This window comes from Trifolium pratense, linkage group LG7 (assembly GCF_020283565.1).
Source record: "Trifolium pratense cultivar HEN17-A07 linkage group LG7, ARS_RC_1.1, whole genome shotgun sequence".
Lineage (NCBI taxonomy): Eukaryota > Viridiplantae > Streptophyta > Magnoliopsida > Fabales > Fabaceae > Trifolium > Trifolium pratense.
The window spans coordinates 47537314-47601424 of record NC_060065.1 but is presented as its reverse complement, the minus strand read 5'-3'; the positions used below and the strand labels follow the sequence as shown (position 1 = coordinate 47601424).

General features: G+C 33.5%; 5 protein-coding genes and 1 non-coding gene across 8 annotated transcripts in view; 4 read left to right on the top strand and 2 right to left on the bottom strand.

The window, feature by feature from the left end:
• Nucleotides 1-12336: 12336 nt before the first annotated feature.
• LOC123898294 (cytochrome P450 94C1-like) lies at nt 12337-14135 on the top strand. The gene has a single exon (XM_045949212.1). It carries the CDS (start codon nt 12404-12406, stop codon nt 13904-13906), a length of 1503 nt encoding a protein of 500 aa, XP_045805168.1. The 5' UTR covers nt 12337-12403; the 3' UTR covers nt 13907-14135.
• Nucleotides 14136-15209: 1074 nt separating this feature from the next.
• On the bottom strand, nt 15210-15291 carry TRNAS-CGA. The gene has a single exon. It is a non-coding gene; the product is annotated as a tRNA-Ser (tRNA).
• An 11685-nt stretch (nt 15292-26976) lies between these two features.
• LOC123900050 (pseudo histidine-containing phosphotransfer protein 6-like) lies at nt 26977-36805 on the top strand. Of its 2 annotated transcripts, XM_045951350.1 has the most exons (9): nt 26977-27109; nt 27712-27784; nt 29446-29511; nt 30618-30678; nt 32618-32748; nt 32850-32918; nt 35974-36045; nt 36315-36387; nt 36579-36805. In XM_045951350.1, exons 4-9 carry the CDS (start codon nt 30673-30675, stop codon nt 36624-36626), a joined length of 399 nt encoding a protein of 132 aa, XP_045807306.1. In that variant the 5' UTR covers nt 26977-27109; nt 27712-27784; nt 29446-29511; nt 30618-30672; the 3' UTR covers nt 36627-36805. The 2 variants fall into 2 exon arrangements, with proteins under 2 accessions (XP_045807306.1, XP_045807307.1); XM_045951351.1 differs by lacking the exon at nt 30618-30678.
• Nucleotides 36806-50530: 13725 nt separating this feature from the next.
• LOC123898539 (1-deoxyxylulose-5-phosphate synthase YajO) lies at nt 50531-54833 on the top strand. Of its 2 annotated transcripts, none has more exons than XM_045949522.1 (9): nt 50531-50926; nt 52858-52942; nt 53119-53235; nt 53397-53461; nt 53542-53630; nt 53721-53800; nt 53890-54001; nt 54178-54297; nt 54433-54833. In XM_045949522.1, the coding sequence occupies exons 1-9, from the start codon at nt 50605-50607 to the stop codon at nt 54616-54618; spliced, it is 1176 nt and encodes a 391-aa protein (XP_045805478.1). In that variant the 5' UTR covers nt 50531-50604; the 3' UTR covers nt 54619-54833. The 2 variants fall into 2 exon arrangements, with proteins under 2 accessions (XP_045805478.1, XP_045805479.1); XM_045949523.1 differs by lacking the exon at nt 50531-50926 and adding an exon at nt 52031-52521.
• Nucleotides 54834-57155: 2322 nt separating this feature from the next.
• Nucleotides 57156-58590, top strand: LOC123899936 (60S acidic ribosomal protein P2-2-like). Its single transcript, XM_045951203.1, has 4 exons — nt 57156-57316; nt 57412-57501; nt 58098-58324; nt 58426-58590. The coding sequence occupies exons 2-4, from the start codon at nt 57414-57416 to the stop codon at nt 58450-58452; spliced, it is 342 nt and encodes a 113-aa protein (XP_045807159.1). The 5' UTR covers nt 57156-57316; nt 57412-57413; the 3' UTR covers nt 58453-58590.
• Nucleotides 58591-63499: 4909 nt separating this feature from the next.
• LOC123898757 (fatty acyl-CoA reductase 3-like) overlaps nt 63500-64111 on the bottom strand; it is a 5409-nt gene continuing 4797 nt past the window's right edge. The window contains exons 9-10 of the mRNA XM_045949773.1: nt 63762-63889; nt 63500-63656 (exon numbers count right to left, since the gene is read on the bottom strand). Of these exons, the coding sequence (XP_045805729.1) occupies nt 63500-63656; nt 63762-63889 (285 nt within the window). The remainder of the gene's footprint in view (nt 63657-63761; nt 63890-64111) is intronic.

Below are 64111 nucleotides of genomic sequence, written 5' to 3'. Positions count from 1 at the left end.
GGATTTAACTTAGAAAGTTTAGGGAACTAACTAAGCGCCTAGAGTTGTTTTCTGAGGCTAATACGGAGACCGACACGTTGTTGTGCCCGTCCCCGCGGCTTGAACTTCCCATCGCGAGCTGGGCGTTAAGCCTTGGCACGAAAGACGAGGAGCTTGTCTTAAAGGTCATCCTTGTCGGGGAGATGCTATGCCCTTCCTGAGCCAAAGTATCTCCTTTTCAATAATTGGATCGAGCACGTGTGCCCGCGTGCTCTCCGTTGTCTTTCTGTCGGGCTCGTTGCTTGAGGATCCGAGCAGCCTCTTTTGAGAGTATGTATTTTAGTTCGGCAATAACTTAGCTGTAATATTGTTTTAGTTTTTGGGCGTTCCAAGGTCGAGGAAGTTTCTTTCCTCGAAGATCCTCGAGATAATACGCGCCATTTTCTGTTTTGTCAATGACGCGATATGGTCCTTCCCAGTTGGCCGCCAATTTACCATCCTGGGAGTCCTTAGCGTTTCGTCTTAAGACGAGGCTGCCCACTTCGAATTCTCTTTTGATGACTTTGACGTCATGTCGGGCAGCTATTTTTTGTTTAAGGGTGGCTTCCCGAAGGGATGCCCCCGTGCGGATCTCTTCGACGAGATCAAGCTCTTCACGGAGAGCTTCGTCGTTCATTTCTTCTTCGAGCGGTTGCTCGGTTCGGCGAGACGGCTCGCCCACCTCCACGGGGATGACTGCTTCTGTTCCATATACCATTCTAAATGGAGTCTCCCCGGTTGTGGAGTGTGGTGTTGTTCGATAGGCCCAAAGGACGCTTTCGAGCTCCTCGACCCATTTCTTTTTGTTCTGGTCCAATCTTCGTCTTAGGCCGCGCAGGATTACTCTGTTGGCGGCCTCGGCTTGCCCGTTAGTTTGGGGATGTTCCACGGAAGTGAAATGTTGCTTGGTCCCCAGGGCAGCGAGGAAGTCTTGGAATCCTTTGTCCGTGAATTGTGTCCCGTTGTCCGTGACGATGGCTTGTGGTATCCCAAACCGGCAGAGTACGTCGCGTTTGAAGAAACGGAGTATCCTGAATGACGTTATGTCGGAGAGAGGTTCAGCCTCTACCCATTTGGTGAAGTAGTCCACGGCGACTATTAGAAATTTATTTTGGTGAAGTCCCTTTGTGAAGGGGCCAAGTATGTCCATGCCCCACCAAGCGAAGGGCCATGGTGACGACAAAGATTTGAGTTCGTGGGGAGGAGCCAGGTGCATGTCCCCATGTCGTTGACATTTGTCGCATTTCTTCACATGGTCCTTTGCGTCTTGCTGCATGGTGGGCCAGTAGTATCCTGCTCGGAGGGCTTTTCTGGCCAGCGATCTTCCTCCCAGGTGCTGGGCGTTGATCCCCTCGTGTACCTCGCGCAGGATGTAGTCGACTGTTTCCTCGTCGACACATTTAAGGAGTGGGATTGAGAATCCTCTTCTATATAACTTTCCGTCGAGGACGACATAAGCGCATGCTCGACGTCTAATTATTGCTGCCTCTTTCTGATCGTCAGGGAGGGTTCCATTCGCGAGGAAATTGTATACGGGGGTCATCCAGCAGTTTTGGTCGCCAATGACATTTATGTCGAGGACGTTGCTCGCCTTCTCGATGCTTGGTCGGGGGAGTACTTCCTGAATGACGGATTTGTTTCCGCCTTTCTTTTTTGTGCTCGCCAGTTTGGACAGGATGTCTGCCCGTTTGTTGTGCTCGCGTGGAACGTGTTGCACTTCCACGGACTGGAACTTGGTGATTCTTTCCTTCACTAATGCTAAATACTCGGAGAGGTTATCATTTTTGGCTTGATATTCTCCTAATACTTGTGAGGCAACAAGTTGTGAATCTGTGAAGATTTTAATTTCTTTTGCCTCCATGTCCTCGGCCAACCGTAGCCCTGCTAGGAAGGCTTCGTATTCTGCTTGGTTATTTGATGTCGGGAAGGATAGTGCTAGGGATACTTCAATGATGATCCCATTTTCGTTTTCCAGGATAATTCCTGCTCCTGCTCCCGTGGAGCTTGACGCTCCGTCGACGAATATTGTCCATTTGTCTGCCTCGCTTGTCGAGGAGGCTGGACTCGTCATTTCGGCCACAAAGTCTGCTAGGACTTGTGATTTTAGTGCTTTCCTGCTTTCGTAACGAATGTCGAATTCGGAAAGCTCGAGGGACCATTTGAGCATCCTGCCCGCCATGTCTGGTCGACCAAGCAATGATTTGATGGGTTGGTCGGTTCGTACTATGATTGTGTGTGCTAGGAAGTAGTGACGTAGTCTTCTTGCTGCGTTGATCAAGGCGAGGGCCACCTTTTCGATTTGTGTATATCTGAGTTCGGGCCCCTGTAGAGCCTTGCTCGTGAAGTACACTGGTTTTTGTCCTTCCGTTGTTTCGCGGACAAGGGCTGCGCTGACGGCCTCAGATGCGACGGAGAGGTAGATGTATAGCACTTCCTCGACATCCGGGCGCGAGAGGACTGGGGGTTCGGACAGGGCCTTTTTAAGATGTTGGAGGGCCTGCTCGCACTCGTCCGTCCATTCGAACACAGCTTCTTTCCTTAGTAATTTGAAAAGTGGTAATGCGTGTTGAGCAGATTTTGCTACGAAGCGAGACAATGAGGTCAGCATTCCGTTCAGGGTTTGTATGGATTTTTTGTTGCTCGGAGTTGGGAGCTCCGTAAAGGCACGACACTTGTCGGGGTTGGCTTCGATTCCTCGTTCTGTTAGGTAGAATCCGAGGAACTTTCCTGCTCGTACCCCGAAGGTGCATTTTTCTGGGTTGAATCGCATGTTGTGTTTTCTGGCCTGCTCGAAGACCTTACGTAGGTGGGCGGTATGGTCGATTTCCTCGTGGGATTTTACGATCATGTCGTCCATGTAGACTTCGAGCATGTCGCCTATTTCACCCCGGAACACTTTGTTCATCATCCGCTGGTATGTAGCACCAGCGTTTTTTAGACCGAAGGGCATTACGTTGTAGTAATAGTTGCCCGACTCGGTCATGAAAGCTGTTTTTCCCCTGTCGGCCACAGCCATTGGGATTTGGTTGTATCCTGAATATGCATCCATAAAAGACAATAATTTAAAGCCAGAAGAATTATCGACTAATTTATCAATGCAAGGTAAAGGATAGGAATCTTTAGGGCAAGCCCTATTGAGATCGGTATAGTCAACACACATGCGCCATTTTCCATTAGATTTTTTAACTAGTACAACGTTTGACAACCAGGTAGTGTATCTGGCTTCAGAAATAAAATTTGCCTCTAGGAGGTCTTTTACAGCTTTTTCAGCAGCCTCCGCTTTTTCGGGAGACTGCCTACGCCTACGTTGCACTACAGCACTAGCAAGTGGGTCGACAGTAAGTTGATGACAAGCGATGTTTGGATCCAGCCCGGGCATGTCGGCAGCGTGCCATGCGAACAAGTCAGCATTTTCTCTAAGGCAGGCTTTCAGCTGCTTCCTCGCCAACTCGGGGAGCCCCGTACCAATCTTGACTCCTTTTTCTGGATCTTCGCCAAACTGGACTATCTCGAAGTCTCCATCTGGAATGGGGCGATAATGCTCTTTGCTCGCCTCGTCGTCCTCCTTCTCCTCCTTCCTCAGCTTTTTCTCCTCCTTATGCTCTTTCTTGGAGGTGCGGCTGTCAAGATCAACAGAGCTCACACTTGGACCGGGCAGACTTGGTGGTGTTTCCGGGGATGGCTTTGGTGGTGTTTCCGAGGAAGGCTTTGGCTTCTTTGCTTCAGGAGCTTTGCCAATGAAGTTGTTGCCCTTGGATGCTGCGTCAAAGCATCTTCTTGCAGCTTCAATGTCCCCGTGTAGAGTAGCAACCTGCCCCTTATGAGTGTAATATTTCATCTTCAGGTGGGCGGTGGAGGGGACAGCCATCAGGTCTGCTATGGCCGTCCTGCCGATGATGCACTGGTAGAGGCAGGGGCAGTCTACGACCAAGAATTTCACCCTGATCGACTTAGCAGTCTCTTCGGAGCCAAAGGTGACGATCAGGTCGACATAACCCCAAGGCCTAGTAGTTGCTCCATTGAATCCTGTGAGGTCTGAGCCCATGTATGGGGTGAGGTGTGTCTCGTCCAGCTGTAAGGTTCTGAACAAACTGGCGTACATGATGTCGCAAGAGCTCCCCGGATCGATGAGGACCCGACGAACGTCCATGTTGGCCATGTCTGCCCGGACGAGGAGGGGAATTTGGAAATTGGCTGTCCCACCGGGCAGCTCTTCTCGATAGAAGGCTAAAGGCATTGATCGCCCCTTCGCCTTGTCCAGCGTTGCGTTCATATTCGAGGACGTGTTGATGAGATCCTCGAATTTTCTTTTTATTGATCCGACGGTGTGCTTGTCCATGTGACCGCCGGATATGACGAGTGAGTCTGTGAAGTAGTCCCCCGTGCTAAGCGTAGGACCAGTATAGGTGTCCTCAAAATCGCTGGGGATAGCCAAATCTTCTGGCCGGGATACGCTCATAGCTATTTGCTTGGCGTTTTTCTGCCCGGCTGGCTGTGGAGGGACCTCCTCGACCGCGCGAGTCTCCGCGGTTTCGGGTCGAGGATCATTGTTTCTTTTCACGAACTGTCTTAGTTGTCCGTTTCTGATCATGATTTCAATAGCATCCTTCAGTTGGATGCAGTCGTCGGTCCTGTGACCATAACTCTTGTGGTATCTGCAGTACCTATTTTTGTCTTGGCCGGGTTTTAGGGGGGTTGGCTTTGGTTGTTTCACATTTGCTCTGTCGAACTCAGAGATGTGAACCTCAGCGAATATCTCTCCCCGTGATTTGACGAGTTGGGTGTAGGTGGCGAATGTGCTTGGAGGACCACGAGGCTCTCGTCTTTCACCCCTCCTTCTGTCTCTGCCCCTCTCGCCACCCCGATCGCCGCCTCTATCGTGTCCCCTGTCGCCACCCCTGTCATCGTTCCTATGGGAGGGCTCGCGGGCAGGGTGGCTGCTTCCAGGTCGGGCAAGGCGGGCGACATCAGCTGCCTGGACTTCCTCGTAATCAATGTACTTTTGAGCTTTTAGGAGGAGGTCGTCCCAGGTGGGTGGTTTTTCTATGCCCACAGCTTTGGCAAAATCGCTGCCCGGGCGAAGGCCCCTCTGCAGCAAGTATTTTTTCATATCGTCGGTTGTTTCGACTTGCACAGCCTCTTTATTGAACCTCTCGACGAAATTGCGGAGAGTTTCATCCTCGGCTTGGTATATGGCCTCCAAGGCGTGCACAGTCTTTGGATGCTTGCGGGAAGCAGTGAAGTGTCTGGAAAACTGTTCAGTCAGATCCCTCCATGAATGGATGGATTGAGGGGGCAGGCTTTGGTACCATGCCATTGCTCCCTTCCTCAGCGTGGTTGGGAACAGTCTGCACCTAATGGCACCGCTAATGTTCCTGAAATCCAGGTTAGCGTTCACATTGGCTATGTGATCGTCGGGGTCGGTCAAGCCATCGTACGCGGGGAGCGTAGGAGGTCTCTCGAAGCCCTTTGGAACACGCTTCCTCAGAATGTCTGCGGATAGGGGGCATCGGGGATCACCCTCGTCACTCCCATTGGGAGAATGGTCCTCGGAAGACCGGGGAGAATTATCGCCGGGCATGGGCGTTTGACTGCGAGATTTGCGAGGACGATAGCTGCCCGACGCGCCATGCTTGGCCATGTTCGTCAACCCTTGAGGTGAATGGCGGCGCGGGGCTTCGTGCTTCCCTTTCTTGCCCGGGGAGAGCCTACCCTCGCGATGTGGAGGAGTACGATCCCTCTTCCGAGGAGTAACTTCGACCCTCTCTAAGTCGGGGCGTCGATGTTTGACGGCCGCCGGACGGGGAGGGGAAGGAGTAGCCTGGTGTCTCCGCGGGGGAGAGTTGGTCTTTCTGCGACGCCGGCTCTTCTCCAGCGCGGCGATTCTTTCGCTCTGCTCGTCCAGTCGACGATTTTGAGCCTGCATGGCCTCCGTTGTTTGTTTGAGGGCAGCGATCAAGGCTGCGACTTCAGAGTTGGCCAAGACGGCGGGCTGTTCGGCGTTGTTTGCCGGAGTTTCTTGTTTCAATTGCGGGCGTTTGCCCATCTGACGATCGGTTAGGATCTCGACGTCTTCTTCATCGGAAGAGAGTGAGGTTTCCCGTCCGTCGCGGGAGTCGGTTTCTGGACCGTGAGACGCGGTGGTATTGTCACGCACCGGGGATAGCACGGTGTTATGCTGCGGCGGCGGAGAGGATGGAACGTTGAGCACGTTATCGTCGCCGGCGTCGGTGTTGAGTGGCTGCGAAGAACTGGCCATGATGAAGTTTTTTGAGAGGTTTGGTTTTTTATCTTTGTTTCTTTGGAGAAAGGTTAAAGAATGGGGAAGAACTCAGTTCCCACAGACGGCGCCACTGATCGTACCTGGTGATCAGAATAGATTGATGGCCGGTCCGTTGAGCAAGCGTCCACACCGAAGGGGGGGTTTGTACCTGCAGGTGCTCCGATGCCTAAGTCAGCAAAGTGAACAGAGAGATACAAAAGAAGAGAGAGAAAGAAAGTGTAGAGTGGTTTTTAATACCTGGCTCTCCTGTATAGGAGAGCTTATATAGTGCCCCCAGCGCTGGGCCAAAGGTTGGTCTATTGGGCCGGGATAATCGGCCCAATAGACTCAACTGCCAAGATAGTCCCCGTATCGTAGGGGAAGGCCGTTATTTGCCTCTATCTTGGTTGGAGCCGTTCCGCTATTCGCGGGTAAGGGATAGGCTCCGTGACAGCTGTGGCTGGATAAGGGAGCACGTGCTAAACGTGCTGCTTAGCTGTTAAGCTACGGTGAACGGATCAACATGCGCGGGTATATGAGCACGTGCTAAACGTGCTGCTTACCCATTATGTCGAGCAGGGCACGTCATTGGCTGACGTGTCGGGGAAGTCTCCCCTTAGTGGGCTGTGCCCCAAATGTCGGGCATAAGTGATTGGGCCAGCTCTTGGCCCAGTCCAGAACATATGCTATTGTTGGTGTGAAAAGGAAAATAAAATCAAAGACTATAAAGAGTGAGATTATAAAAAAAAAAGACTAAAGAGTGAATGATGCTCACAATTTTCACGCACTTAAATTAATTTCTTACAAAAAAATCTTACTCAATAGTTTATGATATTTTTATAGAATTAATATCTTCATCTATGAAGCACGGACTCTGACACGGACACCGCGACACCACTAACGTAAAAAATATAGGACACCGACACCGCTATATATTTATAAAAGATATAAATTGAGAGTCAAAATATATAAATATAAATCTAAGTTAAGCAAATTATTTCTTAAAGAAAGTTTTAAAACAAAATACAATAATATTTTACTATTATTTATTCATCTATTATCGAAAAAATTAAAAATATTGTCATCAAAATGTAATGTCTTCAATCCTCATTGATCAATATTGTTGTTTCGACACATCTTTAACACTTGTAGATATGTCTGATATGTGCCGAATTAGAGTATAAGCAAAGAAAAAACAATTTTTTTGGGACACTTATCCGACACCTATTTGTACGAGTGTTTTACAGGTGTCGGACACCGATCAAGGAGTGTCAAAGTAAAGAAAAATTTGAGTTTTTTTCCGACACCGCTATGAGTTATCCGACACGTGTCGTACGAGTGTCATATGTGTATCGGACACCAACACGTGTCGGACACCGCGACACACCTAATTATAGAGGTGTCGGTGCTTCATAGATCTCCATAAGCTTAGTTAAGTTGGTAAGAGACATCACATTTATATGTAGGGGTCGAAGTTCAAACTTCGAACCCTCAACTTATCTATTTTATTATGGATTAAATTTATAATCACCGGACTATCCGGAAAAAAAAATTTTAAAAAAATAGTAAATAGGACAATTTGATTTGCGTATAAAAATATCAAGGATTTTTAATTTTAATATTATTTTTTGTAAAACGCTAATTAAACTGCAAGCAAACTGAGAGTGACTAAATTGATTCTTTACTTGTCTTGACAATTGAAACCGAAGGCAAACAACAATCATCACTCACGCATCTTCTATAAAAAGACTAAATAGTGAAGAGCTTACACTCCATGCAAGTATGGCAACTTTGAAAAGAATTTAGAATTTTTAAAGTGAGTAAAATATAAAGGGCGAAGGTTACAAGGTTTGACTATAACAACTATGATTTTTTATGATTTTTTATGATGATTTATAATATTTATCTTTAATTTGGTAATTAACGGTTGATATTACCTGTATTTACTTTTACACTTTAGAGGAGGTTTATAAAAAAAAAACAAAAAAAAAACACTTTAGAGGAGTTGGATCCCTCAATAAAATGGTGTGACGAGATCATTTATAACATTGGCATTGTTTATGACAATGGAGCAATGTTTTAAAAACCGGACCGGAGATCGAACCGGTGAGAGCTCTGGTTCATGGTTCAATCGGTTCAATCGGTTGAACCGCTATTAAACCGTTATTGAACCGAATAATTAAAAATAAATATAATGCTAAAGAATAAATAATAATTTTAGACTCAATAATTTGAGTTTTTTTTACATAGTAAAAAAGAAAGTTAGCTCTCCAAAAAAAAAAGTTAGTTTTATTTTATAATATGTTGGGCCATTATTTTATCAAGTTGTATTAACCCAAAAGCCCAATTATAAGCTAAACCCTAAAATTGGAATATCCTCTCATTCCTATTAGTGAGCAGCCTCCACTCCACTTTCTATCTTCTTCTCTCACGTAATTTCTTTCTTTTTCTTCTTATTTTCTTGTTTCTTCTTTTTCTCTCTTACTCAAATCTGTTTCATTCCTTTCTTATGTATGACCATCAAGAAATAAAAAACTATTGTGTGACTACAATAGATCTATTCCTTAATTTCTCAAATTCATCTGGTATTTTATTCTTCTTCTTTTTTCAGTTCATCTTTTCTTCTTCTTTTTCTTAAAGCCACGGTTATTTGTTATGAAAATAAACTAGGGTATTTTATTCTTCTTCTTTTTCTTACTATTCCTTAATAACTGTTTGGCATTCATCTGGAACATAATAGAATTTTTTTTTTTTTTTAATTCCAATTTTTTTTATTAGAAGAGAACCGGCCGGTTTTTCCGGTTTCCCGGTTCGCCGGTTTTGCCGGTTTATACCGGTTCAAAGCGGGTTTATCCCGGTTTAATGGACTAGCGGTTCTGGTACTTGTTCCGGACCGGTGCTGTGTCCGGTTCACGGCCGAACCGGTCGAACCGGCCGGTCCGGTCCGGTTTTTATAACATTGCAATGGAGATCTAGCAACGGGGTTGACAAACCCTTCAATTTTTTAGAGTGTGTTTGGATGAGGTGATTTTTTTTTTTGAATCATGGATGAGGTAATTTTAAATTTTAGAATTATAGGCAATTCAAATAATTCAATTGACTTACATTCATTGCTCAACGTATTTATTTTAATAAAATAATAAACAAATTATTTTGAATATTTTTGGAATACTTTTATAAATTTTTAAAAGTTTTGGGTCAAAGTTAAAATTTAAAAAATAGGGATCAATTTAAAAAATCTTAGGCGCTAATTTACATGTTTGAATTTTTTTAGGAGTTAATCAGCAAATTTTTGAACGTTTATAGGGAGCAATTTGAAAATTTTGAATCATATCAAAGAAAGGGGTTTCAAATTACTAAGTTTTAAGTGTTGTTTAAAGTTTCTTAAATTTATCTACGACAAAATGCTTCAAAAAATTTCATCATTTTAAATTCTTCAAGTTAATCATTCAAAACAATGAGATTTATATATAGGAATTACATAGAAGAATTAAATTCTCCTAAAACATTACATTCCCATACTCACCTAGAATTTCATTTTTTAAGTGAGTATCTTGAGTTTAAATCTTAGTCTCTGTATAATATATTTAATGTTCCTCCAAACTGAGTTATGCTTACGAAAACAGAATAATATTTTAACCACCTTAAAAAGATAAATTATAATTATAGTAGAATTTAATTTCTATATAATAATTGTATAAAATATTTTTACACATGTATCTAACCAAATTACCCTACAATTATTACTTTTTAAATTTATTTTTAAAATATGTTTATTTTATTGCCGTGGAGTCCAAGGAAACTCGAGAGAAATATTAAGTTAAATATTATAGGATTATAAGGGATGAAGACACTACATTTTCGTCCAAAATCTTAAGTTATTAAATTAATGGGCCACCTTTCAATATATATTCTTCAGGTTCATAGACGGTGTGAACTTAACTAAACTACTCACACTTAAAACTCAATATTATTATTTGGGTCTTGCTAACGAGTGCCCCCGGGGCACTCTTTAAACATTCCATTTAAAGAAACTTTTTATTTAAAAAGTTAAATACTATAATTTTCAATGCGTTGACTTTACGCATTTTGATAAAAATTCTATAAAAGCTTACTATTTAAAGGCTTAAAGAGTACCCGGGGGCACTATTTTAGCATTTGCCTTATTATTTAGATGAATGCCTAAAAAGTTTAACAAATAAAAATTACTTCCTCCGTCCCAAAATAAGTGAGTCATTTTAACTATATACATTATTTACGTATCTTACTTTGATTTTATTTTTCTACTAAAAAAAAAAAATTAGCATATAAGATGTTGTTAGATTCATCTTGATGAGTATTTCCAAAATATCATATTTTTATAATTTTTACTATCATACAATTAAAAATGTTAATCGTTAAAGTTATGTATTAGCATGCGTGATACAGTCAACTAGCTCACTCATTGTACGGGAATAGTAATTGCAATTATTACTACAGTATAAAATTATGCAGAATGTTACAGTAACAATGTCCTCATTTAAGGAACATGTTAAGAGGACAAATTTGACAAAATTTATGCATTCAACCTTTTAAATACCCCCTCCGCCCAAAATATAAGGGAAAATTAATCAAAAAAAATTGTCGTATTTGGTTAAAAGTTTGAACTAGATACATCAACTTTCTTTGACCAATTTTTCATAATATTTTGGGACGAAATATATTAAATAATAAATTTTTATATTGAGACGTAATAGTCACGTGCGTTAGAATGGTCCAAACTCCAAAGTCGAAAGTCCAAACCTACTGGTATCAGTGTGCAGTGACGTTTGTAAGGTAGAGTCTTCATATTTTTCCCACGTGTTAATCATGCAAATAGTATCCTTTTCAGAACTCTGCCACAGTCTGTCATAATTTCAACTTCAGCTTCTCACTTCAATGTTTATTTTCTACTTTGCCCATACACATCTATTTCCAAACATAGCATTTAAATAAATATTTCAATTTTAGTTTCTTTACATGTTCAACATTTGCTAAAAACATACTATTATAATAGACCAAAAAGGATTCACAAAACCATTTAGCTGAAAATTATCCATCGATCGTTAGTCCCCCCATCAATTTTCTTGTGTGGTGGGTTGGCTACCACATTTCAACTTTCAAAGAAAATAAAATTACTATTATAACTCATAAAAAGATTTAGTCAAAAAATCATATAATTAATAACAATAAAAAAATATGTAAGCTTAACTCAATTTGTAGGAAATGAAATCATATTTTATATGTAAATTTTAAAATTTAAACTTTCAGCACTAGCTTTACTTATTCACCTTAAGAGTAAAATTATATTCACTAAACAACTTGACAAAACAATGGAAAAATAAAAAAATCATCATTTTTGGAAGCATTTTAAACGTGTCTTTGGTCTTATGGAGTAAATGTTGATTTTATAAAATTTATTTTGATCAAGATACAATGATCAAAGTGATAAAATTGGTGGACATAGCATCCAACAGTTAGGTTGAAGTTGGCGGAGTAGTAATATAAAGACGAGGATAATTTTTTCTTTTTGTGTAAAATTAATTATATTTTTTAATTTGTGCGCGAATAAAAAAAATTCGCTCTTAACTAATTTTAATATATTTAATAGTTAAATTCACATACCTTTTTTTTTGACAACGTTAAGCTCACATACTTTAAACAGTGTAAAAAAAAGTAAAAAATCTCGTATTTAATCTCAATATCTCTATAATAATGTCTTTGCATCTAACAACTGAATTTTTTTAAATGATTATTTATTGCTTTTGTTCCGGGTGATATCACATGACTAATATGCTAACATTAAATTTTGGACACTTAATATTTTACTATTAAATCAATAGTATTTTAGTTGGAAATTTTTCATCACCTCTTATAGTATATCCCCTTGAAATTGAATGAAATAACACGTGATTTTTTAAAAAAAGGTCTCAAGTAATTTTAATATATGAGCTTGCAAAGTTGTTCATTTTTACTTTATATAATATAATGACTCATTATAAAAAATAAACTTTCCCACTATATGTATGAATGGTGAATATTTATGTATATATATTCTCAACCGGCCTCCTTTCTCAAACCTCATTCATTCCCCACAAAATCAAAATGACTTTTGAAATTTCAGAGTGGTTACAAAATTCCACACCTATCATCACAATCTTCAACATCATGTTTTTCACCTTCACACTCCTCTTCTCCATCTTCTCATTCCTCATCTTCATCTCAAGACTAAAACCATGGTGCAATTGCAACATTTGTAGTAGCTACCTAACAATGAATTGGACCAAAGAATTCATAAACCTTAGTGATTGGTACACTCACCTTCTCAAAAAATCACCAACCGGAACCATCCATATTCATGTTCTTAACAACACCATCACATGCAATCAACAAAACATAGAACATATTCTCAAAACCCGTTTTGAAAATTACCCTAAAGGAAAACCCTTTTCCGCGATCCTCGGTGATCTTCTCGGTGATGGTATATTTAATGTCGACGGTGTTTCATGGAACTTTCAACGTAAAATGGCGAGTCTCGAACTCACGAGTGTAACGGTACGTTCCTATGCTTTAGAAATAATTATTGAAGAAATTCATACGAGACTTATTCCTTTCATGAACTCATTTGCACATGCCGAAAAAGTTTTCGACTTACAAGACATTATGCGACGTTTTTCGTTCGATAATATATGTAAATTCTCGTTCGGGTGGGACCCGCAATGTCTTCATGTATCGTTACCTGTTTCGGATTTAGCCAATGCGTTTGATGTGGCTTCGAAGATTTCAGCTCGGCGTGCATTGTCAACATCGCCGTTGATTTGGAAAATTAAACGGTTCTTCAATATCGGCTCAGAGAAGAATCTTAAAGAAGCGATCAGCGTAGTGAACAAATTAACGGACAAGATCATTAACAAGCGTAAGGAAATTGGTTTTTCAGCTAGAAATGATCTTCTTTCGAGGTTTATGTGTTCGGTAAACGATGAAAAATATATAAGAGACATAGTTGTGAGTTTTTTATTGGCTGGTCGTGACACGGTGGCAGCAAGTTTAACATGTTTGTTTTGGTTATTATCGAATAACCAAGAAGTGGAGAAAAAGATTCAGGACGAGGTGACCCGGGTAATAATTAACCCGGATCAAGAATACCCGACTTTTGAAGAGATTCGTCAGATGCATTACTTAAATGCTGTTGTTTACGAAACAATGAGACTTTACCCTCCAGTTCAATTTGATTCAAAGTTTGCAAAAAAAGATGATGTGTTACCAGATGGAAGTTATGTGAGAAAAGGTAGTCGGGTGACTTATCACCCGTATGCAATGGGTCGGATGGAGCGGGTTTGGGGATCCGATTGTGGGGAGTTTAAGCCGGAAAGGTGGTTGAAAGATGGAGTTTTTGTGAATGAGAGTATGTTTAAGTATCCTGTTTTTCAAGGTGGTGTTAGGGTGTGTTTGGGGAAAGAATTGGCTTTAATGGAAATAAAATGTGTTGTTGCTGCTTTGATTAGAAGGTTTGAGATTCGGGTCGATGGAAATCCGGAGCTCCGATTTAGTCCGGGTCTTACTGCCTCTTTGAAGGATGGGTTGCAGGTTCGGGTCTTTGAAAAATGATGATATTGCTAATAATATTATATTGAGCAGTTCTTATTAGCTTCACTAATATAAGTGGGATTAGAATTCAATGTTGTAATAATTATCCACTTACACACAATTTTTAATCTCAGCTATCAATCTTAGATTGAATGGTTTATATTAAAAATTATGTTTTTTTTAGTGAAAACAATCTTAACCGTTAAAATTAAATTAGACAGCTTTGATTTTTTTTACTGTGTTTTACTGTTATAGCAGGAAATTCTTTTCACTATAACTGTACTTATTTATGTGAATGTTGCATGATTAATATAAATCATATTATGTAATCATCTTTCCTGGAAAAATCATCTTAGACATATCTTTCTGTTGGAAAAATAATCATATAAAAACTTTATGTTGGAAAAATAATCACATTAAGAAATTTCTCACAATTATAAGCACAAATACATAAAAACAATTCTCAATTAAAATTTATTACTCGATATTTAATTTTTACAAAGCGAAATTTTAAATCTCTCAAGCTCTCTCACACAATTGTATTATTTTTTTTACGAGGATAAATTGCAAACTCTCATAATTACAATTTTTATTACTCAATGTTTTTTTTGGAAACAAAGAGAGCTTAGGCCCAAATAATAAGGAAACCAAAGAGTTACTATAACTTTACAGGGTAGAAATCTCCAAACTATCGCCACGAAATCTACATTGTAAACTTACAGGACACAAATACTAAATTCACAAGACTAACTAACGGTCACCATACATGTACGATTCTCCTTAAGCATGACACACTTTGATCTTCCGATCATCTTATGAAATTTTCAAAAGCAATTTAATATCTCAAATTTTTGTCTGTGAATATTAACAATACTACTATTGTAAATTTGTTCAACAAAAATTAAAAATCTCATTCTTACTCTTGTACCAAGAAAAAATCTCATTCATACTTTTATTCATATTTTCTGGGTCCCTACACTCTTTCTTATATTTTATTTGGTTGTTGAGAGAGATATGATGGTAGGAATTGAATGTTATGAACACATAATATTTTACTTTTTTTATATTAATTCTGGTTCTCAGGAGAAAGACTCGAGTAATCCAAAATTTAGCAGCGAGATAAATAAAGTTTGACTAAAAATTGTTTTCGGAATTTTTCGAACGATTCCTTCTAGAAAAGCTCATTAGTCACTTGAGCTTAAATTAAACACATCTTATGAGGTTTATGACTGTAGGCAAAATAAAATTTAAATTAAATAAAACATTAGAGGCTACTATTAATTTATTAATACATAAATCAAGAAATCAAGAAATAAAATTAAATCGTCGACAGCAAGATTCGAACCTGCGCAGGCAAAGCCCAACAGATTTCGAGTCTGTCTCCTTAACCACTCAGACATATCGACTTGATATTAAAAGTTTTATATTAGACACAGTCTATATTTGAATATTTTTATTTAAAAGTAATTAATTTTGATTGGACATGCCCTCATTCATTGGGAGTTTAATTTGGATGCATAAATTATATATTAATGAAGTACGTGTTTTACCAATAAAGCATATTTTATCATATATAAGATGATAGCGTCAAAAAAAAAAATCATATATAAGATGAAATATATATTTAATTCTTAAATATAGCGCTCTACCAATTTATTTATTTATATGAAACTGAACTTTTATAAAATGATCATGGAATTAAAAAAAACCTCAATTATATTAACTAATGGTACATAACGTGGTGACTTAAGTTCAAATTTCGGGTAACACGTCTCAAATGAGATTATTTTCAGCGAAGAGTACCTATGGAATTAAAAACAAAAAATGTGATAAGAAAATTTTAAAAATTTAAAATATTAATAGTTCGAATTTTGGTTGACACCTCGTCGTCTCAAATGAGTTTATTTATGGTGAAGAGAATTATATAATTAATCAATCGTTAATTGGTTCAGTCGTGATTGACGCTGAACTTGGTAGGGAGGATCACGGTTCGATCCCCCGCAACTACGATCGGGATGGGGCTGGAATCACTTGATGTCAGAACTGACCCCCGAACCAGATTAAACTAGTGGTGAAAAGCAAAAAAAAAAAAGGCTTAAATGCAGTTTTGGCCCCCCAAGTTTCACAATTGCTTGATTTTGGTCCCCCACATTTTAATTGCTTGATTTTAACCCCCTAAGTTTCACAATTGCTTGATTTTAGCCCTCCAAGTTTCAATTGCTCGATTTTGGCCCCCCAAGTTTACCCCCTTTTGCATTTGCTAGCCCCCCGTTGAATATTTTGATTAAAAATTGGTTATGTGGCATTTTAAAATTAAATAAGTATTTAAAAATAAATAAATAAATTACAAATTGTTTTTTAAAAACTAAATTATAATTTTTTTTTATTATATGTAGTTTGTAAAATAATTTTGTTATATAAAAAAGTAAAAAAAACATTTTATGAATTATTTTTTAAAAACTTTGTAAACTTTTTTTAAATAAAAAATAATTATTAAACTTTTTATTAAAAAAACAATTTTTAATACATTTTTATAAAAGCAAATATTATTATTTTTTAATTAAAACATATTTTTAATTTTTTTAAAATGTCACATAAGCAATTTATAGTCAAAAAAGTCAACGGGGGGCTAGCAAATGCAAAAGGGGATAAACTTGGGGGGCCAAAATCGAGCAATTGAAACTTGGAGGGCTAAAATCAAGCAATTGTGAAACTTAGAGGGTTAAAATCAAGCAATTGAAATGTGGGGGGCCAAAATCAAGCAATTGTGAAACTTGAGGGGTCAAAACTGCATTTAAGCCAAAAAAAAACTATAAAATTAAAAACAAAAAATGTGTTAAAAAATTTCGAAAATATTTTAAATTATTAATATATAATCTTACAAACTAAATTAATTATCCTACAATTCATAAATTGAATTAGTAATTCACACATTAGATATTAATATGATTTCTCCTTAAACTTTTTTTTACTTTTTGACAACAATTCCCCTTAAACTTATTGTATTTGTATTTGAGAAAATAATATATGCACAAATAATGTAAATTAATTTTACACCTGATCACTCCAATAATGTCTCTGATAGCTACCATTTGAGCTACATTTATGAAATAATCATTATACTCCACTTTAATCGTATGATATTGAGAAATATTTGCTTCCTATTAAATGTTAATATATTAGCATAAAATTAATCTACACTGATATCCATTAAACTCTTTGTACAGATTGTCTACCACATGATAATGTAATGGAAAATGAATAGAGATTGTCTAAGGTTGATGCTGCATCCGACATGTACTAGTAATAAATTTCTCAAGAAAAACTTGTGGAGGAAAATCCATTTTAGGTTTGACTAAGGATACTTTCTTTGGTTTTCTACGTTGTTGTTGCTTTCAAGTGATGCTAGTTAGTAGTTTGCTGTTGCGGGGTAAATTCAACATGGTGCTCTTTGATTTAATTTGCTGATATTGTTAGTTGGAAATTTAAGTTTAATGTCTTTTTCTTCTTTTGTTCTCTCCTATGCTAGTTGTTTAATGACTTCATGACTTAAGAGTGCTATATTATTGGTCCATTGATTGATATGTGTGTGTCATCAGTCATTCATTAAATTGCAATTACACATAATTCCATTTTTGCATTTTTCATGTTTATAGTTTTTGTTGTTGGGTAGTTGCTTTTTATTTTCTTATGATTTATTTATTGATTTTAATAATTTTAGAGTCTCAGCTATTTTTATTTTGTCGTGATAAGTGAGTGAATATATAATTTGAAATTCAACTGAAATAGTAAGTAAAATTTGAAAAGTAATTGTTTCGTTAAGAATTTGAACTTGAATATATTTTCTGACGATTCTTTGTTAACTAAATTTGTCTATTAATTAATCAGATGGATTAGACAAATTTTTATATTTTTAACCTGAAACATTATAATACATTTCACATTGTAAAAATGGCAATGAATATTTCACAAGGAAAATACAAGTATGTTTGGATGGCTCCTACCGATGTGCCATATAGGTCATGGTCATGGCATAGGATCTCTTCAAAATAAGAGCCTCGACAAAAACTAATTATTAAATGAGAGGTATAAAATGAGATATTGTGGACCTCAAAATGAAGGATTATGTTTTTTTGTAAGAAAATGAAGGATTGTGTGATTCTAAGTATTTGAGATTTTCTTTATTTTAAAATGAGGATTTATTAGTTACAAAAGATTTTCTTATTCTAAAATTATACTATAATTTTCTCAAATGGAGAAACGTGTGATTATTTTTTAATTAATGTTATTGAAGTTAGTTTGTTAAAATATGTCAATTTATATTATGTGTATCTTGTATACTATATAGGAAATCGGTGAATATAATAAACACTTCACCCTCATATTATTATTATTATAAGGAAAAAAATTATTTTCACAATGAATAAAGAAAATCAATTTTGGACCAAAAAAAAATCAATTCTATGCAATTAATTTTCTAAATTTTATGTAAAATATAAGTTAAATTGGGCTTTAGCCCTCCTTAATATTAAAAAAAAAAGATATATATATATATTAATGTTAAATTTACTAATTTGTCATTTTAAAGTTTAGTGAAAAATCTCGATCAACTATCTACATTATAGTGACCAATATTTGAATATATTTTTGGGCTAATAATATTGACCAGAGTAGTACTATTATGTATATATGTAATAAGCAAATTAAGCAAATTCAATTAATTAATTTATATATGTAATAAATGGGTCAGTGAATTAGTTAGTTATTTTAGGGGGGGAAATAGGAAAGGTCAAAAAGAGTAAATAAGTATATTGGAATAAGTCAACACATTGACAAAATAATAATCTCATTTTCTTCTCCACTAGTATTTAAAAGATGCAACGCAAGACAAACAATTGTGAAAGAAAAGATGATGATCGATCAAGATACTGCGAGAAGAAACAACACAGACAACAACGTCCATGAATTATATATCCTCTGTCATTGCTCTTCGCCCTCAGGGGAGTCCAATTGACTCTAAGAACAATGTCAAAACGGTTGCCATAGAAACACATGACAACCCTAATGAACTTTATCCTCACTTGATTGAGATAGCTAATGGAGCTAATGTGTTGAAAAGTGTCATTGACTACGCTCATCAACAAGGGAGGGGAATATGTCTTCTTGGTGGAAGCGGATTTGTGACACAAGTCACACTTCATCTATCCATTAGCAAAATTGGAACCCTTTCGGGAATATTCTAGATTCTTCGGATATCTGGAACAATTCCCCCGCCGCCAATACAAGGGAGTTTGGGTGAATTGACAGTGTGCTTGTTGGATGCTAAAGGACAGGTGGTTATGGGGAATATAATTCCCCCTTTGGTGGCTTTCGGCCCAGTGAAGTTGACGACGACTTCTTTTGCAAACATTACTTGTGAAAGCCTGCCTTAGAAGGTGTATGACCAAGGTAAACATTAATAAAAAAAAATAAGCCTCAGAGGTCAATGTTTGTATGCTTTGAGCCAAATGACCAAGGTGGAGAGTTGTTTGTATGCCTATAGGCAAATATGTTAGTGTAATCTCTAGAGGTCAATTTGTTTTACATTAGAACTTGGTATTTGTATCAAATTATTTATTAATAGTAAATACGTTATTTCTGTTATGAATAATATGTAATGAATGTCCATTATTGTGTAGGTTTTCTTGTCCCCTAATTGTGTCCTATAAATAAGACTCCTTTGTTACAATGTAAAGCACACCTTGAATAGAATAATACAAAGTCTATTCTTTTCTCTTTTCTCCTCTTCTTCTTCTTCTTCTTCTTCTTCTTCTTCTTCTTCTTCTTCTTCTTCTTCTTCTTCTTCTTCTTCTTCTTCTTCTTCTTCTTCTTCTTCTTCTTCTTCTTCTTCTTCTTCTTCTTCTTCTTCTTCTTCTTCTTCTTCTTCTTCTTCTTCTTCTTCTTCTTCTTCTTCTTCTTCTTCTTCTTCTTCTTCTTCTTCTCTATTCTTCCATATTATGGTTCATGTTAGAAATAGTTTATAACACGTTATCAGCACGATAGCCTCTCTTCTTTTAAGAAAGATATAACAATCATGGGAAGTGATAATTTTATTTTCTGTATGATTTTTTTATTCTATTTTTTTCCAGATCCTCTTTATTTCTTTTTTGATATTGAAACACCATTATAAAAAAGAAATTTAAAATATGAATCACGAAGATTCATAACCTACGATCCAGAAGTATCATGGTGAAATTTTTGAAATATATATGAATCCTGAAGATTCGTAGTGCGATGAAATTTTAAAATATGAATCCTGAAGATTCATAAGTCCACGTTCCTAAAAGTACCGTAAAATATCTTTTAAAATATGAATCCCGAAGATTCATAGATATAAGTAAAATGAATTTATATTTTTTAGTATGTTATAGCATTTTTGTTTATTTCTTTTGAATTCCAGAAGAATTCAATATCTATGCATCCCTGAAGGATTGCACATTTTTATATAGCATTATTTTATTTATTCATTTTGAATTCTAGAAGAATTCAATCTATATGCATCCCTGAAGGATTGCGCCAATATGTTATATAATTCCCCTTAATAACTCAATGTGATATGTATCCCTAAAGGATTGCATAAATGATTAATTTTACATTACAATGATGTTATATAGTTCTTGGAGAACTTGCTATGAATTATTTCTTATGAATTCCGGAAGAATTCAATATACATGCATTCCTGAAGAATTTAACAATAAAGCATCCTTGAAGGATTGCTCAAATAGTATGATTTTATTTGGTAATGAAGATTAATTTTGATATAGTTCCTGAAGAACTAAAGAAAAAAAAATCCTAATATTAAAGCATTTCCGAAGTATTGCTCAAATAATGAAATTTTATATCATTGCTTTGAAGATTGGGACATAGTTTTTGGAGAACTAATAAAAAAAAAAGAGTGAATTGTTATTGATCACCATGAATATCATTTGTGATATAATTTATGAAGAACTAAAAGTTTAAAGCATTTTGAAGGATTGCTCAAAGAAAACGAATTATTTTAATATCAAGCATCCTTGAAGGATTGCATAAAAAGTGAATTGTTCTTGATCATTATAAAGATCGTCCATGATATAGTTTCATAGTTCTGGAAGAACTTAAAGTAATCATATTTGTGTGATAGTTGAATGATGTTGATAATAATTGTTGAGATTTATTTTTGAGTTCTTGCCCCGTTTTGTTTTATTATCAGCATGTTGCAATTTTTTTTATGCTTTTATTGAAACATGAACTAAATTACCTAAATTTAAGGTCCATTAAAGCACATTTTAGAGAAGGAGAAACAAATTTTCAGCTTTTTCACATTATCAAACTAAGTTAGCTAATATTGTGATATGCTAAAACAAAATTACCTAATATTAACATTAAGGTTGTTTTTTTTTTGTTGGGCAAGTATATTCACATCTACTACGGAGTAATATTATAATAATTTGAAAGTAGCAATTATTTACATTTAAGAATATTTTATGTGTATCATTTCATAACGGTGACTTGTAATTGGGTTGAAAACGTTTTTCTTTTATTCTAGTAACTGATGAGTGATGGTTTTTAACATTTTTTTTGATAGAGTGATTATTTTTAATACTATTAAATTGTTGGTCTTTTCTGTTGTAAAATTGGAACCACATTAAGCTTTCTATTATTTTACTACTAAGTTACATTTTGTTTGACCAATCGAAAATAGAATCTAAATAATTTGAAAGTAGCAATTAGTTGCAGTAGTAATTTTAAAGCATCAAAACAATCTCAGGTTAAATGTCATTTGTTACATTGTTACAATATTATTACTATATATGAACTAATGTTGATATATTTAAGATGTTGCCCGTGAAAATGGAGGTTTGTTTAGAATTTAGTTTTTCACAATTCTTATAATGTAGTTCTATAGGTTTGATGAATTTTGTTTGTTACTTATGTGATATGATTGATCTATGTGTCTTATTTAGCTATGCGAATTTTGTGATTATTGTAGACACTGACATAATTATGAAAGGCTCCTCAAAAGCTAATATATATGGAGAAACAAAGTTTACATTCAAAATTTAAGAATTAAAAATTTTATTACGCGAGATGTTATTAACCCTTGTCTCTAGTTTGGGATAGTGCAACTTAAGCACATGTTTAAGTAAACCAGAAGTTTACATATTAACTCATAATAAGTTTGTAATTGGCAAGATCAGTTGGGTCATCTCTGATCTATTATGATGCGAAAATTTCCTATGGATATGTATTGAATGGCCAGAAGTTCATTCAATCTAATATTTTTGTGTATTACTAGTTCTCAAAGAAAATTGATAAATTAAGTAAATGAGCATATTTTATTTTAGAATATACGAAAGGTGATATTTGTAAATCGATACACCGATCATGATCATGTGGACCAATTAAATTTTAATAATTTTAATTTATGCATCAACGAAATGGTCACATGTGTGTTTGTTGTCAACTCACAACCAGAAGTTTGTGAGATTATTTCATTTACTAATTTGGTTAAGAGCTCATTTAATATTTAATTTTCTAGAAAGTATTTGATAAGTATCGAATGTCAATTGAAATTGATATAGAACATCTTGTAGAATATGTTCATACAAACAAAAATAATAATGGACTTGAAGATCCATTCTTTAGACGTCTAAAGTTAATTACATGATCGATACTTATGAGATCAATACTTCTAAGTTTTATTTTATATTTTGGGAACATTTAAATATATATGTTGAGATATTGATTCGCTCAAGCCAATAAGTTATTATACGAAAGTCTTCCCCTTAACTTGCAATTAAGTTTAGTTTTATACTCTAATATTTTTCATATAAGCATTTTTGGATGTGTTGGTATGTTCCAATTGCTCCAATATAATGCAATACGATGAATTATTAAAGAATATTGGGAAAATATATTTGATATGACTCTTCATCCCTTATAAATTATATTGAGCCAATAATTAGGGACTTGTTTATAGCCCAGAAGGATAATTTTCAAGTGATGATGAATAAGTTTTCCCAATATTAGGGGGAGGGAATAAACAGCCGAAAAATATGAACCAGAAGTTCAAATAAATCACTTGAAATAAATAGTTATTATTATCTCATCTTGATCCTCATATAAAATAGATTGAACCAGATGTTCAAAAGATATATCATTTGCAAAGTTTATGAAATCAATTATCAGCTGCAAATGCTCCAATCAAAATGGATGTCCCTATTGGACAATCTTATATTGCAAATGAATTTTAACCACCCTATAGCGTGGTAGGTAAGTCGGTTCCAAAGATAAAAATCCTCAAATAAGAAAAGGAGCTAAAAAGAAAGATGACCCAAGTGAGAATATGAAAAGATTATTTGACATAATTAATTTTCTAGTTCCAGAAGAACTTATCAGGTACCTGAAATTTATGAAAATAAAGAGATCTCGACGAATTATGTCATGAATGGAATACGATGGAACCGAAAGAAAATCAACGTTGACGATGTTATTTATATAATATAGCGCTATATATGATAAGAAATAATGAGGATCATAAATCAAAGTCTATTAAGGATTATAGACAATGAAATGATTGACTAAATAGATAGACGTAATTTATACAAAATTAAACTAGCTTTGCAAAGCGAAATGTTTTTGGACCAGTAGTCCATTTCATCTGCAGATGGAAATAATTCGATGTGAATAAATTTTCAAGAGAAAAATAATGAAAATCAAATATTTAGAATTTGAATTGTTAGTATATTGATAAATATGTCTATCATTGATTTTCAAGAAGCATATTCATCTAAAGTGAATTCCAAAACTTCTTTGTAATTAATTAAGTTGAGTAGCATATGAAATACTCAATTTATGTGAAATATGTGTTTTAACGTATTTGACTGGCTCACTTGATAATGATGATTATATGAAAATCCCAGAAGGATTTAATTTTCGTAAGACACATATATATTGGAGAGATGACTTAATAAACATGAATAAGTCTCCTTATATACTCGAGCAACATCTATATGCATGTTGTATTTCCAAGTGAGAAGTATGAAAATGACAATTTGTTCATTTTAAGAAAATATTTGGCAATAAATTTGATATCTTTAATATTTATGTCGATGATAAAAATATGATCAAGAGACTCCTGAAGAGCTTGAGATATTGTCATTTCTTACAAAATAAGTATTTGAAGAATGTTTCGTGAATCATGAACCTTATATAAAACATGATTCTATATAAAATTGTTGTAAGTTCATCAATAGTGAATTACTAATTGGTCTTGAAGTACCATATATCAAATGCTAATATATTTGCTGAGAAATATCATTTGCTATAAATATTATCATAACTCCTGAAGTGATTTTGAAATTTGTAGATTAAAGAAATTTGTTGGATGCGCAAAGTTTATTTGGAATCGCAAATTTATAATAAAATTATATAGCAAAAGTATTAAAACAGTTTGACATGGACAAATCTGTTGTGTACTAAAATGGTTGAGATGTCATTTGATCTGAGCAAAGATCGTGTAATGCATCAAGAAAAGTGATGAACAATTTGAATTGGTCCTGAAGTACCATATCTTAATTCAATTAAGGACACTGATATATTTTACTATATATAGTTATACATGTCGTGGTATTTTATTCAGCTAACATAGATATTGGAACAAAGTCAAGCATAATATTTATACCTTAAAGAAACACCAATATCATTCAATCATGTGAAGATTTCAGTACTACATCAAGCAAGTTGAGAAGGCATTTTTGTCGAGGTCTGTAATTCAACACACACAAGAAACTTGTTGTTTTTATTACAAAAGGGTGGTTCATGCAACAATTCAATATGAAGATAATATCGGACACACTGCTAATTTGGAGAAGGACATAATAAAGAAGATATGACAGATCTTTCTACAAGTCAACTTCAAGTAAAACTTTTGATCAACTAGTACTGAAGATTATTTGGTTTTTCATCTCCTGTATAATTGTCTTTATGAGGGGGAGACACAAATATGTACTGCACTCTTTTTCCCTTCACCATGGTTTTATCCCACTGGGTTTTCCTGGTAAGGTTTTTAATGAGGCAGTTCACACACAAATGATGATGTACGCTCTTTCCTTCACTAGAGTTTTTTTTTTTTTTAGAGAAAGAATATCTTTCATGGACATTCAAGGGGGAGTGTTATGAATAATATGTAATGAATGTCCATTATTGTGTAGGTTTTCTTGTCCCCTAATTGTGTCCTATAAATAAGACTCCTTTGTTACAATGTAAAGCACACCTTGAATAGAATAATACAAAGTCTATTCTTTTCTCTTTTCTCTTCTTCTTCTTCTTCTTCTTCTTCTTCTTCTTCTTCTTCTTCTTCTTCTTCTTCTTCTTCTTCTTCTTCTTCTTCTTCTTCTTCTTCTTCTTCTTCTTCTTCTTCTTCTTCTTCTTCTTCTTCTCTATTCTTCCATATTATGGTTCATGTTAGAAATAATTTATAACAATTTCTTTATTATTATATTGTTTTTCAAAGTAATAAACTTCATAAAAAAGTTAACCGTTTAATGGAACATTAAGAGGTACTTAATCGTGAGACTCTATTAAACAAAGAATATTATTCTTAAAGTTTTTTTTTAAGCAATTATTCTTAAAGTATTTGTAGTTAGGCATTATTGTGATGTGGGATAACACAAAGCAAAAAGACTATTATGTAACTAAATTGACGATCACATCTTACTGGATTGACCAGTCGTGAGAATATTACATAGTGTGTTATGTAAGTGCCATAAATTATTATCATATTGATAATTGTGTATATCATCCTTCGACCTGAAACCATTATGGACCTTATATTAGTCAAATGATTTGTTGTCATTCAAACATTGTCCATAACAGGAAGATTATACAGTCAACTGATAGACACTCCATAAATCATGTTGAGGGATATTAGTGACCTGTGTGGAATTCGTCACTCTTACATAAAATGAGAAATATTTATGAGTCCATTGACCGAGTATGACTATGAAATGTGTGCCACACAAAAATAAGTTAATATGAGATATTGAACTTTAATTAACTATAATGGGGTATCAAGGAATATGAGATATTGTGTCATACAAGTTACGCAAATCACGTGACATTCCCATCACTTGGGGTAACAATGATATCTTTCTAGATACCGATAGGTGGTTTAAGACATTGTCAACATTATGAAAACCTACTGGGTCATACACATAAGGACGAATACATGCGAGATTAAACAAATGAATAAAGATTCATTTATAATTTGGTGGAGCATTATTACGATGCACTAATTCTAAATAGAGAAACATGGTGCACCGTAAGGTTCAAGGTGCATAAGTGAAAACCTAGTGCACAATAAGGTAGTATACACAAGTGGTTATATAAATAGAAACTTTGGTCTGAGTTATTTTACTCACACATATTTCACGGTTTCTAAAACTCTACCCGCACTAGGATTCTTGTGCTCTATCTCTCTACGATTATATGTTCAATCACATCTAGCACCGTTGACGGAAGAATTAAGTTCTTGTGGATTGAATAGAGGTGTTGTCGTATATTTAGTGCATGTGATCCATCTCAATTTCGACTATAAATACTTTTGTGTTACAAGAGGCAATCATTTAATACTTAATCATAACCATTCATAAGAATCCACCTTTAAAATATTTGTTTGCTACATTTACTCATTTTGTATGTGATTTCTCTTCAAAATGGACATATGGCTGAAGGTGGTAGTGGCGGCTTCTCAATGTTGTATATGGGAATGGGAATGTCAATCGGGTGAAGATTAAGCGAATGATACTTTATCACAATTTGTTCCACCAACAAAGAGTATTCTTCCTTCATTTTCGCAGATTCTACAATTCCAGCAGAGATTCATCAACCTAAAAAAAAAGTAATCGTAAAAACTATAAAACAAATAAAAAAAATATTATTGTAAGTCTTGCGACAATTATAAAGATCAATATAAAAACAAATGTATCATGTACTGTGCAAAAATATAATTAAAATAATTTATAAATCACTTAACTATATATTTATAAATAAATAGTATTAGTTAAATAAAATTTTCTGGGTCTCCGCGGGTACTCTGCTCCGTTGCCGTGGTCTTCCAAGTCCCACCGCACCGTCGCGTCCTGATACGAATTGATCAATTTTCGCATCACGTCCTCCCTGAATAACCGTCTTCACAACAACGAGGTATATCATCTCTTCCTCGCCACTCCAATTCTGTTTCACATTTTCCCTTTACATTATCGTGATTTTACTTTCTAATTTTGAAACCGCGCGCGCGTTCTTAATCTTAATTTTTCTTCAATATCTTATAATAATAGAAACTGATTAGCTAGTTATTACGTGAGGTTAGCTCAGTTGGTAGGGACATCGCACTATATGTGCAGGAGTCCGAGACTCCACTTATTCACCTAAGGTACTACCAAAAAAAAAAAAAAACTGATTAGCTAGTTATTACTTAATTTTCTGTATTTGTACTGTTTCCGAATTTCAACTACAAACTATGAATGAAATCATGAATCTATTCGACCAGATTTTGTTGCATTGTGATAACAATAACTAATTTATGCACTTGTTGCATTAGATTATGCTTTTCTTTGACTGATCAAATTGTGATTGTTAATTTATAATTAATTTTAAGAGTTGTTAGCAATTTATTCAATTTTTGTAGCTTGATTTTGACCTAATGTTCTGATTTTTGTAGCTTGATTTTGGCTTACATTTTTGTTTAATTTTGGTTTGGTTTTGTTTAACTGTAAGTAACTAAAGATAAGTGATTGGTATTTCAGTTGCAATATGGCTCTTTATCAGATCAAGAACGAGCTTTCTTATTTGAGGAGAAAACTTGAAAATCTTGTGCAGGTAAATCATTATCAGTTCAGGTCTAGTTTAGGCATTCACAGATTTTCTGAATTGAATTTTGTTTATCTTCGTAGCAATAGTGGTTTGGCTTGATATATAGACAAATATTTTTTATTAATTCAAGTGGCACTAATGGCCATTTTACAACTGTTCCTGACGGGATTTGAACTTGGCATTTTGAGGTTACAAGACTAAACTCCTTAAGTCTTATCACTGAACTAACACCTCAAGTGTAAAAATTGCTCCTCTTAAAGTTCGTATTGGCCCTAACTCAACCCAACAAAACCGGCTTGCTTGATATACATACAAAATTGAACTATGATTATAGTTTTCTGTTCAATATTTTAATCCATACAATATTTTTGGCAAAGCAAACTATATGACACATTTATCATTTCATCCATCAACATTCTCTCCATCCTTTATTCATCTTTTATTGTCAAAACAAATCACACGCTCTCCTTTTATAATGAAAGTAAATTCATATATTTTGTATTTGATCTGCTCAGTTAGAAACACTTGGTCTCAGAAGAATTTCTCCTCTACTGATCTACCAAACTACGAACCAAGATATCCAATCTTGAATATGTCTAGTTAATTTGTTTATTATGAGTCCTAGAAGGTATAGGCTTAATGTTTAACCTTGATTTTGCCTGATTTATTACACTGAAAACTACTTTTTTACTCCATTTTTATTAATGCATGATAACATTTTGTTGTACATTTCCTTAAATGCATGCCTTAGAAAAGATATTGAAGAAAAAAACTGCTGACCCTTTTTTAAAATCCTTGCTTCTTTTACAGCTTGTTGCTAATACGCTGAATTTTGGACTAGAATGAACTTGTGAAACCAGATTGGATAATTTATTAATCACATACACATGTATTAATTACTCAATTAAAATCTTGGGGAAATATATACTGATAGTTATTTGAGAAGGATTTTAATACTAGACTAATAATATGTCATATCGACCTTAGGGTTCGAATTACCATCTGTCTATTTTGTTTCCCATTTATATGCTCTTTTTCTATTTATTAACAATATTTTTACTCAATAAATGCTGCTTTATTTTTCAAGATAGAAAATTGACATTTATTTCTGTTATTTTGTTCAGTGATGCACAAGCCTGAGGGTTGTTATGGTAGACATGAAAATTTGGTTTCATTATGATTCTGATTTTATTAAATTCAATACTCAGTAGATTCTGCGATCAAACATAATTTTAAAAGCAAGAACCATTAAGATAGTTTATTTCCCTTCCTTTGGTATTGGTGTTTGTCTACTCGCGTGCTTCTTCTATGGTAGAGTAATCTTATTATGAAAATTTTTTCTTCATCAATTCCTTTGTCTTTCGTTTTTTTATTTTGTGGTAACCAACATATAAAATGTCTTTCATCATATAAAAAAAAGTCCCTTTATGCATGTGGTGTCTGTTTTAGTTCCTGTATCGGATTGTATACCTCAGTCACATTTCCTTCTGTGTCTCTCAGTTGCTACATCTCTCACTTTTACCTAAATACCAGTCACAATAGTTATACTTTATGCCATTCATTTCTTTTACTAGCCCTGTTTCAGTGTTTTGCTCTAAATTATTAGTACTACTTTGTACTATGTGTCAGATATGTGGAAGTTTGATATCTTCTTTTTTGTCTTCCAGACAACCATTGAGGTGACCAGTTTTGGCGCAGTGGGATGGTGGTATCATTGAAGACTGTTTAGGATGGTAACATTGTCGTGTTCAAAATTTATGTGGAGATAAGCATTAGTTATTTTCATAGTATAGTTTATGTGTGATGCATAATTGAATGTATGAGTAGGTAAATAATAGCGTCCACATATAACATGTTTTTAAGTGATGAATCTTTCAAGGGGTTGTTTATCTGATCTCTCAAGATGAATGTCGTGTAGCATTCAAGTGGAAAATTTAAAATTTCAGAGGTGTAAGCAAACTGCATCTGATGTCTTTCCAAAGCATTATTAAGATGTTAAGCTCTACTTAACAACTTAAAAGAAATAAATGAACACAGGAAATCGGGGTAAATTGTTAGAGGAGTGAGGCAGTTTAATCTTCATTCACTTGTTGATTGCATGTTTGAGTGATAAAGTAATAAAATAAATATTATCTCTCTGCATTTTGGCTAGGCTTAACTCAACCCGAAAATCTAGCTTAAGGAGTGAGGATTGTCTAAGCCTATAAAAGGACTACTTTAGGCATACCTTTAGTCGCAATTGATCCTGTTAGAATTTTTGTTAACAGATTAAAACACAATCATGTATAGTATAGCCCAATGAAGGTGCTGGAGGTTGCAATCAAGGCAGTCTAACGTGGACGTAACGTAATGGAAGCAGCTAGGTTTACAGAAAACTGTCTCACGCCTAGGACTAAATATCTAGAAATACAAATTTGGGTGATGCAATAACTGATCTTAGATAGACTTTAATACCATATTAGAATATGGTCTAGTCCTTCTTAATACCATATTAGTGGATAATTGTCAGCATGGGATTGCAAGTATGTAGCTGAATTTAAAGCCCCGGTACACTTCACTACAAGTTTCATAAAAGAGCATATTTTTATCAAATAAACGATGGATCTTGACAGGTTAAATAAACCTTTACTTTTCTGGAAGTTAAAAATGAGGAAAATATAATTCAGAGGTCATAAATTACATTGACATACCAAAGTAAGAAGGATTTTTGGGTGAAAACTTTGCTTTATTTAACTTCTTGAGGGTGTGTTAATCCTATAGTTGTTGTAGAATTACCATTTATTTTAAAGGGAGTGCTTTTTTCAAGTCTGCCTGAATACGACTTTTTCATTAATTTCAGTTATCGTAAGCACTTAGTTGGAGGCAGTTCAAAAGTTTTGGGCAGATTTCATTTCATGCATGTATGCCATTTTGTATTTTTGTACCCCCTCCATCTCATATTACGTGTCTCATTTAGAATATTTCAGTCTCAAATTATAACATCAATACAACATTTATTGCTTTTTATGTTACCTTTATTAAAGTAGTTGCAAACGTATGATGAACAAATAATAAATGAAGTACAAAGGATATTTTAGTCTTAACATATTATGTTGTATCGAAAATCTTATTACTTTGAATAGACAAGCTTTGTAGATTGTCCTAATAGACAAGGTAGCGGAAGATCTTCCTTACTTTGAATTACAATGATGAAATAAACAACACTTCCAACAGACAGATGCATCAAACATCCCTAGTAAACCAAAGTAATTCAAAGTAAGGAAGATCTTCCGCTACCTTCTCTATTAGGACAATCTACAAAGCTTGTGTCTCAGCCCCCTAAATAAAACTATTTTCTGTTTGTTCACTGTTTATTAGTATATTTAGGTAGTGTTTCGCATGCAAACTAAATAAAATGGAGAAACTTGTTAATGTTTCTGGAAAAATATTCATAAACAAATTAGTTCACAACAAATTTTAGATGAAAAAGGTGGTAGAAGTAGGAGTTTAGGTCAATGCTTGTATTACAGGATAATTTCTATTCACATATCATGGAAAAGTAACAGCCACAGGAATGTCATATTACCTGTTTACTTTCCCAGGAATATCTCGACAATCCTGAAACAAACATATCCTAAAGAGTACGAAAAGGAAACTGCCCCTTGAAATTCGTCTTTTACAATGGCGTGAATGTTAATTTGCACACGTTAACTCCTAATTTCATAAGCATTTGTGTTGAATTCGAACATAGCATAATATCTTGACAATCCTGAAACAACCATATCCTAAAGAGTAAGGAAAGGAAACTGCCCCTTGAAATTCGCCTTTTACAATGGCGTGAATGTTCATTTGCACATTTTAATACCTAATTTCATAAGCATTTGTGCTGTGTTCAGGGATAACTCACAGATAGTTTTCATCTCTACTCATTCAGTTCAGCTGGTTGACAGTTTTTGCTTGTCTCTAAACCTTTGCACTCCATTCGGTCCTAAGTATAAGAGAATTTTCGGAGAATATTTTGGTCCTATTTATAAGAAAAAGTTGCAACTTTTAAGGTGTATTTATTTTTTAAATTACCTGTTTACCCTCATTTAAAATGTTTGTCTTTTTAATATTAGTGGGTGCATTTAACATGCCTCACAATTTTCCATAAGGGTATATATGTAAAAAAAATAAAAAAGTTAAAAAAATAAAAAAGTTAATCAGTTTTGTTGTTTTTTGGTTTTGTCTCTTATAATTGGGCCGGAGAGGGTATTTAAAACTTACGTAGCACTCCTCGTGCACAATAATCTCTTCCAACTAAAGTGTTGATCTTCCTTAGTCTTTCTTCTCAAGGGTAGCTACATTTCTGTTTCTTAGGGATCATGACTATGGAAATTCTAAAAGGACTATTGCAAGGATACTTGAGTTCATTGCTTGATGAGGTAAAAGAACCCTTTGGGAGGGATAATTTTCATGTGTTCACTGTTCAATTATTGGTCAGGGATCTCTCATGGGTTCTCATCCTCCCTCTTCAAAATCCCGTCTTTCTTCCTTAATTTTCTTTTGTGAGGATGACCTTGAGACTTAAGAGTTGGTAGATGGATTGCCAAACAGCTTGTCTCAGTAATGACTCCACCATAAAATTTAAATTACATTCTACTGCTCCTACCCTGAATACAATTAGACTTTTTTTTTCTCTCTTTGCAATGCTACCCTCTACATCTAGTGCATAAATTCATGTCATTTAATTGTGTTTTGCATTTTAGTTATACGTGAATATAATCTTGTTGTGGTTTCAGCAATTTGTCTTATTTTCGAGCACTGTTTTGAAAGAATGTCAGATCTTTGATGGTATTATTGTGTTTTCATTCCTTGCAGGGGGTAGTCAATGATCGGTTTAATGAGATTGTATGTGTGAATAACACCGGGGAACGACAATGTGTTGTGCAGCGGATAGAAACATATTTTGCTGATGTTGACACGATCCTTGCTGAGCTTTCACTTGATGTGTAATGTTACTGCTCATTTTAGGGTTTTCCCTTTTCAAGCTGATTATCTAACAATTTTTTCTATTTTTTTTAAGAAGAACTATTTTTTCTATTATCTACAGTGATAATTCAGAAGTTGACTTCTGTAAATTTGCTTCCCTAGCTCGTGAAATTGAGGATAAAAGCGCAAGGTACCTTTAACCTCCATTCATTACAATTATTCTAAGGCTTCAACAGGAATGTAAACCAGACACTGCATCCATATACTTCGTTATTTTCCCTTGATTATAGATGGCCATTTTATCTTTGACAATGAATTCTCAAGTAATATAGAAATACGTGAGACTCCTTTCATTGATAAAGGTAGCAAGAGACTTGACAAGAGAAAGAGAAAACATATTGATGAAACGCAAGGTTCCCCTGTCTTTAACTTAAGATGTTTTCTTAATTTTTCACTATTTTATCTTTTAGATAGTCATGATAATTTTGCAAAAAGAAAGCTTGGCCCAACAGCTTGAGCTACTGAGCAATGGCCTGATAGTTGTTTTCGACGCGCTAAAAGTTTAGATACCAAAATCTACTTTTGCAAAGAACAGTGTTAAAGTTTCCTGTGGTGCTAGCTCACCTAGTTGTGATATTTATTTACTTGCAAGTTTAGGATCCCCTTCTTGCACTCCCTCGTGGGGATTCCTTGTTCTCCCAATATTATATGCTAATCTGTACTTTCCGTTATCTCTCTCAGCCCCCCACCACCACCTTATGTTTATCTGAGTAGAGGTTTTCTGCTGTGTTTTTACTGTTTAGTTTGATATGCCCATCATTGATTGTGCCATGAATATGCAGAGTTTAGTCTTATTATCATGCTTTAGACAGGCTGACAAACAAGATGCTTTTTATGCATAATCATTTTCAAGCTCATGATAAACCATTGCATATTCTCATAAATGTGATGTGGTATAAATCTGCTACATTATATTTTCCAGAAATGCCAATCAGAAACTTAAATGCATTAGCATTGAAATAAAAGTTATATCATATATATTATTTATAAAAAAAAATTATGTTATTGTGCCATATTTTCATGTATACTGGTTTGACATCCCGTTAGATACCTTTGTGATATTACCTCTTAACATTTGGATTGAGCCTAACTCAACCCTACAAAATCGCTTGTAAGGTGAGAGATGTCTCCTATGTTAAACACATTTTCATGTCATATCTCATCTAATGTAGGAGTCTCAATACACTCCATCACGCCTAGAACTTGACGTATGGAGCGTGACCCGATAACGGGTAGCCCTACAGGTCTTGGATAAACTCTAATACCATCTTAAAATTTGAATCGAGTTTAACTCAATCCTACAAAACCGACTTGTAACGTGAGTGGTGCCTCCATATATAAACACGTTTTCGGCCATATGTTGGCAAATGTGGGGTTTTCAACATTACCTAATGTTGGATAGTAATGAGACATATAGATATTACTTTCTTTTTTTTGTTGGGCGTGCATTTAAGTGAATGTGTTTCTGTTGTCTGACCTTTTTCTAAATGAATAAGTACTTTTACAAGTATTTCAGTTGGAGAGATGATATCTTGTATGCATTATTTAAAAATAGACGTGCTAATCTTTTAGAACTTGATCACTTGCACATATTGCTTTGTCTAAAGGTGTGTTCTGCAGAGAAGTCCAAGTAATAGGTTTTCATTTGGCACTAGTTGTTCTAAAATGCTACACTTTTGAACTTATTTATCGTCAGGCCACAATATTTAGTGCTTGGAATTCATGATACACCAATTACTTTGTGTAGTTCCCTATGGTATTTATTGCATTTATTTTTTTTGGTATCAAAGAGGGCAAAAAGCCCGGTATTTATTGCATTTAGGTGTACGTAATTTTCCTTCTGGTATTATTAACATTAAATGCACTAAACCACGTGTATAATTACGTGTAGACCAACCATTTGGTCATGCCAATTTCAATGCATCCATGTGTAGACATATACAAGTTTTCATATAAACATCGTTGTTCAAAAAATTTTCTGATTTGAATGTTCAACTTAACTTCAGGTTGAATCACAAACCATATCTTCACTTTATAAATGTTTATATTATTTTTACACTGTAAACGTTTGAATACCTATTTGTGAGTGTTAAGGACAGTCTCTCCCCCGAAACTTAAGCTATTAGGTGATGCATGAAGGTTCTATGTAAGAGTCTATTGGGAAAATTCAATTTTACATAGAATAATGGAGGCAGCAAAGATGAAACTTTTGACCACTTTTTTTGATGTTGTTCCTGGGGACTAAATCCTTAATCTATTAGGTGAAGGACCTTGGATGGTTCTTATATCTATTCTGATACACACATTGCCACGCAAGAGCCGTCTGGTCTTAATGGCATGGACAATGCATAAACCTAATTTTATCATTTTCTGAAATTCAATTTCAGCTAGGAGCAAAGAGGCAGTAAGGATCAAACTTTTGACCCCCTGATCATAGAGCCTCTGATGTCATGTTTAAGGCAAACTATCCGAAAAGCTTAGTGGATAATAAATAATATCTAACGGTGGGAATAAGCTTGAAGATATAATTTGTCTTTCATTATACCCTTATACTGATAGAAAGTGGTATCTTAATGCTAGAAAATGGGGAAGAATCTGCTCTGATATAGAACAATGGCAGCACTTCGAGGGTCTGCCTAACTCCCAATGCCAAAAGACCCTGCTGCTCTCAATTAACAAGATACCCACTCTAATCCCTCCTCCCTATTTATAGGTGACATGCCTTATTTATTTCATCCTATGAAGCACGAACACCGGACACTGATACGTCGACATCGATAATAATTTGAGAAAATGACACAATTCAATATAATTATAAGTGTCGGTGTCGTGTTGGTGTCCGACACCAAGACACGCCAAATCCGAGGAGTGTTCGTGCTTCATATTTTCATCTAACTAAGCCAACCTAGGTAACAAGCTAACTTCTTAACTGACAGTAGCAAACCTATCATATACACATTTCCATCTACTATGTGTGTACTGTAGAATAATATAGATGTCTTTTAATTTTGTGTGATTCTTTTTAATTGTTTGTGTCTTTATATAAGAGGATGTTTGCATTAGTTTGGAAGGGTCTAATGATAACAGAACAAGTGCCTATTATGCTAAAATCATTGAAGAATATAAGCTTTAATATTACATCCTTTAGCATTTGTTATAGCTTACATTTCTAGTTGATATTGCAGCATTGGTGCTGAGCATGTGAGGCTTGCATGTTCTGATCTCATTAAAGCTGGCGATGAAATGAACAAAAGAGTGTAAGTTCACAGCCTGTATGTACTGTCCATTATTTGATATTTTGTCTCTATGGTTTATTTCTGCTATCTATTTAAACTTCTTTTGTAGAAGAATACTGAACAAGACCTTCTTGGAAACACATAAATAATCATCTATATCTATACTCATGTATGGTCAAGAGTTCTTGGCTCTTTCTTTCAAGAAAAAATAAAATAAGAAAACATGATATCATTGTCTGATGTTTTATATACCTCCGATCTAATTTTCGTCTGTTTATTTTGCTGCTCAGGTTTTTTCGATCAGTGCTCTGGGTACAACATGAGTTTACTAGTACCAAGAAAAAGTTGGATGCTTTTATTCAGGTATGTTACATTTTTTTCTCTCATCTCATATAAGCGATAAAGACATGTTCAGGAAAGGACATAGCTGCATGAACTCTTTTAGTTCTTTGAAGTGCGGTTTAGATACTGTCTGCATGAAAGGGAAAGAATTCTTGAATTTTCAAAGTTTGTATGGTATGCTAATATGTTTTATTACTCTAATTAATTTACAGATGGAGCGAAGGATTATCAGAATTGAGAGGTCAAAATCTTCAAACTAGAGTGTATCAGTGCGATTTTTCCCTCAGTTGGATAAGAATTATGTTTTTGAACAATGTGTGTTTTGAGCTTTTGTTGGTTGCTAAACCATGTACCTTGTTTGCGGACAAAAACGATGTTGAACCATGTTACTTGTTTGCGTACAAAAATCGTGCTTTCTTTAGGAGCACAATCTTGACAAGTGTTTTGGCAAACTTTTCCATTTAAAAGATCGTTCTGTTATCTTATGTTTGACTTTCTAATGATCATTGATTTTCTATTGTACGTTTAATTTACCATTTACTCAATGAGGTGCTGTCTTAACCAGAATTTGCATATAATTACTCTCATGACATATACATCGGGGCGGAGGCTAGGGTGGGAGAGTGAGGTAGGTCTCCCACCGTGGGAAAGTCATATGAACCGTTGGATAAGAGATGTTATGATGTACCTACCGTATCTTATACATTTCTATTTTTTCCCCTCTCTTTTCATCATCTCTCTCGTTGTTGTGTTAATTTCCAAGTTGTGTTCCTTTCTTCTACCTAACCTCACAACCATATCCTCTTTAATTACTTCTTCAAACTAATTATTATACACAAATCTATCAATTTAATCTCCTATTAACTTCATTCAAATTAGTAAAAAAAACAAAAACCCTCAAACAATTTGATGGGTTTATTTGGGTTAGATCTGAAAAACCCTCAAATGTGAAATTAATATTGCTATTAATTAAACTAAATTAATATTGCTCATTCTAAATCTGATGATAGTTTTATTTGCATCACTAATATTAAGTCTCAATCCAAACTATATCTGAAGAGGAACTATTATATAACAATTGCCAATGTGTGAAAATCTTAATATTTTATTAAACCAGTCATAATATATCTCTTCTAATGCTCATGTAATAATCTATAGATTTCAATGTTCTTATTAATATGAAAAACATATTAAATCTGTGATTTCTAAGCTTAAGGCCAGTTTAGAAACCTAATATTCATCTGTATATGGAACACTGTTACTTTCTTGAATGGGGTAAAAGGAATGTTTCTTCAAATTTCATAAATATTAATTTCATATCTATTTCGAGTAGAAATGTGATTAGCATTTAAGAGATGAACATGAACGTTTTTGATTTGGAGGTGAAGAAAAAAAAATGGCGTAGACAAAGGAAACAAAGTTAAATTGAAATAGTTGCAGGGTTGATGACAGAGATATGGATGTGAGAGAGAGAAAACAAAATTAAGTACGGTGCATCATAACATCTTTAGTCGACGGTTCATATGTCTTTTCCACGGTGGGAGACCTACCTCACTCTCCCACCCTAGCATCCGTCATACATCGGGGCGGAAATATTTTAAAACAACTCAATGAGGTTCTCTCCCACCTAAGAATTTGCTTATAAATTACTTTCTCATGAAAATTATATTCACAGGCAGGAGTTAAACTCTCTCAACGTAAGTTTTTCTATACGCACGGGGTCATTATAAATATCTCAAATTTCATTTTTAGTTTTTATAAAATATTTCAGCAAGTTTTGTTCTTCAAATATTTTGTCACGACTTTTGGCCTTTGCTTTTAAATCAACTCATGTATATCGTTTTAAATTTTTTCTGCGATAATAATTTTTTTTTGGTTTAACTGCGATCATGTTTAGCACATTATAGAAATTTTATTTGCAAAAGTTCAAATTTTTTATCAAAGGATGAATTAAATATGAATTTTTAAATTTTTAGTGCTTAAAAATTCAAATTTAATTCATCTAATGTTAAAATTTCTAAATTTTTATGAGAGAGATTCTTATAACATTGCTTCAAAAAAAAAAAAGATTCTTATAATTATAAACATGTATACAGAAAATCATTAAAAAATATGAAAGTACACATAAGTTTATTTTTAAAGTATGGACTAGAAATTGCTGAATTTTATTTATAAGAACTAAAAAAGAAATTTAAGATATTTTATAAGGACCAAAAATTTATGTAACCCATTAAGAAATTCAGTAAAGTGCAACTAATTTTCTAAATTTCATATAGAATATACTCCCTCCGTCCCAAATTATAAGGAAAAAAATCACTTTTTAGTCCCAAATTATAAGGGAAAAAACACAAACATTTACTTCTTTCAAGATTTTTTTTATTATTCTCATAAAATTAAATGCAAACTACATTTAATTTTTTTAATGTTTAATGAAAAAGATCAATCAACTATCCGCATTAAATATTTTTGACTAAATAGTTTTGTTTTATTTCTTAAATTATTTATTGATTTTATTTTGGTCCCTTAACTAGTTTTTATTTTATTTTATTTTGGTCTCTTAACTATACTTCTTTCAAGAAGAAGAAGATCAAATTAAAAATTAACGAAATGAACTATTGTGACAGATAAAAGGTATAATTAAAAGACCTCTATAGAAACACAAATTATTTAAAGGACTAATATGAAATCAACAGTCTTTTTAGGGACAAAAGAGTAATTTAAACAACATTTTTTAATCAAATGAAAAGTAATTTAGCCTTCTTGATATATCAAATATTGATATGTTAAATATTTAATAAAAAAACAAACATTTTCTATGATATTAACAAATTTATATAATTTGTTGACTACATTTATATATTAATTTAGTTAATTAGTAAATTCAATTAATTAGTATATACAGTAACATTTTTATATATTTTGTTGACTACATTTGTATATTAATTTAGTAAATTAGTAAATTCAATTAATTAATATATATGCAATAAATGGATGCAATGAATTAGTTATTTTGATGCAATGAATTAGTTATTTTGTTTAAGGGGGGATGAATCTGAAAATTAAAAATGTGTAAGTAAATATAAAAATGCAATAAAATAATAATTTCTAGATCTTTCACCACTAGTATTAATATGTGTTAAACCAGCACAAGACAACATGAGTGAAAACGAGTGTGAATGATGATGACTGATACTGAGAGAACCAAAGAGCTTAACCTATTCACAACATCACAAGTGCATATCCAAACACCATACACTAATATCACCAGATAAAAATCCTCATGCATCGTCCTTTATTAATGGTCGCTGTCTGACTTCCAATTTGCTCCAAGAATAAGGCCAAGATGCTTGTCATAGTAACACATGACATCCCAATGCCCTCTATCTTCATATTCTTTAGATCATTGAATGATCTGACATGTCAAAGAGTATTTTTTATTACGTTCTTCGTAAAGGAAGCGGCATATTCATTTTCAGTGCAAACAGAGTGGTGGAGCAAGTAAGTCTTCATCAATTCACGCGAAAAATTGTCACCTTTAAGGGTTTGTTAAGGATTACAATTTTCCCCATGACTTGATGTAGACTGACTTGCTCCACCACTTCTGCTGCACACCAAAAAGTAATATACCTCTCCTTTTCACGATGAGTGTAATCAAAAATACTTTTTGACACATCAGGTCCATTAGTGATCTCAAGAACGTGGGATAGATAATAGATTCATTAATTGGGGATTCGTGTGTTACTATGACGAACATCTTGGGTTTGTTCTTGGAGTCAAGTGGACACCCCAGGGTGGCGACCAACAGTGGAGGATGATGCATGATGGTGTTTTTTTTCTAGTGGTATTAGAGCATGGTGTTTGGAATATGAAGGTGCGACAACTATAATTAAATGCGACAAATGGAGGTTCACACATATTTGAATCCTAAGGAGCGTGGTTACAAAGTGTATAGTGGTAATGTATACTTGGTTGAAGTGTGTAATAAAATGGATTTTTTTTTCAACAATCGTACCAATATGTTGATTTTTATTGTTTAATTTGTTTTACTTTTGTTTTCTATGAATTACGATGTATTTTGGTTCATTTGTACAGTTTGGAATTTAAGTAAGATGTAAATTGTGGTAGTAAACTATAATAAATAATGGGGATTAAGTGTAATTGAGTGATGAATACATAAACTGTGTATGTTGATTGATATAGTCTTGATTGTGATATAAAAATTGATGGTTCTTTGTTTTACTAGTTAACCAAGTTGTGTGAATTGAATTTACCACAATTTTCTCTTCATTAAGCACAAGAAAAATTGGTTAGTGTGTAATGGCTTTAAATATTTGGTTAATTCAAAGATTTGTGTCAATACATGATATTTAACACAACTTATTATTGAAATAACATACTTTTAATTTTTAAAAAAGGATTAACTAGGTTTTTCTTATGTTTAAATTATTAATTGTGGTTATTTTCTCGTGTCAAAAAAAAATTGTGGATATTTTCTCACCTTATTTTATGAGTAATTCCTCTCCAATAAAAATATCAAAGAGAGTTTTATAGGCATTATTTTTTTACTCAAACTTTACACCTGTGTCCTCTGGAATAGGCTTGGCAATAGGGTGGGGACGGATTTTGCCCTCCCCAAACTCAAACCCATAAAGTTCGGGTTTCCCCAAACTTATCCCAAATTCGAGCGGGTATAAAGAGTATAACCCCAAACCTATACCCAACGGGGATCGGATATCCCCGTTACGCCGCTTTCCACATGAATTTGGATTGTATTTTAGTATTTTTTTTATTAAAAAAAAAGTTAAATGTCCAAAATTATTTTTTCACAACAATATTTTTTTAAATATAGAAAAGAATTGAGAAAATGGTTTGTTTAATACTCAAATTAAAAATAAAAAATAAACTTATAAATGTAATTTAAGAGATTGTTTAAACGTTTCTAATTTAAAATAGATAAAATCTAATTTTTAGTATAAGTGGAGCGGGTTCAGGGTGGGTATCAATGTACCCATTACCCACCCTAACCTCATATTTTGAAATAGGAGAAAATCCGAACCCGAACTCAAATCCTGTCAACACGGGTTTTCCCCTTCAAAGCGGGTAGGGTTTGGGCGGGTACCCACGGGTATGAGTTTTATGGTCATCCCTACTCTTGAAATGAAAAATATTATGCAAAACAGAACTCTTTTTTTCCCCAATTTTTACTATTTACATACTCGCTTTCTACGTTGCACCAAGGTACATACCAAGTGACATTATTGTCATTTCATAAACTTAAAATACAACATTTTCAATTCTCCTCTTTGGTTATCCACTTCTTCCCCACTCCTCAAAAATGGCAGCAATATCAAACCACAACCTATTCTCCACTTTCACTCGCATCAACTCATCAACAACTACCAAAATTGATTCACGTTCTAGAGGAACACAAATTATTTTAAGGTATAATATTGTGACAGATAATGGTATAATTAAAAGACCTCTAGAGGAACACAAATTATTTAAAGGATTAATATGAAATCAGCCGTCTTTTTAGGGACAAAAGAGTAATTTAACCAACATTTTTTAATCAAATAAAGAGTAATTTAGCCTTCTTTGATATATCAAATATTGATATGTTAAATATTTAATAAAAAAAACAAACATTTTCTATGATATTAACAAATTTATATATTTTGTTGACTAAAATTATATATTAATTTAGTTAATTAGTAAATTCAATTAATTAGTATATACAGTAACATTTTTATATATTTTGTTGACTACTTTTGTATATTAATTTAGTAAATTAGTAAATTCAATTAATTAATACATATGCAATAAATGGATGCAATGAATTAGTTATTTTGATGCAATGAATGAGTTATTTTTTTTAAGGGGGGATGAATCTGAAAATTAAAAATGTGTAAGTAAATATAAAAATGCAATAAAATAATAAATTCTAGATCTTTCATCACTAGTATTAATATGTGTTAAACCAACACAAGACAACATGAGTGAAAACGAGTGTGAAAGATGATGACTGATACTGAGAGAACCAAAGAGCTTAACCTATTCACAACATCACAAGTGCATATCCAAACACCATGCACTAATATCACCAGAAAAAAAAATCCTACTGCATCTTCCTCTATTAATGGTCGCTGTCCGACTTCCAATTTGCTCGAAGAATAAGGCCAAGATGCTTGTTATAGTAACACATGACATCCCAATGCCCTCTATCTTCATATTCTTTAGATCATTGAATGATCTGACATGTCAAAGAGTATTTTTTATTACGTTCTTCGTAAAGGAAGGGGCATATTCATTTTCAGTGCAAACAGAGTGGTGGAGCAAGTAAGTCTTCTTTCAATTCACGCGAAAAATTGTCACCTTTAAGAGTTTGTTAAGGATTACAATTTTCCCCATGACTTGATGTAGACTGACTTGCTCTACCACTTCTGTTGCACACCAAAAAGTAATATACCTCTCCTTTTCACGACGAGTTTAATCAAAAATACTTTTTGACACATCAGGTCCATTAGTGATCTCAAGAACATGGAATAGATAATAGATTCATTAATTGGGGATGCGTGTGTTACTATGACAGACATCTTGGGTTTGTTCTTGGAGTCAAGTGGACAACCTAGGGTGGCGATCAACAGTGGAGGATGATGCATGATGGTGTTTTTTTTTCTAGTGGTATTAGAGCATGTTGTTTGGAATATGAAGGTGCGACAACTATAATTAAATGCAACAAATGGAGGTTCACACATATTTGAATCCTAAGGAGTGTGGTTACAAAGTGTATAGTGGTAATGTAGACTTGGTTGAAGTGTGTAATAAAATGGATTTTTTTTTCAACAATCCTACCAATATGTAGATTTTTATTGTTCAATTTGTTTTACTTTTGTTTTCTATGAATTACGATGTATTTTGGTTCATTTGTACAGTTTGGAATTTAAGTAAGAAGTAAATTGTGGTAGTAAACTATAATAAATAATGGGGATTAAGTGTAACTGAGTGATAAATACATAAAATGTGTATGTTGATTGATCTAGTCTTGATTGTGATATAAAAATTGATGGTTCTTTGTTTTACTAGTTAACCAAGTCGTGTGAATTGAATTTACCACAATTTTCTCTTCATTAAGCACAAGAAAAATTGGTTAGTGTGTAATGGCTTTAAATATTTGGTTAATTCAAAGATTTGTGTCAATACATGATATTTAACACAAATTATTAGTGAAATAACATACTTTTAATTTTTAATAAAGGATTAACTAGGTTTTTCTTATGTTTAAATTATTAATTGTGGTTATTTTCTCGTGTCAAAAAAAAATTGTGGATATTTTCTCACCTTATTTTATGAGTATCTCCTCTCCAATAAAAATATCAAAGAGAGTTTTATAGGCATTATTTTTTTACTCAAACTTAACACTTGTGTCCTCTGGAATAGGCATGGCAATAGGGTGGGGACGGATTTTGCCCTCCCCAAACTCAAACCCATAAAGTTCGGGTTTCCCCAAACTTATCCCAAATTCGAGGGGTATAAAGAGTATAACCCCAAACCTATACCCAACGGGGATCGGATATCCCCGTTACGCCGCTTTCCACATGAATTTGGATTGTATTTTAGTATTTTTTTTATTAAAAAAAAGTTAAATGTGCAAAATTATTTTTTCACAACAATATTTTTTTAAATAAAGAAAAGAATTGAGAAAATGGTTTGTTTAATACTCAAATTAAACTTACTCTTGAAATGAAAAATATTATGCAAAACAGAACTCTTTTTTTCCCAATTTTTACTATTTACATACTCGTTTTCTACGTTGCAAGTGGGTAAAATTGAAATGTCAATGGGCATCCGTGAGACTTGGGTGGACGCGGAATCAGTGTATGGATCGAATATCATAGTCCATTATACACTAAAATGGACCTTCAACAAAATTATTAGGCCAAGGTACATACCAAGTGGCATTATTGTCATTTCATAAACTTAAAATACAACATTTTCAATTCTCCTCTTTGGTTATCCACTTCTTCCCCACTCCTAAAAAATGGCAGCAATATCAAACCACAACCTATTCTCCACTTTCACTCGCATCAACTCATCAACAACTACCAAAATTGATTCATGTTCCAGAGGAACACAAATTATTTAAAGGTATAATATTGTGACAGATAATGGTATAATTAAAAGACCTCTAGAGGAACACAAATTATTTAAAGGACTAATATGAAATCAGCCGTCTTTTTAGGGACAAAAGAGTAATTTAACCAACATTTTTTAATCAAATAAAGAGTAATTTAGCCTTCTTGATATATCAAATATTGATATGTTAAATATTTAATAAAAAAAACAAACATTTTCTATGATATTAACAAATTTATATATTTTGTTGACTAAAGTTATATATTAATTTAGTTAATTAGTAAATTCAATTAATTAGTATATACAGTAACATTTTTATATATTTTGTTGACTACTTTTGTATATTAATTTAGTAAATTAGTAAATTCAATTAATTAATATATATGCAATAAATGGATGCAATGAATTAGTTATTTTGATGCAATGAATTAGTTATTTTGTTTAAGGGGGGATGAATCTGAAAATTAAAAATGTGTAAGTAAATATAAAAATGCATTTAAATAATAAATTCTAGATCTTTCACCACTAGTATTAATATTTGTTAAACCAGCACAAGACAACATGAGTGAAAACGAGTGTGAAAGATGATGACTGATACTGAGAGAACCAAAGAGCTTGACCTATTCACAACATCACAAGTGCATATCCAAACACCATGCACTAATATCACCAGATAAAAATCCTACTGCATCTTCCTCTATTAATGGTCGCTGTCCGACTTACAATTTGCTCCAAGAATAAGGCTAAGATGCTTGTCATAGTAACACATGACATCCCAATGCCATCTATCTTCATATTCTTTAGATCATTGAATGATCTGACATGTCAAAGAGTATTTTTTATTACGTTCTTCGTAAAGGAAGGGGCATATTCATTTTCAGTGCAAACGGAGTGGTGGAGCAAGTAAGTCTTCATCAATTCGCGCGAAAAATTGTCACCCTTAAGGGTTTGTTAAGGATTAAAATTTTCCCCATGACTTGATGTAGACTGACTTGCTCCACCACTTCTGCTGCACACCAAAAAGTAATATACCTCTCCTTTTCACGACGAGTGTAATCAAAAATACTTTTTGACACATCAGGTCCATTAGTGATCTCAAGAACATGGGATAGATAATTGATTCATTAATTGGAGATGCGAGTGTTACTATGACGGATATCTTGGGTTTGTTCTTGGAGTCAAGTGGACACCCCGGGGTGGCGACCAACAATGGAGGATGATGCATGATAGTGTTTTTTTTCTAGTGGTATTAGAGCATGGTGTTTGGAATATGAAGGTGCGACAACTATAATTAAATGCAACAAATGGAGGTTCACACATATTTGAATCCTAAGGAGTGTGGTTACAAAGTGTATAGTTGTAATGTTGACTTGGTTGAAGTGTGTAATAAAATGGATTTTTTTTTTCAACAATCCTACCAATATGTAGATTTTTATTGTTTAATTTGTTTTACTTTTGTTTTATATGAATTACGATGTATTTTGGTTCATTTGTACAGTTTGGAATTTAAGTAAGATGTAAATTGTGGTAGTAAACTATAATAAATAATGGGGATTAAGTGTAACTGAGTGATGAATAACCCCAAACCTATACCCAACAGGGATCGGATATCCCCGTTACGCCGCTTTCCACATGAATTTGGATTGTATTTTAGTATTTTTTTATTAAAAAAAAAGTTAAATGTGCAAAATTATGTTTTCACAACAATATTTTTTTAAATAAAGAAAAGAATTGAGATAATGGTTTGTTTAATACTCAAATTAAAAATAAAAAATAAGTGGAGCGGGTTCAGGGTGGGTATCAATGTACTCATTACCCGCCCTAACCCCATCTTTTGAAATAGGAGAAAATCCGAACCCGAACCCAAATCCTGTCAACTCGGGTTTTCCCCTTCAAAGCGGGTAGGGTTTGGGCGGGTACCCACGGGTATGAGTTTTATGGTCATACCTACTCTTGAAATGAAAAATATTATGCAAAACAGAACTCTCTTTTTTCCCAATTTTTTTATTTACATACTCGCTTTCTACGTTGCAAGGGGGTAAAATTGAAACGTCAATGGGCGTACATGAGACTTGGGTGGACGCAGAATCAATGTATGGATTAAATAACATAGCCCATTATACAGTAAAATGGACCTTCAACAAAATTATTAGGCCCATGTACGTACCAAGTGGCATTATTGTCATTTCATAAACTTAAAAAACTTTTTCAATTCTCCTCTTTGGTTATCCACTTCTTCCCCACTCCTCAAAAATGGCAGCAATATCAAACCACAACCTATTCTCCACTTTCACTCGCATCAACTCATCAACAACTACCAAAATCAATTCACGTTCTAGAGGAACACAAATTATGTAAAAGTATAATATTGTGACAGATAAAGGTATAATTAAAAGACCTCTAAAGAAACACAAATTATTTAAAGGACTAATATGAAATCAACCGTCTTTTTAGGGACAAAAGAGTAATTTATACAACATTTTTTAATCAAATGAAGAGTAATTTAGCCTTCTTGATATATCAAATATTGATATGTTAAATATTTAATAAAAAAACAAACATATATTAACAAATTTATATATTTTGTTGACTACATTTATATATTAATTTAGTTAATTAGTAAATTCAATAAATTAGTATATACAGTAACATTTTTATATATTTTGTTGCTACATTTGTATATTAATTTAGTAAATTAGTAAATTCAATTAATTAATATATATGCAATAAATGGATGCAATGAATTAGTTATTTTGATGCAATGATTAGTTATTTTGTTTAGGGGGAATGAATCTGAAAATTAGAAATGTGTAAGTAAATATAAAAATGCAATAAAATAATAATTTCTAGATCTTTCACCATTAGTATTAATATGTGTTAAACCAACACAAGATATCATGAGTGAAAACGAGTGTGAAAGATGATGACTACTGAGAGAACCAAAGAGTTTAACCTATTCACAACATCACAAGTGCATATCCAAACACCATACACTAATATCACCAGAGATAAAAATCCTCAAGCATCGTCCTCCATTAATGGTCGTTGTCCGGCTTCCACTTGGCTCTAAGAATAAGGCCAAGATGCTTGTCATAGTAACACATGACATCCCCAATGCCCTCTATCTTCATATTCTTTAGATCATTGATGGAGCTGACATGTCAAAGAGTATTTTTTATTACGTTCGTCGTAAAGGAAGGGGAATATTCATTTTCAGTGCAAACGGAGTGAAAATTTCCCATGGCTTGATGTAGACTGACTTGCTCCACCACTTCTGCTGCTCACCGAAAAGTAATATACTTCTCCTTTTCACGACGAGTGTAATCAAAAATACTTTTTGACACATCAGGTCCATTAGTGATCTCAAGAACATGGGGTAGATAATAGATTCATTAATTGGGGATGGGTGTGTTACTATGACGGACAACTTGGGTTTGTTCTCGGAGTCAAGTGGACATCCAGGGTGGCAACCGACAGTGGAGGATGATGCATGATGGTGTTTTTTTTTTCTTCTGGTGGTATTAGAGCATGGTGTTTGGAATATGAAGGTGCGGCAACTATAATTAAATGCAACAAATGGAGGTTCACACATAGTTGAATCCTAAGGAGTGTGGTTACAAAGTGTGTAGTGGTAATGTAGACTTGATTGAAGTGTGAAATAAAATGGATTTTTTTTTCAACATATCCTACCAATATGTAGATTTTTATTGTTTAATTTGTTTTACTTTTATTTTCTATTAATTACGATGTATTTTGGTTCATTTGTACAGTTTGGAATTTAAGTAAGATGTAAATTGTGGTAGTAAACTATAATAAATAATGGGGATTAAGTGTAACTGATTGATGAATACATAAATTGTGTATGGTGATTGATCTAGTCTTGATTGCGATATAAAAATTGATGGATCTTTGTTTTACTAGTTAACCAAATCGTGTGAACTGAATTTACCACAATTTTCTCTTCATTAAGCACAAGAAAATTTGGTTAGTGTGTAATGGCTTTAAATATTTGGTTAATTCAAATATTTATGTCAATACTTGATATTTAACACAACTTATTAGTGAAATAACATACTTTAAATTTTTAATAAAGGATTAACCAGGTTTTTCTTATGTTTAAATTATTAATTGTCGTTATTTTCTCGTGTCAAAAAAAAAATTGTGGATATTTTCTCACCTTATTTTAAGAGTATCTCCTCTCCAATAAAAATATCAAAGAGTGTTTTAAAGGCAATATTTTTTTACTCAAACTTAGGGGGGTGTATTGGATTGGGATTTCATAAGACAATTTTAGCAACAAAAAAATCTTGAAGATTTTAAAACACTTTGTGAGATTATATTGATTTTATGAGATTTTTGAAAGACTTTTTACAATCAAGATTCTTAACACAAGAATTTATAAGACTTTATAACACAGATTTTTGAGATTTTAAAATACTTTATATACTTTTAAAATTTAATGACTCAATAAATTCGATACAAATATCTTCTAAAATAATAATGAATGAATCAATGAAAATGAATAATTCCTTAAAAAAATCAGTAATCATCGATATCAAATAAATGAATATTTTAAAAAAATATTAAAAAAAAAGAAAAGACAAATAAATGTTGTAAAGAAAACAGAACGTGGTCTTTTTATGATTCTTACCACTTTTTTATAAAGTTGCAGAATCATAAAAAAACAACTACGAATCATAAAAGAAAGAGGCTTCGTTGCAGAATATTTTTTTGTTGCAAAATTATGTTATAGAATTTTTCAAAGTGGCATATATAATGATCGAAATGATGAAACATATATGGTTTGCTTGTTTATTTTGGCGGATGAATGTATAGGATGAACAATTGCAAATTGGAATTGTATATGATAGTCATTCAAGAAGATGATTGAAAAATATAAGATGTAGTAAAAGAAACAATGTGAACTCTAGTTTGCAAGAAGAAAAAAGTCTTTGGAAGAAAAGAAAAGTCTTGAGGGTTTGAGTGAGATTGTTAAATGACAAAAGTATTTATATTTTCAACTAAAAAGTCCATTGAAATCAATCTCAAAAAAAGTCCATCAAAATTTATAGACTTTTGAATGCCGATAGACATTTTAAAAGTGGTAAGAAATCTCAATTAAATACCACAAGATTTATTTAATTTTTGTAGAATTCTTGATTAAATACCACAAGACTTTTTTATTGTAAAAAAGTTTTTTAAAATCCATTGAAATCTCAATCCAATACACCCCTTAACATATGTGTCCTCTGGAATAGGCATGACAATAGGGCGGGGATGAATTTTGCCAACCCCAAACCCATAAAGTTCGGGTTTCCCCAAACTCATCCCAAATTCTAGCGGGTATAAAGAGTATAACCCCAAACCTATACCCAACGGGGATCGGGTATCCCCGTTACGCCCCTTTTCACATGAATTTGGATTGTATGTTAGTATTTTTTTATTAAAAAAAGAGTTAAATGTCCAAAATTATTTTCTCACAACAATACTTTTTTAAATAAAGAAAAGAATTGAGAGAATGGTTTGTTTAATACTCAAATTAAAAATAAAAAATAAACTTATGAATGTAATTTAAGAGATTGTTTAAACGTTTCTAATTTAAAAGAGGTAAAATCTAATTTTTAGTATAAGTGGAGCGGGTTCATAGTGGGTCTCAATGTACCCATTATCCGCCCTAACCCCATCTTTTGAAATCGGAGAAAATCCGAACCCGAACCCAAACCCAAACCCTGTCAACTCGGGTTTTCCCCTTCAAAACATGTATGGTTTGAACGGGTACCCACGAGTATGAGTTTTATAGTGATGCCTACTCTTGAAATGAAAAATATTATGCAAAACATAACTCTTTCCCAATTTTTACTATTGACATACTCACTTTCTATGTTGCAGGGGTAAAATTGAAACGTCAATTGCGTGAGACTTAAGTGGACACGGAATCAATGTATGAATCGAATAGCATAGCCCATTATACACTAAAATGGACCTTCAACAAAATTATTAGGCCCATGTACATACCAAGTGGCATTATTGTCATTTCATAAACTTAGAAAACAACATTTTCAATTCTCCTCTTTGGTTATCATCTTCTTCCCCACTCCTCAAAAAATGGCAGCAATATCAAGCCACAACGTATTCTCCACTTTCACTCGCATCAACTCATCAACAACTACGAAAATCGATTCACGTTCTAGAAGAATCCGCAGCAGCACAAGGTTAATTCGATGCAGTGATTCAAGTACAAGCACTAAAATTGAGAATGAACGAGTTAAACTGAGTAACGGGAACGATTCATTGGAAATATGTAGAGTTCTTAATGGAATGTGGCAAACAAGCGGTGGTTGGGGGAGAATTGATAGAGATGACGCCGTTGAAGCTATGCTCCGGTATGCTGATTCCGGCTTATCTACTTTCGACATGGCTGATCATTGTATGTAGTCCACTCATTTTCTCTTCATTTTCATTCATTCTTGTTTTTACTCTGTGATGACGTGGAGGTTTATTATTGGCATGTTTTTTATCGTGACTTTAATCGTTGTGCACTGTCTAACATTCGTCTAATTCTTAGTCAAAAAACAAAAAAAAAAAACATTCGTCTAATTTTTTTTTTACACATACATTTAATGATGTACATTTAATGATGTGTTGCCAGATCATTCATTTAATGAACATGATATGTGATGTGTTTTCAAATACAATAATGGTGTGATGGTATATTATTGGACGCATGTGTAAAATAAACCGTGTGTATAAATTAAATTCTTTTTCTATGCATTACTCCACTCCATTGTTTTGTGATTGAGAATTTCTATTTTCTGTATTTCATTTTCATTTTACTAACTATTTTTTTACCTTAGGAATTTATGTCAAAAAAATAAAGTTTAGGATTAAAAAGAATATGTCACGAGACATTCAATAAAAAATATATGATTAAATATGATTTTGGTCCTTCAAATATTTCTCGTTTTGATTTTGGTCCCTGGATAAAAAAAATTGATTTTAGTCCTTACAAAATCTCAAAATTTTTAAAATGATCTATGAGCTGGATTTTTTACTGACATGTCAAATTTTTAATGATTTGGCAGATACCGAGTAAATTTCATTTTTTATTATTTTTTTTTAAAAGCAAAAGGGGTGCAGATGGAGAACCAACTACAACACCCTAGATAGATTAATAAAAAGAAGGAAATACAAAAAGAGAAGGGGCATGGACCAAAACCTTCTCAAATAAAAAAAGTAAGAAAATAAAAGCAAAAGCTGCAAAAAAAAAAAAAAAAAAATGCAACAAAAGAGAACGAAGGGACACTTACTACTTGCTGATGTGGATATTTTAATAATATATTTATTAGTTTTCCATATCACCAAAAATTTATTATTGTGCCATATCACCTGCTAAGAATATATTTACAATTAAGAAAAAAATCTTGATATAAATGAATGTCAAAGTTTCAGCAAGGATAGGAGTGTAAATATGTGATGGTCAATGTATATTAATACAGCAAAGCAAAGTATATCAATTGTATTACTTCATAAGGAAATTGTATCAATTGTATTTGATAAAAGGAAAAATGAGTAGTGTGACATGAACACACGTAAAATAAAAATATATGGTGGAGAGTATCCCATAACAGGATAGGGCAACGTGTGAAGTGGCATAAAGGAGCTACTACCCTTTAAGAGTTTCTGATATAGCTACTGTTGGCACTTTGAGCAGTTTGAAAATGACTGAGCTATTGCAGCATTCTCTGAACAAATTCACTTATTACAGTTCAAACAGAACATCAACAAGAGGAATTGCAACAAGAGAATATAAGCATTTGAGACCATGTCGGTGTGTGGTTACGCAGGAGGATAACCAGCGCATTGTGGTCAGTAATGGGAAGGATTCATTGGATATATGTCGGGTTGTGAATGGAATGTGGCAAACGAGTGGTGGATGGGGGAGAATCGATAAGGATGCGGCTGTTGGTTCTATGCTTAAATACACCGATGCTGGATTAACCACTTTTGACATGGCTGATATATGTATGCAAAACTTTGCTTATTGCTTCTACTTAATCTTAAATTGCTTGAGTCCATGTAAATCACCTTCACGTTAAATTAGTGACGTGCGGTTTTGTCAAGTTGATTTAGGTTCAAGTTCAATCCAAATTTCAAGACTCGTCTGCCATTTACGTTAATGGTATCCATTGGAGGATTAGTGTTTAGAGACTGTTCTTATTTGAGTGTGCTATGTTATTATTTGATGTTATAGATGTGGAATATTATTTACATGAACTGTTATCTTTATGTCTGCATATAAAAAGGATCATAACATGTGTGAATTTTTTTCTAATTTGTTGTGTTCTTGTGATTTTGCAGATGGGCCAGCTGAAGATTTATATGGGATTTTCATCAATCGAGTTCGTCGTGAGCGTCCACCAGAGGTTTTGGAAAAGGTCAGAGGGTGAGTTGATTATATGATTCATATTATTTCATATTATTTTCTTGAAGTTTTTTCTACTTGAAGAAAATGCAGCAAGTTTTGATACGCATTTTGCTATTATACAACTCTAGACTGTCAATAAAATTACCATAGAGCATAAAAAGGTACTGTCTCAGCCATTGTATTATTTGATGCAGTCTCACTAAGTGGGTGCCACCGCCGGTTAAGATGACAAGTAGCTTTGTAAGAGACAACATTAATGTGTCAAGGAAGAGAATGGATGTGGATTCCTTGGACATGCTTCAGTTCCATTGGTATTTAAATTCTCTCCCTCTTGTTATTTAATGTATATGTCTAGCATTTTTTTACAATTCTTAAGGCTTTTGGGGGATAAACAAATCTTTGAGTTACTATTGATGATAATGCTGATTCTCTGAAGTTTAAGATTCTCGTGACATCTTTCTTCTATCTGTAGGTGGGATTATTCAAATTCAGGATACCTTGATGCACTAAAACATCTCACAGACTTGAAAGGAGAAGGTTAGTTTTACTCCTAATTAACTCACATTTAAGTTCCCATTTCTTGATTTAAGCAAACTATTTATGTTAACCTTGTACAGGTAAAATCAAGACTTTGGCTCTAACAAATTTTGATACAGAGAGATTACAAATTATTTTTGAAAATGAGATTCCCATTGTGAGCAATCAGGTAAAACTTAGTGCTTTTATTTCTCTCTTCTCAATTCTTTGCATATAGTTACTGCTGGTTCGCGATTCTTATAAGGATCTTCACTGTCAGGTACAACATTCGCTTGTTGATATGCGTCCCCAACAGAGAATGGCGGAGCTTTGCCAGCTTACAGGAGTCAAACTAATAACGTAAATAAATTATTTCAGCGCAAATTATAGTGAAATAAAGAAATCAAATTACCAAACTTTCCCCCTAAGTATATTAGTTTGTGATGCAGGTATGGGACAGTAATGGGTGGTCTATTGTCCGAGAAGTTCCTTGATGCCAACATAAACATTCCTTTTGCTGGACCTGCAATAAACACTCCATCCCTCCAAAAATATAAAAGGGTATGATATCATAACCATCATTAATCATCTGAAGTTAGTTTCAAGCTGATAATTGATCCTTTTCCCTACTTAAGAACACGAGGAGGATGAGATTTCATTTCTTTGTCCCTATTGTTTCTGTGACATAGTTATATTATTTATGTATTTTATATACTTTGTGTCATATCATATGACAGATGGTGGATTCTTGGGGAGGGTGGAATTTGTTCCAAGGACTTCTTCGAACTCTTAAACAAGTATCTTTGAAACATGGTGTTTCCATTTCAACTGTTGCTGTGAAGTATATACTTGACCAGGTGAAGTTGCTTTGTTTTCTCTTCAAGAATTTGCTATTCTATAATTCTAATAAATTTAAAATCTCATATTGGTATGAATTATTGGACAAACCCTGGTAGATATTTCTTTGATTTTGGTTATGGTGAAACATGCAGCCTGCTGTAGCAGGATCTATGGTTGGTGTAAGACTTGGCTTGTCAGAACATATTAAAGACTGCAATGCTATCTTTTCACTTGTTCTTGATGAAGACGATGTGAAAAGCATAAAAGAAGCATCAGCGAAAGGAAAGGATCTTCTTAAAGTGATTGGTGATTGTGGAGACGAGTATAGGCGTGCATGAGTCTTGCTAATTGCTATATCAAACTGGTGATTGTATTCACTTATACAGGACAAGGGAAGATGAAAACATAAAAGAAGGGAAATTATTCACTCCCAATTTTGTCTCGGTACAAGGACTTGTATGTAATACTTTCATATGTTATTCATACCGGTCAAAAGACAAAAGAAAGGTTGTTAAAACTAATAAGTTAATAAATTTCTTTTGCTTTTGATCAACTTATTATTTAATATCTCATTGCACTTTTTTCTCTGGTATGAATTGGATATTTGCGCATGAAATTATGAAGATTAACCTCTAAAGTTAGGTAGGATCAAATAGATGGATGGCAAAACTCTTATCACAAAAGTATTAATGTTTTTGCATTCTAAGGTTGAATTCAAACTCACGATGATTAGTTAAGCTAATAGAGATTAACCTATGTGCTAATGATCATTTGGATACAAAACACCTTTGTGCTTTGTGCTGGTGAGTGGTCTTCCATATGGAGAATCAAAGCTCCGCCTAAAGTCAAGAAAGTTGTTCGGCAAGATTGCAGAGGATTTTGCCTACTCGTTATCGACTCTATTCTCCAATCTGGAGGGGTAGTTTGTCCTTTGAGCAGTATTTATGACCATAGTTTAGAAGATAATAATCAGATGAAAGGATGCATCATGCATGATTGTGGAATGTCGTTAAACCTGCTACTCATGCTAAAAATGATTTTGTCACATGTGGATATTGACAGCATGCAAGTTTGGTCCAAACCAGCTATGAGCACATTGATATTTGGCATATGAATAAGGGAAGAGCGATGTTGTTTATGTGTTGACCAAATAAATCTGTACGGATGTCTCATATGTGTTTGGATGAGGCTGAAATTTTGGTTTATTGCAAGCAAATATAGTGGATCTGTGATCTCCGACTCTATAATGCTAAGTTTTATATGGAAGATGGTAGTGGATCATGTTATTTGTGCACATTGTGACTTCTCAAATTTTTTGTGTCATCGTTTCAAATTGTAGACATCTTTTAATTTCGTTTTTACCAAACTCTAAGGTAGAATTTATTAGCCACACAAGATACAATAGGTTAGCTACCCTATGAAGTGCCTTAGAAAGAACTCCAAGAGTATTCTAAAAATTCTTCTTTCAACTAGATATTTCTTTACATATACGGCGGTATCTCTTTCATTCTAATGTGATTTCAGTTCATTCACTTGCCATATTTTGTGTAGATGCTGTTAGGAGTCGCTCATTGTCCATGCCTTATGCACCATAGTTACTCCCCTCCCTCGTCAATCTCATGTGTCACATGGTTCAACTCAGAGAGTTTGAGTCTCATCTGGCATATCTTCGACTAGAGTGTGAGAAAAAGTGGAAGACTATGAAGGATCTACAGGAAACTGCCGTCGAAGAGTTCAATTTGGATTTTACATGTGTTCTTGAGCAACTCAAGGTGGTTTATCTCGGCATCGACCTTGGTGGTCTTGGTCTATGCATGAATATTACATGGTGATCATGTAGTGTCCCTCAATGTCCCTTTTGGTGTCATAAAGAGAGTTTGACTCATCTAGGTGGAAACAACATTCTTGGTCGAGGAGAGGTCATTTTATCATTTTTTATTTAGTATTTTGTGTTTTACTACTTTGACTTTCCCTGTCATGTTTTGATGTGTTGCTTTGTATTATTCGTGAGGTCAATTTTAGGTCGTGTATCTCTATGTAGTGTTTGTGAGCGAGTTAAGCTCGAATGTACACCAACAATATTATTTGTAATGCTTTCAGCTTTTGTTGGTACATTGTATTTACTTGTATAGTTCCTCTCTGCCATTCCTAATAGATCATTCCATGTAACATAGATTTTCTTGAGAGTGACGTTCAAAAAAAAAAGATTTTCTTGAGAGTCGAGTCTATACCGATATTCGCTCAATTCTTGAACATGTGACTCTGCTCGACCGACTTTATTATGATGTCAAGAAAACCTCTAGCATGTCTCTCTATAACATAGATTTGTCTCAAGTCTATATTGATACTCATACAAGTCTTCAAGGCGTGGTTTTGCTCATTCCAAAATCGTTTACCTAAGGGTCGAGTCCATCCATACCAGTCCAAGCCAACTCATTAATCACACATAATAAATTGAATTTTTTTTTTGTCATAGCCTGGTGGCTAGAAATTTCATCCTTTTAAGGTGAAGAAGTGGGATGACCGGAGTTCGAACTCCGATCCCCTGCATAAAAATGCATCGTCCCTGTCAACTGAGTAAAACTCACAGACATAATAAATTGAATTTAACCGAATATTTGCATTTCGTTAATCACATGATATTCTATGTATGATACATCAATGCCAAAATGAAATACTTTATGATCTCACCACTACATAGGCATGTGAGATACTATTTTTGACAAAAAAAAAAGACATTCATTATTATTTTGATTGTGTCAAAAAGAAAAAAAGCAATGATACACCAAAATAAACATTTAAAAATGAGTCACAAAATAAACATTAAAAAAAAAAACCAAAATAAACCTAGAAAAAGGTTATATTCGGAAGTTTAATAAACCAAAGGATATTTTCGGAACTTCACAGAAGTAAAACCCAACCCACGAGCAAACCCTAGTTTATAAATTCATATAAGACGTTCCATTTTTCCAGCGTGTGCCTCTCAATCTCTCTGTTGTGAAACCCTAAATCTCATTCTTCCGCCATTTCTATCGAGTAAGTTTCCGATTTTCTCCCAACAAACTTCAATTTCACTTTTGTGTTGTTGATTTCGTGTTTCTAACCATTTTTTTCCCTAATTTTTGAATCAGAAATGAAGGTTATCGCTGCTTACTTGTTGGCCGTTTTGGGAGGCAACGCATCCCCTTCAGCTGCTGATCTTAAACAAATTCTTGGATCAGGTTCATAATCTCAATTTAATCTATAATCATGTTCATTTTTTTGATTTTATTGTATTTTTTTATTAGATCGATGATTAGTTTCTTAAGGATTTAATTAGATCCAGAAATGGTACACTATTTGATTTTGATCTTAGAATGGGGTATAAAGTATAAATTATTAATTTTTTTTTGAAATAAATTAAATGAAGTTTGGGAATTTTGGAATTGATAATCAGATTATTGCAAATCGATTATTGTACATATTGGTTTGAGTTAAATAGTGTTTTTGTGTAGTTTTTAAATATTTACTGTTAATTTTGCATTGTTATAGTTGAATTAGGTTTTGCTGCAATTTCAATCAATAAACCAAACACAGATTTTCTGCTTAATTAGGTTTTGGTGCATTTTCATTCAATAAACCAAACACAGATTTTCCGCTTTGTTGTTTTTCACTTTTGTTCTACTATCTGTTTTTGCCTATGATGTTAAAGGAGTGATGATTTATTTTTCAAATTACTCAAGATTTTAGAGATTTTGTTTTTTGTGATGAAGCTAAGTAGATAATTGATTTTGGTGCACACAAAAATTGACTTTTTAATTTTCGTTTATGATTGTAGTTGGAGTTGATGCTGAGGATAACAACATTGAGTTGCTCCTAAGTGAAGTTAAGGGCAAAGACTTCGCTGAGCTTATTGCTAGCGGAAGAGAAAAGTTGGCTTCAGTTCCTTCTGGTGGTGGTGCTGTTGCAGTGGCTGCTGCATCAGGAGGAGGTGCTGCAGCTGCTGCACCTGCTGCCGAAGCTAAGGAGGAGAAGAAGGTTGAAGAAAAAGAAGAATCCGATGATGTAAGTTTTGTAGTTATAGTAGTAGTTTTGATTGTTGTATTGTATTGTATGTTAAAATTTATGACTATACTAATATTTGTGTAATATCGTTGTTTATGCAGGATATGGGATTCAGCTTATTTGATTAAAAAGTCTCGAGCTATCTGTGTTAGACATTTGTGGTTTTAGTTATAGTTTTTTTTAGTCGACTTCCAAGATTTTGTGTTTACAATTGAGACAATGTAATGACATCGATTTTAGTAATGTTTTGAATTTAATTTGCATTACTTTTGAGTTATTTTATTCATATACGAATGAGTACTACTAGACTGGAATGAATTGTCTCTTGTTTCCACTACTGCCACCGGTTAATTCATGAATCTGCAAATGATTCTACCATTAGTTAACAACTAGAATGAATTAGCATGTGAGACATTTGTTTTAAAATTGCATTGTAGTCAATTTGATTTTTATCGACAGCTATAGGATTTTCTTGAACATTTTTCTCATATTCTTATCAATAGTTACTGAAGTATGAAAACTGGTTAATAACTATGAAAGTCACTGCCCTTTCATAAGAACCTTTGTTATCATACTCTTCATATCTAAGTTAGATAAATTAGACTAGCGCATAGTTGTTATATTGATTGCTGATGAAGCAGCTTGGTTCATTATCTTTGATTTGTTTCTTACAATTTGGTTACAGGGCTTTGATTAGTTTCTTAATATTTAGTAACAAATTTGGAAATTGCTTTTTTTGCCCCCCATGTTCCTCTTAAACCCCCCAAAAATCCCAAAATAACCTTGAATTTTGGGGGTTTAGGAAGCTATGGATCCTAGGATCCGAAATATATTATGTGTGGTTCGTGGGATCCGAAACAAGCCAATTATAGATGGGAACACGTTTTTTTTTGGGGGGGGGGGGGGGGGTGAAAATTGTGCTTATACGTTGGTTTGCAGTCTACAATCCAAAACTAATTATGTTCGGATTCTGCGAACCGAAATGGTCACGAAAATCACAGGTTTGGATCATGCGAACCGAAATGGTCACGAAAATCACAGGTTTGGATCATGCGAACCGAAATGGTCACTAAAATTACAGGTTTGGAGTGTACAGTTCAAAATCAAGTTTTCTGCAGAAATTTTTTATAGTTTTACAGGCCAACATTATGCATGTTCGGAATTTGCTCTTTTGCACTAAATTAAAAGTTAAAAATAACCATTGTCATTACATACGATAACTTCAAACATAATCAAATAAATCACAACTTCAAACTCTAAAACGTAAATTACAACTTCAAACTTAAAAACAATTCAAGCAAAATGAGTTCGTCTTCATTTGGCTCCATCTTCATTTGTCTCTCACAACTACAGGATCATCTTCATTTGTTTCCATCTTCATGTCACCTTTTTCATTCTTCATGAGTTCGTCAAACTCAACCATCCGGTCCATAAATGTATTCTCCCAAGTCTCGGCCTCTGGCGCCCTATGATTTTTCCATTCCTTACAAGTTGGAGGCGGTGGACACCCAACCTTCAATTTAACATACACAAAATGGTTTGGAACCATACCAACACACATAATGCGTGCAGATGGATCCAACGGTGAACGACCGCGCAGTTGAAAATAGGTTTCACAATAACCAATCTCGTGTTTAGTTAATAAAACTACAACGCGGTTGTAGGCCGTTGCAAGGATATGCCCCATATCTGATTTCACAATCACCATAGTAAATCCAGCTTTTATAGCCTCTTTTTTGCACCATTCGATCATCTCATCTCGGACCTTATACTTTTCACACTTAAAAAAATAATTGGCAGTGTTAACCAAAATATTTGCGGGTTCAACTACATTAGGTTGTGCAATGTCGGGTTCATCGATGTTCGGTTTCATTTCAAACGGAGGTTCGGCCATCACAAACCCTACCTATCACAATAAATTTCAAAATTTTAAAAAGATGTCCAGTTTGGCATATGGGATCCGAAATGGGTTCGGATTGTATGAGCCAAACGCGACTGCGATCATAAAACCATGAAAATTGAAAAAATTAACGGTTTAAAGTGCTTATTACCTCTTGTATGACTCCGATTGAGTATTGCGCCCCTCTTTGAGTGAATAAACGTTGCTTTCAAGTCTCTGATACGCCAAAAAAATCGCCCTAGCTCCAAAGCTCCCAATTGAGTGTCCAAGTGGTTATGAAAGTGCAACTTCTGAAATATAGGCTATATAGACTCTATTCGGATCCTACACACCGAATATGAGCGTTTTCGGTTGGTAGAATCCGAAATGATGCAAAATTTTAAAAATCAAAGCATTTCGGATTGTACAGTCCAAAATCAAGTTTTCCTGGGCAAATCATCAACGATGTACAAGTCAGGCATAGCCAGCCAATGACTTGTTTAAACTGGTTTCGGATTGTATGGTCCATATCAAACAAATTTCGGCTTCCATACTCCAAAACCGTTAAAAATAAGGACGTTCGGATTGTACAGTCCAAACCCAGGTTTTCCTGGGCAAAACATCACGTACAAAGCAGGCATAACCAGCCAATTGCTTGTTTAAACTGATTTCGGATTGTATGGACCATAACAAACAAATTTCGGATTCTAGAGTCCAAATGCATTTATAGGGTCAAAATGGTCACTTTGGGGGGCCTTGGAGGAAACAATGAGGGGGAAAAAAGCAATTTTCACAAATTTGTTTGCAGGAAAGAGATGATTTTTATGTTGTGTTTGTAACATTTAACACTTGCAAAATAGCAATGCTCTTAAGTATATAAGCTATTTTTCACTATCTCAATTCAAAAAGTTTCGAATATTATTAGAAAATATAATCATTTTATACATGTTGTGTTTGTTGGTGATTTGTTTGTATTTTATATTTATCAACTGTTTTTTTTCACTAATTTTATAAATTACTTCAATTTTAATTAGCCAACTTGTCTACTTAAGGTCCGTTTGGTGCACAAGATAAAGATAAAGAGACATGATATGATAAAATTATTCTATCTTATTCAAATCATTTGTTTGGTTCACCGATTGGAAAGCATAAAACAAACCTATTACTTATTCTATCCTATTGAGCTTTTGTTATTTTTATCTTGATTTTAAGTTAGATTAACAACATGATAGGATAGTCTAATGTTTGTCCTCTCTTTGAGTCATGGTAAATTCATTTCGCTGAATTTTTTATTATTTTGTTCACCATATTTTACTTATGCATTCCCACACGTGTTACTTTTTCTTTTTTTCTTTTTCCAGTATCCCACATTACTTGATTGCTCACCCACATACTATTTCTTTTTTTTACTAATCTTTATATGTTTATATTATTATTTTCAAAATATATCAATGTCAAAATTATTATGTTCATCAAGGATAAAAAGTGAAACATAATTTTTTTTACGAAATGAAATAGAAAAATTTGGGAAGACAAAAACATCACATTTTTATTTTTAGGAATTAAAAATCAAAATTCACTATTTAAGTACAGAAAACTTATTCAACCCATTTTTTAATACCAATTAAAATACTAAATTATTTTATTTTATAAAAAATGTGTATAAAATAATTTTTTCATTACTTATTTTATTTTTCCTAATGTTAATTAAAAATGTAATATTATTTGAATAAAAAAAAATAAAAAAATAAAATTATTTGTTTTATAAAAAAGTGTACATTTTCTTCACAAGAATAAATTTTTCATTTAAATATAATAGGTATTTTATCATGTCAATATCAAGTGTGCACTAAACATATGATATGATAAAATAATGTTATACTCTTTTTTATCATGTGCGCACCAAACACATGACATGATAAGTGTTTATCCTGTCATTATCATATCATATCATTATCCAACTTCTTATCATATCATATTATATCCTCGCACCAAACGGACTCTTAAGAGAAATGTTACGGTCATGTCACCTCATTTATAACAATCACCCAACATGAGCTATGTTACCTCATTATTTTTAGGGTAAGTTCCATTCTTAAAATTTTTTGAATTAACTAATGAATGCAAACTGTGAACAAAAACTAGAATATCATAAGAAAAATAATTGATTATGGTCTGATACTCTGGTTTTTTTGTTTACAATGAGCTGAGGATCAAATCCAGAATTTATAGCGTACTATCCAAACTCCTCACCACTAAACCAAACCTAGTGGCTTGTCTGGTACTCTGGTTGGCAACACGTTAACGAGAGAATATTAAAATTAATCACCATTAAAGTAGGTTGGGTTTCATATTTTTTTATGATCGAAATTCAAACAAGATGACACACATATGAGGGAATTTCTTTGTGGGATTTTTAGTTTGAACGTGTTATCATTATTTAGGATAATGAGAATTTTTTTTTTTTTTTCCCAAAAGAGGAGTAGCAAAGTGCTACTGCCTCAAAATATATATATATATAGAGAGAGAAAAAAAACAAAAGGAGGGGGACTAGGCCAAAACCTCCTTAGACACGGATAAGCCTGAAACTAGGCTTACCCAAACTATTATCAACAAAAAAACCACTAATTTGTTGAGGAAGCTCATTCCATATAATAAACCTATCAATAGTAAGCCTGAAACTAGGATAATGAGATTTCAACTGCATATGAAATTGGGTTTGGAGAAGATGAATGGTTAGTGATTAATGAGAATGGGTAGAATAAGGAAAGACACATGTGCTGTTTAAAATGAGTGTTATACGTCTCAACAATTAATTTTAATTTAAAGGTCAATAATTGTTCCTTTCATTCTCATATATAAAACTCATTCTCATGTGTTCAATGATTCCCTATGAATTGCTCAAAATACACTTGTTAACATTTTCGCCATTTTATACTTAGTTTGAGTATTCATTAATACAATCGCTCAAATATATTGAGATTAAATATGTGTGTGTAATTCTTGTGTTTAAGTGTTCTTTTGCAAGAGTATTTATCACATATAACATATATGATAAATATTAGTAAAATTTAATATCTTGTTCGACATTAACGAAAAATATGATTAAAGTAGAAGTTTAATTTCAATCGAATGAAATTTATGAAAATAATAACTTTTCTTTTACCAAATGAAAATACAAGTTTTATTAATAAAACATATGTAAAATAATAATCACCAATACAAAATATGAGATCACACACATTTATTTTTGGATAAAATAGGTGCAAATAGTGAACCGTTTGTTTATACACACATCACTTCAAGGCATACTTGAAGATACCGGGAATATGGATATTCATAAAATAATCTTCCCAATCAATAATTTGAGGGTCAAAGTAAAATAAATCTATTTCTACATCTTCTTGTTGTTTTGCAGCTGATAGCAACCTTTGTGTATTCATATCATCAAAGCTGTGTACAAAATAAGCATTTGTCTTAGTTAATTAATAAATACATTAAACATGTACTATAGTATTATATTTTAATTTAGATGTTAATTAGAATCAATCAACTTACATGCCATTGAAGAATAAGTATGGTAGATAAAGGTCGACCAGCCGCATAACAGTATTAATTTTCCTATTAAGATCGAGGCATATGCCTTGAAAATATTGGCACATAAGTTTATTGATCAGCTCTAATACCTGTTATATATGAAAACTTTGTTAGCACATTGTTGTTATGGAATGCATTACATTCACCATTTTTTTTAACAACAAAGAAATTGAGTACGACTAATTCAATTTAATCCATGTACAACATGGAAACATTACTAAAAAGCTTAGTAACCATTAATTCACATAAAGAGTTTGGTCCTCAATTAACTTTAGCGACTAAGGGTGAGCAAGAAACGAGTTCTAACCCAC

Coding starts and splice junctions, on each gene's coding strand:
- LOC123899936 (XM_045951203.1), top strand. CDS start 57,414: ATGAAGGTTATCGCTGCTTACTTGTTGGCCGTTTTGGGAGGCAACGCA. Junction 57,502..58,097: donor TAAACAAATTCTTGGATCAG/GTTCATAATCTC, acceptor TTATGATTGTAG/TTGGAGTTGATGCTGAGGAT. Junction 58,325..58,425: donor AAAAAGAAGAATCCGATGAT/GTAAGTTTTGTA, acceptor TTGTTTATGCAG/GATATGGGATTCAGCTTATT.
- LOC123898294 (XM_045949212.1), top strand. CDS start 12,404: ATGACTTTTGAAATTTCAGAGTGGTTACAAAATTCCACACCTATCATC.
- LOC123898539 (XM_045949522.1), top strand. CDS start 50,605: ATGGCAGCAATATCAAGCCACAACGTATTCTCCACTTTCACTCGCATC. Junction 52,943..53,118: donor GTTTTGGAAAAGGTCAGAGG/GTGAGTTGATTA, acceptor TATTTGATGCAG/TCTCACTAAGTGGGTGCCAC. Junction 53,462..53,541: donor CACAGACTTGAAAGGAGAAG/GTTAGTTTTACT, acceptor AACCTTGTACAG/GTAAAATCAAGACTTTGGCT.
- LOC123900050 (XM_045951350.1), top strand. Junction 32,919..35,973: donor ATTGAGGATAAAAGCGCAAG/GTACCTTTAACC, acceptor TTGATATTGCAG/CATTGGTGCTGAGCATGTGA. Junction 36,388..36,578: donor AGTTGGATGCTTTTATTCAG/GTATGTTACATT, acceptor ATTAATTTACAG/ATGGAGCGAAGGATTATCAG.